We start from the raw sequence: 64,683 nt of genomic DNA, 5'->3' as shown, positions 1-64,683 counted from the left end.
ATACTAAACTGGGAGGAGTGGTAGATACGCTGGAGGGGAGGGATAGGATACAGAAGGACCTAGACAAATTGGAGGATTGGGCCAAAAGAAATCTGATGAGGTTCAATAAGGATAAGTGCAGGGTCCTGCACTTAGGACGGAAGAACCCAATGCACAGCTACAGACTAGGGACCGAATGGCTAGGCAGCAGTTCTGCGGAAAAGGACATAGGGGTGACAGTGGATGAGAAGCTGGATATGAGTCAGCAGTGTGCCCTTGTTGCCAAGAAGGCCAATGGCATTTTGGGATGTATAAGTAGGGGCATAGCGAGCAGATCGAGGGACGTGATCGTTCCCCTCTATTCAACATTGGTGAGGCCTCATCTGGAGTACTGTGTCCAGTTTTGGGCCCCACACTTCAAGAAGGATGTGGATAAATTGGAGAGAGTCCAGCGAAGGGCAACAAAAATGATTAGGGGTCTGGAACACATGAGTTATGAGGAGAGGCTGAGGGAGCTGGGATTGTTTAGCCTGCAGAAGAGAAGAATGAGGGGGGATTTGATAGCTGTTTTCAACTACCTGAAAGGGGGTTCCAAAGAGGATGGCTCTAGACTGTTCTCAATGGTATCAGATGACAGAACGAGGAGTAATGATCTCAAGCTGCAGTGGGGGAGGTTTAGATTGGATATTAGGAAAAACTTTTTCACTAAGAGGGTGGTGAAACACTGGAATGCGTTACCTAGGGAGGTGGTAGAATCTCCTTCCTTAGAGGTTTTTAAGGTCAGGCTTGACAAAGCCCTGGCTGGGATGATTTAACTGGGAATTGGTCCTGCTTTGAGCAGGGGGTTGGACTAGATGACCTTCTGGGGTCCCTTCCAACCCTTATATTCTATGATTCTATGATTCTATGATTCTGGGTAAATCACTTATGCAGAGGAATCAGCTCTGTGGCCATTCCTTACCTGTTCACCAACAGATGGGAGCAGAGAGCTCCTTACCCTCTAGAGCAGAGATGGGCAAAAATTTTGGCCCAATTTCTATCTGGGAATAGAAATTATATGACGGCCGTGAATGCTCACAAAATTTGGATTGGGGTGTGGGAGAGGGTGAGGGCTCTGGTTGGAGGTGCGGGCTCCGGGATGGGGCCAGAAATGAGGAGTTCAGGATGCGGGAGGAGGCTCTGGGCTGGGGCAGGGGAGGAGGAGTTTGGGGTGTAGGAGGGTGCTCTAGGCTGGGATGGAGGGGTTCAAAGGGCGGGAAGGGGATCAGGGCTGGGGCAGAGAGTTGGGGTGTGGGAAGGGGTGCAGACTCTGGCTGGGGGTGTGTGCTATGGGGTAGGGCTGGGGATGTGGGGCTTGAGGTACAGGAGAGTGCTCTGGGCTGGGATCGAGGGGTTTGGAGCATGGGAGGTGGCTTAGGGCTGGGGTAGGGGCTTGGGGCAGGCTCAGAGGTGCTTACCTCAAGAAACTCCCAAAAGCAGCGGCATGTCCCTTCTTTGACTCCTATGTGGAGGTGCATCCAGGCAGCTCTGCACACTGCCCCATCCACAGCCACCACCCTGTCCGCAGGCGCCACCCCTGCAGCTCCCATTGGCTGCGGTTCCCAGCCAATAGGAGCTGCGGGGGCGGTGCTTGGGGTGGGGGACAGCGTGCAGAGCCCCCTGGCTGTCCCTACATGTAGGAGCCAGAGGGGGGACAAGCTGCTGCTCCTGGAAGCCGTGCGCAGTGGCCCTCGACCCTGCTCCCCCACTGGAGTGCTGGAGCTGCTGCTTCTGGGAGCTGTGTGGAGGAGCCCCCAAACCTGCTCCCCGGCTGGAGCAGGGCAAATCCCAGACCCTGCTCCCCAGTGGGAGCTCGAGGGCCGAATTACAACAGCTGGTGGGCCGGATCTGGCTTGCGGGTCGTAGTTTACCCACCCCTGCTCTAAAGCTTCAGACCACGGGGCTTACACATTTGTGTGGCTTTTCCTGTCCTAGCATGAGAGTTTGTTTGTCATATAATAAAGATGGAGTTGATTAAAGCATGTCTGGTCCTGGCTTAGTACGTCATTGCAACCACTTGGAACTGGCAGCATTAGACAAAGCTCCACACCCCATGTGCATCCTCTCATTGGCATAATTATTAACTGTCTTGATAGTCACCGCACTAACATGAATCATAAACTCCTGTTTGGGTGTTAATGTATGTGCACTGTATAATTTTGTAGGAATTCCATTGTAAGGGCCAGGCTTTCGTTGTAGCACATGAAGGATTATGGGCATACAACTCCTGCTGTTAGGGCCTTCAGTGCATAGCAGTCCTTGTGCGCCACAGGGAAATTCCTTTCAGAAGTGTCTCATGAGCAATGGTACCATAACTCCATGTACAAGCGCTGAGGATAATCAAATTCACTACTTATTAATTTAGATGCATCATGTTCTCGTCTTCAGGATAAGTGTTTCCTGAAAGCTGCTGTTCTCTAAGGCTGGAATTTTGAAAGAGGTTTAAGGAAGTTTGATCCTCAGCTCCCCTTGAAAGTCCGTGGGAGTTGGGCCATCTAACTCCCCTGCATACCTTTGGAAACTACAGCCCAAGCTAATTAAGAACCATTTATTATAGTGTCTTGATGAATGACACAATTAGGGTGACCAGATGAAACGGACAAAATATCGGGGCACATGAGGAGTGGGGGGGGGGAAGTGGCCAGAGCAGAGTTGCCAAATCAAAAAAAAAAAATGTGGCCAGAGCAGCCAAAGCCGCAATATTTGGACAAATGGCGACCCGGTCGGGATGTGGGACAGAGAACTAAAAATCGGGACAGTCCCGATTTTATCGGGACATCTATCACCCTAGACACAACGGATATGCTATCAGCGCTGGTTATTCATATATCATGTGATTGGGCACTGTATAAAAATCTGGAGAAAACATAAGTGCTTTCCTAAAGCATTTACAATTCAAGTAAAAGCATAGGAAGAATAGGAATAAGCACTGGACCTAGCTGGTAGGAGGGAATGCAACACATAACCATGACTGAGTCTGAATCTCTGCTTAACTCCTCTTATTTGGAGTACTGCAAAGAAGATACTAGTAGTGCCAGAAGGAGACCATTCTGCTACACCTTTTATCTTTACTATTAGCATTGGGGCACAGATGATGAGTGACAAACAGAACTCTGCTTCTAATGTCACTGAATTTGAAGGGGAGGTTAATTGCAAAGGATCGCACACAAGATACGGGGCAATGAGAACATTTGCTCTGCAGGGCCAAAACAGGCCCCTGTCGGGGGATGAGTTCTTCAGCGTGAGACTCGGAGAGCGTAAGTCTAACCAACGTTCACACCGTGTGATTCTTCATCCCCCTCTAGTGGCTAGACTATTTACGTGTAGAAATTTATGACTCTGTTCCTTTGTTTGAGCTAATACAGCTGGTCCTTTAGCTCAACCAAAAAACATTTACACTTTTAGATGTAGAAGTCTTGGATTCAGTTCCTGGCCTAGGGCGTCACTGCATATAGAAAATTTAATGTAGAAACTGTAAGTACTTCACGAAGATTCAGGGCTAAAAAGTCCCAACCTTTCTCTAAAAGAAAAGGAGGACTTGTGGCACCTTAGAGACTAACCAATTTATTTGAGCATAAGCTTTCGTGAGCTACAGCTCACTTCATCGGATGCATTCAGTGGAAAATACAGTGAGGAGATTTATATACACACAGAACATGAAAAAATGGGTGTTTATCATGCACACTGTAAGGAGAGTGATCACTTAAGATGAGCTATCACTGTATTTTCCACTGAATGCATCCGATGAAGTGAGCTGTAGCTCACAAAAGCTTATGCTCAAAGAAATTGGTTAGTCTCTAAGGTGCCACAAGTCCTCCTTTTCTTTTTGAGAATACAGACTAACATGGCTGCTACTCCGAAACCTTTCTCTGTCACCCAAGATTGCTTGATGGATTCTCACCAATGACTTTGAGGTAAAAAGCTCTTCAACCTATTACTTACAATCTGAACCATCCAGTGCCTCATTGTACTCACAGCTATGTAGTACTGTTACTGTGCAGTAACACCATACACTAGTAAGGCTTGGGAGGAGATACAAATACTGCTTAGTCCACTTGCCTATTTTGATTTGGAAGGAGCCTTGAAACACATGATATCAAGGTACTTTTGCAAATTCCATCCTGAAGTTCCAAAAATAGACAAAATGAATGTGTCTACAAAAAATGAAGATGCAAGTGTTGCATTCAAGTACTAAAACAGTTACACCTGCTCTGTCCTCTACTCTTTCCCTTTGTCTATCTGTGGTATGGAGATATAAAGCAATGTGACACTCCTGATAAGATAAGATACAATTTAAGCAAAATTTTAAAAACTAATCTCTCTTCCCACCTCTCTCCCTGTCATAGATCATATATAAATTCATGTTGTCTGTGATAAATCCCTCACTTAATTTGTATAATGAAGCCCTTAGCACAGGCTGCTGGCTGTGAAGTTGTGCCAAAACACATTTAAACCTGGTGCTATGGGCTTTTCGCACCATCAGTTCTTATGGATTGCTCCAAATTTAAATGAGTTTAAAAGCATTAAGTCTCTGGTGATTTTTCATAGCATTGCTCCCTAAAGCATAGCTACTAACAGAAAGCAACAACAACAAAAATGGATTTTAGCACAGCCTAAACGAATGCAATTTGCCAATCTCTGTGAGTGACATTTCCCATAAAATCTTGCTCTGTTTAACCAACCTTTTTATCACCTCAACACTGTGAATAAAACAAAGCTCCTACAGATAGACACCTGTGATGGAAATACCTTCTAACAAGCTGCTCCTACTAGTAAGTGGGCCTGAGCCAAAATCCCAGTTCTGCAGTGTTGAGGTGTTTGGAATCTGATCCCAGATGCACACAAGAATTTTGCAAAAGATTCCTGACTTTACAATTAAAATACCCAGATCCAAACACCGCTGAAATCTAGATCAGGATCCAGATTTTGTGACTTCCTCAGAGGTCAAATTACATGATAGATCGCCTAGTTTATTTTGATTAACTTTTAACTTCCCCTGTCTTTTCCACATCTTTTTTGAAGTATACCAACCAAAACTACACTCAGGATTCTTACTGTTAAAGTAAAAAAAGGGATAATATAACCTTTCTTGTTCTTTATGAAATCCCTCTGCAGTATATACATATCCCAGAAGTGAATTGACCTTTTTCAGCAGAATTACACTAAGAATGTATAGTCAGTTTGTTATTGACAGTTACCCATATGTCTGTTTCCTTAGACATGATTGTTTTCTAGGTAACATTCTCCCCATGTGTATTATCTTATGCTTCTGCACACTATATCTCATCTCACATTAGTCCAACAAGATCTCCCAGTTGCCTAGTTAAATGTGTATTTGTGTTCTGCTTTCTTCTTTACTTGCTAGATCTCCCAGATTTATATCATCAGCAAACATTGCTGAATTTACACTAGGTCTCTAGTGAATATGTTGAATAATATTCATTGCAGAATGGATTCCTTTCATATCCCTGCCCAACCAACCCTACTCCCTCACCTACCAGCTTATCCTGATGTACAGAACAGTCACACCATTGATAACAGCTAGTTGTTTCCTAGCTGTCAACTGTTTTTTGTCTACTTTTATTGTATTATAATTCAGAAAATAAATCTCAGAATGGTGGTGTCTGAGAGGTCTTGCTGAAATAAAGACAAAGTATGTCCATCACATTCTCGCTACCCACCCACTCCACTGCACTGAAAAAGAGTAGCAAGTTATATTGGCATGATCTGTGTTTCATAAACTCTTGTTGGCTGTAACTCAGGTTAGTCCACAACCCTTATGTCTGGGAAGACAACAGCTCTATAGTAATATCTTACCCTTGATGTGACTCTTATCAGCTTAAACAAAGTTATGCCAGAAATGAATGGACCCCACTATAATTTGAGTCTGGTGTGAAAATGAACTAGTCTGAAGTGGGGTTGGTGCAACCTGTCTCTTAGGCCGTGTTTACACTGGGAAAATGTGTCATGCATCATGTTACAAATATGTTAACTGACACATTTTAACTAACATGGTGTTGAATGTGACTCAAAACAAAACCTAATGTAGACAGGGGCAAGTCGTGTTTAAAAATGTGTTAGATGGTCATGGATAATCCTGGGGAACTTTGTTCACAGTGGCTATGTCTAGACAATGAAGAAGAGTGCTTTCAAAAAAGGGCTATGTGTTCTTAACTCAGGTTAGCTAACTTGGGTTACAATAGCAGTGAAGACATGGGAGCTTGGCCTTTTTAACTCAGGTTAGCTGTTTGAGTTCAACCCCAGATGCCCCTATCGGCTTTATCTTTAGCTGCTAACCTACGTTAAAAGCTGACTTGCCATGTTTTCACTGCTATTATAACCCTAGTTCGTTCACATAAGTTAGCTAACCTGAGTTAAAAACACACTTTTTTTCAGGGAAGACATACCTGAAGTTAGCTTGACATAGTCAGAAAACCCGCTTCTTGCTCTGTAGACACATTTTAACACCTAAGAATCATGTTACAACATGGCCAGCTAAAATGATTGCAAAGGAGTGAGACTGGGTCTACCTGACTGTTAAGAGGACTCCACAGTCATGTGGAGCTATTTTTAAAAGCACATTTTTGTCATGTGCACTGGGCCACTAGTGGCTAGATTGTGTAAATCATGTTAGTTCATATATTCTGTAACCTGGTATATTTTCCAAGTGTAGACATGACCTTGATTTCACTTCAGGTCTGCTCCTGCTCCTGCTCCTGTTGAAGTCAGTGGCAAAACTCTCTTTGATTTCAATGGGAGCAGAATTGTCGTCTTCAGCTACAAGGCAAACTGAGAAAAAACTGCCAGTGTTGCCAACTCTTGCAAGTTTCTCACAATATTCAGTGTAGAAAGCCCCAGCTTTTGGAGTCATGTGACTTCCAGAAGATCTCAGGTTTCATCTTTTAAAAAATAGTTCCAGCCCTCCTGGCTGCAGTGAAAAGCTTGAAAACATGAAGACTCAAAATTAGAAACTCAAGAACCAGAAGGCAAATAAAAAGAACCCCAATTTTATTATTTTTAAAATCTCTTGATTTTTAAGCCAATCTCCCGATTCTCGGGAGCCTCATTCCTGTTTGTTGAATGCTTGAGATTGGTAATACTGCAGATCACAGACAAAATGCCATAGCAAGACACAGATCTCAAGGGGAGTTTGATCCAGGCTTGGAGTTTAGCAGCTGTTATGTAGACATGAAACATCTGGATGATATTAATTTGGATTGATCAGGTAGTAATGATCATAAGCCACTTATAAAATATTGAGCATTTAAGATAAGGTAAGCTATTACTTTTAGCATTTTTTGTTCAGTTCTATTCTTATTTGGCCTGATTCTCATTCACATTCCCTTTATATGCCTCTGGCAGCAGATATCCCACTTTAAAGCCTCTTGATGCAAAGGGACCTTAGTGTAAATGAGAATTGCATGCATTGAGTCCAGATAGAACTGTGATTGAATCACCTCTAGTATAAATCTCCCCATATGGGAGCACAGCATAATAACAGCATGCACCCAGATATCCAACACTGAGTTGTTTCTCTATTTGTTCCTTTTAATTAGCCCCTTCAGTCCCCTGATGCATTCAGTTTATTACTTCAGTTGTAAACAAAACATTATTCAAGACCGTTTGGGGTTAATTAAGCTGTAAATATTCAGTCTGGCTGCTAAATGGTCATAAAGTACTATTTGTAATTATAGGACATTCAGTAAAAAGAACAGAATTTAATTGTTTGATGTAAATATAACGACTGGGTTTTTTTTTTTTACACTATCATTTAATCGATAATTAGGTGCAGTGCATGTGAATGTGCTTTTGATTTCTATTGAGACATGCCAAAATTTTAGCTGCCCATCTTGGAAATCTCTCCCACTTTTTCCTGCTCTTCAACCCCCTTTTCTCCAAGGGCAGTCTGGATGAAATTAAACCAAAAGTCCAAAAACAGAGGCACCTAAAATCACTAGTCAATTTTGAAAATCTTGGTCTTAGCTCTGTGTTAGGCACCTAAAAGGAAGTCTATGGATCTGCAGTTGCTTAGCAGCTCTGAATATGAGACCACCTATTTAGGTAGCAAAACATGTATTTAGGTGTGTATGTAACAACAGAAAAATGTGCTTCAAAAGAAACGCCACTCACCAAATTCAGTCAGAACTAGAGAGGTAGGGACAGATCCTCAGCTAGTGTAAATCAGCCAAGCCTATTTCCTCCAGATGAGGACCTGGCCCATAGTTCATTACACAGATCAACAGTTTCACATATTATTATTCTATTAAATGGTGCTGGAAATAGAATAGTTCACTGTTGATTAAACCCAGGCATGTTAAGCTGGACACTGGATAGTTTTAAGAGCTGCGTAAATCCCCAGACACTTAGACACTTCCATAGGCATCTTAATCTGTCAAGTGATTTGTAATACTGACTAATTGGTTCAGAAGCCATGGTAAGGGTTCTGTTTCTGATCTCACACCCATTTTGTTGGGGAAATGCAAACAAACATTAATCTGCTAATGTCATCAACTGAGTACTAGGTGCTAGAGGAAGCTCTGACCCTTTAAACCCCATAATCCTCAAGGGAGCAACAGGCCCATCATCTGCATTAGCTCCTAAAACTACTCATTTTAACTAGTATAAATTAGATTGACTGGGCGACATTCTGCTCTCTGCTACACAAGACCATCCCATAGATTTCAGTGTGGGGGATTACACAGGTGTATCAGAGCAGAATTTGACCCATTGTCTCTAAATGAAACAAACTGGAAAACGGATTGGAGGGTGAATCTATCTGAGTGATACCTGTTCCTGGTCCTAGTCTGAGATTGAACTAGGTGCAGTTTGGGCCCCAGTCCTGCAATGAGCTCTGTGGCTATAACTTGCTATTCATGCAAGGGGCTATTGATCTAGGTACTTATAGGGCCCCTGTCACTGTAGTATCTGAGCACCACACAATTTGTAATGTATTTATCCTCAGAATGCCTCTGTGCCTTAGAGTAATATGATTATCCCAATTGTGCACATGATGAGCTGAGCCACAGAGAGACTACATGACTAACCCAAGGTCCCACGGACATGGGGCAGCAGCAGCAGGGAACTGAGCCCTGGTCTCCCAAGTCTCAGGCTAGTGCTGTGCCCACTGAACCTTCCATCCTCACCGCATAAGCCCAGTGTACATGTTGCTCACTGAAGGCGCAGGGCTTCGGTTTTACTATTGCATGTGTAACTAATCACCTTAAAAATAAATAAATAAATAACAAGCTCTCCTGCAAAGGTCTAGTCACTAATTAAGTGGTGACACAGGGAAGCATGCAACAAAATGAAAAATAATTGAGACAAAGAAGCCATCTGTATTGGGTCTGGGATTTGTTTAGGGTTTTTTTTAATCAAGCCAATTAGCATCTTGGCATCTTTCCAAATACTTTATACTAAAATTGGGAATCATAAATCATTCACTTCAGTCAATTGTGATCTGTATTCTAATTGCTCAGAGCCCAACTCTACAGCCCTTCTTCAAACACAGTCACACTGAAGTCAGTCATATTGTTCATGAGCCAGGCTCTCTGACATGAGTAAGGGTTGCTGGGTCAAGCCCTTATTTTTGCAGTGCTGACACTCTCCTCCTAATATTAGCAAACAGAACTCTGATGGTTTAAAGGGTGGCTCTACACTGAAAGGTGATGTCTTCTTATTCAGCAGGATCTGTTCCCTGTGTGTATTGAGAGTCCTATCTGCTGACTTTACTAAAAGAAGTACTCAATACTTTTACTCATATCAGGACTTTTGTCTCTTACAACATTGGTCCCTGGGCCCCCGCTGTTCTACCAGTGCTAACAACCTCAACTACATGTTTCTCTGATCCCCAGTGTACATCTTCTTGCTTGTCTCTGGGCCACCCTTTCTTCCTGGAACACTCTCCCAGGATTGTTCCATGGCACATGATGAGGTGAAGTTAAGGAGATGGGTGACAAAAGGATTGGATGAGATGTCAGCATGGGATGAGGATAGTGGATTGTGAAGAAATGAAGTGGGAGAGCCAAGAGTCAAAGCTGATGGGGAAGGAGGTTTAGAAGTAGCTGGAGCAGCCTGTAGATGACAGCTACATGAAGAGAGAGAGAAGAGTCAGATGTAGTGTTGTTCAAAGGAAGCTAAGGAGTGGGAGATGAGAGAGGGGATGGAGATGATAAGAGAAGAGACATGTGAGATGACAAAGGGTACCACTCTGTCACCCTTCTTGTTCAGTTTATATATGTGGTTATTAGCAGGATTAGTAAGAAGGCATGGAGTGCAGTGTCTTCAGTATGCTGATGACACCCGACTGTACATCTCTGTCTCATCCAACTTGGATCATGCAGTTCAGCGCCTTAGCCAATCTCTAATTAATACAGGGGCATGGATGAGGGCAAGTGGTTGAAGCTAAGGAAGTGATGATGCTGGGTTAGGAGAAGCAGCCAACAGAGTTGGTGGAGCTAATATTGGTCCCTTTGATTGAGAGTGTGTCTATTATTAGTTACTAGGGTTCATAACTTAGGGGCAACTTTAGACCCCTAGTTGTTGGTGGATGATCCTGTTACAACAGTAACTGTGTCTGCTTTTTACCAACTACAACTGAAAATATTAAAACATGGAGAATGCGTTTGCTTGGTATTTGTTTGCGGTATATTGAAAAAATGCAGAAGCAGCCCCTTGCCCACAGGAACTTTCTTCTGCAATTCCCTGGTCCTTACTAACTCTCCCTAGTACAAGGTTGTCTTTTGATAGAAATATTTTTCCTATATGCCTTTCTGTAATAGACCCTTTAAATTAGGTACAGATAAGCAGTTGTATCCAAAGTTATCCTTGTTATAACTCCACTGCATACCACAGATAAATTTGGCCCAATTTATTTGTGTGGCTATGACTGCATGAAGACTTTAGTCCTTTGGGAGGAAGGTGTAAATTAATCCCATCTGTGTAAGTAAATTGTGATCAAAGATTAAATGTGAGTCAGACTTTGTGGTGCAGAGTGTACAAAATGAGACAGGTGTGGTCTGGATTGTGGATCCAGGAGGCAGCTCAGGAATTTGATTTATTGGCCAGGTTGGTGACACTGTCTGGCTTGCAGATTCCATTGGGAAAGCTGTTCTCAGATGCGTCACATTTCAGAGAGGCTGGTGGTTAGCCAAGAACTAATGTGGCTTTCTATTATTCATTTTTGGATTGTTTACACCATTGCAGTTTAGGCTTAGTGGAACTTCCCTCTTGATCCAGGTTTATTTTTCCAATCGCATCTCCTTTTTTTCTGATACTTACCCCACTTACACGCCATTGACATGAATGTGGCATCTCACGGAATGCCAAATCCATGCAAGTTACCATAACTTTGCCAACTTTACATCCATTTTCTAATAACTCACGCTCAATGACTACTCTACACCACCACATGACTCACTGACGAGCTTTGCCATTTGTTCATGTGTTGAAAGAGCTTAAGAAAAGGCATGATACAAGGACTGGGAAGAAAGGACTTCCTGCTCCCAAGATGGTTCTTGCAATAATTTGCAGGCTGCCCCACTGACACCCTCCTTTCTTAATTCAGATCTGTAGGGGAACCATGTCATTTTCACAAATAGACAAAAGATAACAGGCAGTCAAGAGACCATAAGTCTGCATCATGCCTGATAGCTGAGGCTAGGACTTTAGCCAGGAACATCCAAATGTCTGTCCTCACATTGTAATGAAGAAGTTATGCCATCACCAATGCAGTTCTGAAGAAAAATGGCACCTTCAGAATTGAAAAGGACCCACAAGAATGATTGAAAACCTCACAACACTCAGAACTGGACTCAACACCCATCTCTGGGCCCAAGCTTTCCTGTAACACTACCTCTACTTGCCCCAACCACCACCCCCATTCAATACTAATTTAAAAACAAGCAGAGAAACAGAAAACTAAGCCTGCCTCTTGTCAACAGGGAAGGAGGAGAGAGATATCATTCATGTTCTCACATCCGGGAGATGTTCCGATACTATGAGGATGGGCATCTGTATAGGAACCTAGACAGTTCCTGAGATTGTTTGTATACAGAAAACACATCAATAAAATCAGGGAGCAGGTCCAACAACCATAGAAATCAGCTGCAGAATTCCCATTGATTTCAATGGTGCACAGTCAAGTTCCAGGAGAATAAACTAGCTTTTGATTAGTTTGGCCAGGAGTTTTGCTTCAGAGAATATTTAAATAAACAAAGAGGGTTAGCTGTTGTCCTGTCCACAATCTCTGCGATTTTAGACCTCTGCCATCAAAAGAGATAAGGAGGGACGCTACTTGCCAATAAAAAGGTGAGGTTGTTGTGAAGGAAGTTACTTTAGGATCTATTTTCTACTCAAAAAGGGTCAGAGGTGTCTCTCCCAAGTTCTCTCTGTTTGCCTTTAATTTGTGATTTCTGAAAAATAATAAATAATTTTTAACTCAACTGTTGAGTTGCATTCATTTCCTAAAATGTTAAAATTCAAAAATAACTTCTCATAAAGAAAGCCAGTCACAGTGAGCCAGTTACAGTGTGTTTGCATTGAATGCAGAGGGAAGTATTCCAATGATCACCTGAAAGTCAAGGAGTCTGAGACATTATTTTCCTGATTTTTTTTTAAAGGATTCATTGGCTGAATTTTCATCTGATTGGGTCACAAGGTCATGATCACTCAAAACTCCAAAAGTTAGAGGGAAGGCGCTGGATAGCTCACAAGGTTGCTAATTGGTCACTGAGGATATGTCTACACTGCAATGTAAACCCAGAGTTAGTGGGACTCAAGTGACCCAAGTTAGGGAAACCTGGGCTTGAGCGCCGACACTGTATTTAATCCTCCCTTAAGAATTTTCTGACCCATGCTCAAATCTAAGGCTCTGGTATCCATACTGCAGTGTGCAAGACCCAAGTCAAAGTAACCATATCCCAGAGTCCCTTGAGGGCCTCCCTCCCCCGCCACCTGAAATGTTGCCACTCTATCTCTACGATCCTGGTGCACTGTGGGAAAACTTTACTGCCTGCCCTGCACATTACCTGGAAGCAGCTCGCTTTGCAAAAGGCTTGATCAGTTCTCTCTCCATTGCAAACTGAGAAAGCTCTCTGATAGTGTGCTTGCAGATCGATGATCAGAAAATAATGGGTTAACACTGACCTGAGCTACTGCTGCCTACTAGGGCAGTGGTTTGGGAGAGGGGCTTCCATTTTCAGTACAGTGGATTGCCGATTGTTGGGATAGAGAGGCTTCAGGAAGTTGTCCCATGGAACTGAGGGATACTTCCAGATGAGTCCTGGGACTTGAGTCAACTGGGGCTGTGGCTATACTGCAAAGAAATAGGGGTCAGACCCTGGGTCTCAGCTTGACTTGAGCTTGGATCCTCCAGCCCTGCAGGGTCTTGGAACCCTGGGTCCAAGCCCTGGGTTAATGCAATCGCAGTGTAGACATAAAAGGGAATAGCCTTGAACACAGGCTCAAGCACAAGTTTACATACCCTCATGGTATGTCTACACTGCAGTGTAAGCCCAGGGATCAAACTCAGACTCAAGCCTAATCCCCCTTCTGTTACACATAAATTGCTCTAACCCAGAGCTTGGATCCAGGGTTCTGGGACCCCATGGAGTGCAAGGTCTGAGCCTGAGTCAAGCTGGGATCCAGGGTTCAAGCCCTATTGCTTTGCAGTGTAGATGCAACCCCACTGGACTCATGCTCTGGGAGTTCACCAAAAGTATTCCACAGTCCCATAGGCTGACTTCCTTTGTCCTCTTGATAGTCCAGTTAGATGGAGAGTCAAGTTTTCACACACTACATCACGAACAAAGGACGAGGGTGGCCACATTCTGGGAGGGCACTAGGAAGTCTGGGATGCGGATGGTTGGACTCAGGCCCACATAATGCAGTGTAAAGCCAGGCTTCAACAGTTCCTAAGCTGGGGTTACAAATGAGTGTAGACACTCAAGCCCTAGGTTAACAAACCCAGGGTCTGCTAACTCAAGTTCTACTCACCCTGAGCTTACATTGCAGGGTAGACATATGCTGCCTGAAGCCTTTCACTTCTAGTTCTGATGGGGTGTGACTGCAGGTCATTATAATCCAAAGGCTCTTTGGTGGCCTTTATCAAATGCATTGGTGATTTGACAATTCCTAGTGGACAAACATCCACACAAAATCCACAGTCACAACTGGCACTAACCTGTATTGCTTGTTAGCAGTCTTAATAGAGAAGCCAGTGTGTGAAGGGATTTAGAGATTGAATTATGCCCTCTCACACTCTAGAGGTGCTCCTTCCAGATCAGGGTTGAGGCATATTTGTAGAACAGGGTGAGGATGGATGAGCTACTGATGTCTGTTCTATACCTGTTCTGTGGATAATAGATGCCTTCAGGCCCTAGGGCAATCAATCTGACAATCTCATCAGCACTAAAAATTCACTCAGCTAAAAAGATGGGGAGGGGGGAAGAATATTTCAAAACCACAACAGTCAAGTCATAATCTAGGAATATGAAAGCCCAATACCTCTGAGTGCTGTTGGAGATTAAATCTCCCAGAGTTAAAGTTAACACAAAAGATCTTTCATTTGCTGCAACTTGTTTCCATGCAATTTCAGTTGGAAGCAAGGAGAATACTGTTTGCCAGCTAAAATGAACATCCTGCTGTGGGATATTTCTCTCTTGCTTTCATAGAGTTGTTGAAACAATAAGTGCCCTGTCGTCTGCAAAGTAAATTACCTTATCATAAAGTACCTGCAATGGTGTTTCTTTTTGGCCTTTTATTGAGCCCCAAAGAAAGCTATAAATACATGGAACTGGAGGATACCAACTTGCTAACCCAATGTGTAACCTTGATTTTTAATTGTTCAAGTTAATATTAAATAGCTATATCTAAGGAGGCAATAAATCATACTTAGTTGCTCAGGGTCAAGCCTCTAGGTTGGTTACAGACAATTTAATTTAGTAGAGGACCTTGGATGACACTTTGAATGATAAAACCAAACTTTATTTAAAAGAATGATTAGTTATGCAAACAGACAAGCAATTAACACTTACACAGGTACTACAATTATACTCACATTAAAAGATGGAGTGATGTAACAGGGTGATCAGTCCACTGATAACCGAATTAAGTTATCCTCAAGCTGTTAATTGGACTCCCCCAATTTAGCAAGGGTACTCCTTTTATACCCCGTTAAAATACTAATTAAAATTAAACCTAGCTATTACCATAGTCACATTTCTGCCACCTGTTTATTGGCTCTTTACAGTACAATATTTAAATTAATATCTGCACCAGTATCCTTCCCATACTGTCAATATTGATAGCATTTTAATAAAACATTCCAAATTCTCAAAAACACTAATTAGAAACCCTGCTAAAATCAGTTATAACCAAAACCTCCCCACAACGTAACCCTGGGTCTTGTCCTTGCTAACTTCAGTTTTCCCATTGTACTTTCTCCAACTTATCTCTAACTTTTGCTCACACTAACAAACTGAATTTCCCAGGCTCCTCTATACTGAGCCTAACTTCAGCCAAAGCCTAATTTCTACATATTTCTTAATCTAACACATTGTATGGGTTACACCTGTCTTGCTAGTGTAACCGGTGTAGACATTGGTGGCTCTTTAAGCGATTTGATGGTGATAAAGATGATGATGCTTAGAGAGACAGTGGAAAATGTGACACAAGTAATTCTCACTTAAAATCATGGGTGTTGGCAGGCAGCTTCCATACGCACCATGAGTCTGCTTTAAATTTCCTATGCAATTTGTTTCTTAAGTGATTTGTTGTATGTTTTTTATTCTTCATCCAGCCTTTTATTAACATGCTGCCACACACTTGTTGTAGTTTCCTGTAACAGTTGTGTTACTAATGCCACTCTTTGTCATTAGATATTTTCCATATACAAAGAACAACAGATACTTTCATTAGAATTACCTTTGGTATCATTCTTTATGTTAACATAAAATCTTCAGAAGAGAACACACAGTGTGTGTGTGTGTGTGTCTGAGACAGTCTTCCCTGAAATGAACACAAAATGGTCATCTTTGCCAAGTTCTTGGTGGTTTAAAGGACACAGCACACACAAGCCAAAGATATAATAATTACATATACCAAAGGAGACTATGGGGGTGAAGAGGTTAGCAATGTATCTGCCAGTGTGAGTATAAATTTCATATCATTAGCTATGCTCTTGGTTGAAAGAAACTTATCATGGTGGGTGGACTATTTTGCAGAGTAACAGACATTTTTTACTCTACGTCCATGTACATGCTCATTAAGGTGGAATATTTCTTAAACACAGAATTTAAAAAAGATGCATAAGTTGTTCTGACGTTTTAAAAATTAATTATCCTTTACCTTATCATTCTCACATGTCAAGATTGATAGGACTTAATTGTGTATACTTTTAGACCAACCCTTGTTGCGTCAAAAAAACCCTATGTTTTTTGCCTATGCAAAGGGGTAGAACTTATCACTAAAATAAATGCATGTCTGAGACATATTTAGTGTGTTGCCTACTACAGGAAGAGCAGACTGCTCCTCCATTTGTGTAATATAGCATTAATGAATAATCAAGGCAAAGGCAGATCGATAGCTGTCATGAATATAGGGGGAAGGGTAGCAATCTTTATGTAGGTTTCAGAGTAGCAGCCGTGTTAGTCTGTATTCGCAAAAAGAAAAGGAGGACTTGTGGCACCTTAGAGACTAACCAATTTATTTGAGCATAAGCCTTCGTGAGCTATAGCTCACTTCATCGGATGCATACTGTGGAAAGTATAGAAGATCTTTTTATACACACAAAGCATGAAAAAATGGGTGTTTACCTTTATGTATGCAGTAGCATATAATCCCTCCTTGGCAGCTGTACTGGATTACCTTACCTGTAAAGGGTTAAACAGGTCAAATAATCTAGTTGGCACCTGACCAGAAGGACCAATGAGGAAAGAAGATACTTTCAAATCTGGGGGGGAAGGATTTGCTTTTTTGTTCTGTGTGTTGTTCCCTCTCTGGGCAAAGGGAGAAGCCAAGCAGGTACAACATCTCCTGAAAATATACCTGGAATAATCCATCTAAAACCATAGAAACTGTGAGTAGGGCAAGGAAATGTGTTAGGTTATCTTTTCTTTTGGCTTGTGAATTTTCCTATGCTACAGAGGTAGTTTCATTCCTGTTTTTGTAACTGTGAAGCTGTCCCTGGAGGGGAATCCTCTGTGTTTTAAATCTTTTTATTACCCTGTAAAGTTACCTTCCATCCTGATTTTGCAGGTGTGATTCTTTTACTTTTTGCTTTTAAATAAAGTTCTTCTTTTAAGAACCTGACTGATTTCAGTGTCCTGAAGACAAAGGGTCTGGTCTGTGCTCACATTGCTAAGGTTGGTTGTTTATTCTCAAGCCTCCCCAGGAAAGGGGGTAAAGGGGCTTAGGGGATATATTGGGGGGGATAGGGATTCCAAGTGACCCTTCTCTGAATTTTTGGGAAAATCACTAGGTGGTGTCAGCAATACCATTGAAGGACAAGGAAAGGAATTTGTGCCTTGGGGAAGTTTTAACCTAAGCTGGTAGAATATAAGCTTGGGAGGGGGGGGTCTTTCATGCGGGTCCCCACATCTGTTCCCCAGAGTTCACAGTGGGGGAGGAACCCTGACAATAGTACTGTCCAATTCTACACTTGAAGAGTATAGTGCTTCAGGAATAGGAATGCAGCACCTCAGATGACAATCCCTCATGAAAAACCCTAAGCCAAAACAGAACTCCAGAAGATCACAAGAAATAATTCATTCCATGACGATGCTCCTAAGGGAGAGTACCATTTGTTCTGAATGGAAAAGGAAAATTACACAGGTTCTGCCAACAAATTGTCCAACTGAAATGGTGTTGGGGACCTAGGAATCTCTGGTCTCTCCATAAAATAACTTTGCCACCTCAGCAGAGATCACTTCAGGGCAGCTTTCTAGAGGATAAACAAGACTGCATTATATTTGATTACTGTTAACAGGGATGTGTAGTAAGCAATTCATGCTGGTAAGGACTAGTGATCCTTCGGGCCTTAAAATCTATGATAACTGTGCAGCCTTTGGGCCAAACTCTAATCTGTGTTATACTCATGCAACCATGGGGTTGCCTGGTGTGATGGAGTATATAAACCCTGCACTGGATAACCCTGGGTTAACAGGATCCTGAGCCCAATTCAGCCACGGGGTTGCACTTGGTCTGGTGTCAGGCCTAACTGGTGATCAAATACAGCTGAGAAGGACCTGGGTCTTTGTGACGTTATTGACATAAACTGTAACCGTATAGATCATTGTTGCAACTGCTGTTATATATTTGCAGAAAATATTGTACAAAGGCTGTCATGTGAGGTGTCTATAAAAAGGTTATGATTTGCTGGTTATGATTATGCTATCTGTATGTGTGTATCATTTTTGTAGTTGAAGTTATGAATATTGGCTATGTACTTGTATCTCAATGTGTTTTGATTCTAAGTAGCCTCAGTGAAGCATTTGGTCAGCTTCTTGAGAAAGGACTATTCTCAGTAAGTGCTCAATCAAGAAACACTTACCTGACAATGAACTTTGGAAGATGCCAATCCACATCTGAGCTTTCCTGGGAACATTGTAAACATGTAAACAATGGCATCGGCGTGCAAACTGAGTCATGCATGGACATGTGATTTGCCCATGTGACTCCAAACTCCATCTTGCTACTGTGATTTTCCACAGTAAGAACAAAGGGGTGTCCTTTCATAGGGCAGAAAATGTAAAAGGCCCTGGAAACCCCTCCATTTTGTCTTCAATCCTGCTTCTTACTTCTGAAGGAAACTTGCTACAAAGTGAAGCTTTGAACAAAGGACTGAATGACCCATCCCAGCTGTGGATGTATTCCAGAGACTTGATTTAAACCTACAGTTTATTCTGTCACTGCTACAAGCCTGAACCAAGAACTTTGCCATTACTGTATGTAATTGATTCCAATTTACCAATTTCAGCTCCCATCTATATTTCTTTCTTTTTATGAATAAACCTTTAGATTTTAGATTCTAAAGGATTGGCAACAGCATGATTTGTAGGTAAGATCTGACTTGTATATTGACCTGGGTCTGGGGCTTGGTCCTTTGGGATAGGGAGAACCATTTTTCTTTTACTGCGGTATTGGTCCATAACCATTCATCCCCATAATGAGTGGCACTGGTGGTGATACTGGGAAACTGGAGTGTCTAAGGGAATTGCTTGTGTGACTTATGGTTAGCCAGTGGGGTGAGACCAAAGTCCTTTCTGTTTGGCTGGTTCTGTGTGCCTTAATGGTAAAGAAAACCCAGCCTTGGGCTGTAATTGCCCTTCTCTAAGCAATTTGTCCTGAATTGATACTCTCAGTTATGTCCCACCAGAGCCAGCATCATTGCAGTCTTCATAAAGGAAGGCACACAAGGCAGTGGGGAAAAGGCCAGAGACAAGACCAAGTTGAGAGAGAGAGAGAGAGAGAGAGAGAGAGAGATGGGAGTTTCTTCCATTGGGCTAAAGGCAGAGAGAAGCCTGGAGCAGAGGGTCTTGAGCTTCAAGGAAGCCTGGGCAGCCGTGGGCAGTGAAGCCTAGGGCTAGAGGTGGACTGTCTTGAGCCAGGAGGAAGTCGGAAGCAGTGAAACCCAAGAGGCAGTGACAGTAAAACTTAAGGGGTGTTTGGACTGAAGTTTGAGAGACTGCAGGGAGAAAGGGAAGAACTCTGCCATCACTCTTGGTAGTAGAGAAACCAGTGGGGAACAACTCGTCTTCTGAGTGAGGAGGAAGCCCAGGGGAGAAGATGCGTGGAAGTCACAGAACTGGAGCAAGCTCCTGTGTCTGACCCTGTGAAGGCTAATTCCCCACTGTGGCACTTCAAGTGCAGAAAGTGTGGGCCCGCAAGGATTCTAAATTCTAAAATTTAATACTGGTCACTCCAGGCTTGTATTAAACTTCCAAGGTTACAGCTTCTCTCTGACCTTGGATGGGTAGATGCTGCCACCACCCAAATGCAAAACCCCTTGGAATCCATGAAGGCACACTTGGGAATTCCTTTCTGTTGGGTACCCTTAAGCCCTTTTGCCCTCCCTCCAGGGAAGAGCTGAGAAAGAAAACAAAGGAAATTAGCTGTTGCTCCCAGATAATTAAACAACATACGCCCAAACCTCTTAGGACACCAAAAATCCAATCCTGTTCTTAAAAAAGGTAAATTTTATTAAAAACAAAAAAGAAAGAAAATACATCTGAAACTTAGGCTTTTGCTAGATTTAAAAAACCCACTTACAAAAATTAAACATCAAGAATTACCTTCTTGAGGCCCAGTTTAAAAGTTACAGGCAAAACAAAAAGCATTTGGGATTAGCACAGAGGAGTCCGCAAGCCAATAAGAAATAAACAGAAATAAACCTAATCTTGCCTTTCTAGACATTTTCTGATTTATGAGAACCACAACACCCAGACAAAGGGAAGTTTTTTCCCCAATTTTAAGAAGTCAGGTGCCCACTCCCTTTCTTTTACCTATGCAGGGACTTTTTTAACCCTTTACAGGTAAACCCAGAAGAGAACAGCCACCAAGATAGACTTTATAGCTAACTGGCTGGCTGGGTGTCCATAAAAAGGAGCTACCCCACCTCTCATTTATCATACACCCTGACACAAGGGCAGGAACTGGACCTCTGGGGAGAAGCCCTGGGAGGTGCTGTTTATTACAAAAAGCCCAGGAAGGGGATGGGAGGAAAGGCTAGTGGTAGGAAGGAGTCCAGGGAGGCAGCTGCAAGGTGTCTGATGGAGTAGGCCTTGGCTGCCCATCATGGGGTCCCTGGCCTGGAGCCCAGCTGGTGTAGAGGGTGGGCCTGGCTTTCCCAACCAGCCAGCAGGAAGATGGCATGAAGCCCCTGCCCTCAAGGCATAAGGATGATTTGAAAGGATTTGGAAGGACCTGGGGGCTGAGAGTTGGGTCTGAGGACCAAATGTGAGGATGCTGGATTTTCTGCTGGACTTTCTGTTACCCCAGAAGGGGAGGAACTAAAGCATGACCTGGCGAGTCACAAGAAGAGGCCAACCACCATGAGATCAGAGTGACTGTCAGCAGGGGCTGCTAGAGAAGAAAGAGCTGGTGTGGAAAGCCCAGCCGTTAGGGGTTGCATCAGCAGTGAATTCCTTCTTCTACACATGGGTGCAACTAAGAATAGAATTTGGCCATTTAAATGCACCAGATCATTGCATCTCAGGGCTAAATTGGTTCTGATTTATGCCCATAGGGAGAGCAGAATTTGACCCCCTAGTAAAGTATATTACATCTAAAATTCCTTGCATCTGAGCATATGTTAGAAAGATTGAGACGGTTTCCCACTTTCTCTACAACAGCAATTTTTTCACCATACCCAGCTGTTAAATCCTGGAAACCCCACTGAGATCTGCTAATACAAAAAGATTTTGAACATGAAGTCACCCCTTTTCCACTGGTGGAAGTTAGTCTCTGGGGTATATGTCAGCACATAGATGAACTGGCAATGCCATGGTAGGATTAAAAACTGCACCATTCAGCTGAAACAATAAAGAAGGACAGATTATTTTCCTCTTGATAGGCTATATTTTTTGCCATGTGCATGTGCCAATAAAAAAAATACCCCACAATTTCTGGGGATGGGGCGGGAGTTAACTTTTAGGGTAAAATAAACCAACCAAGGAAGCACAATGAGTAATCCTGCAGGTTTCATTATGAGATATTAATTCCGTGATAGGAGCTATATTGTTATCCACATACCAAGATGTTTTATCTAAATCACCATCAATGTGGTTCAGGAGTTTATCTGACCCCAGGGGATGCTGCTACAAAGGGGAACACAGGTTAGCCCCTTTGGTGACAGTTTAGTCTCACTTATCATTTGAGCGACACTCATTTGTCTGGTTGACTAGATCAGGATCAGCTGTTCTGAAATAGAAATGATTTTCAGTCTAAGGCTGTTCCAGTGCTTTTTCTCCAGTGTAAAATTATTGCATCTTGGTTCCTAGTGATTTTAAATGCAATCATTATTCTCTTTATTATTCATAGAAGCACTGATTTACATTGCTCCAGTTTAAGGTAACCAGATGTCCCGATTTTATAGGGACAGTCCTGATATTTGGGGCTTTGTCTTGATATAGGTGCCTATTATTCCCCACTCCCACTCCCAATTTTTCACACTTGCTATCTGGTCACCGTACTCCAGTTGCTAGTAATTGGAATCTAAATTTTGAATGCTATGGGTCATGTATGATGGTACTCAGAGAGCTGGCTGACTGCATGGTATTAGTTCGCCTCTTTGTTTCTAGTTACTGCATTGCACTGAAGACAACTGAAATATATAAAGTATTTTCTGTTTGTCTGAATTAGCCCTTGGAGAAATGCCTGGTTTACAATTTATGTTAGGAGGTGAGTATGTACCATCAGTAAAGCCCATTCTGACTGAATCTCTCTCTTGAATGAGCATCACTTCCTTATGAGTACTTATGATTATATCTGAGCAAGTTCACCAAAATTAATTATAAGCCTCGAAAAAGGTCTTTGCACACACACACATAACCTCTTCAGGTTGCACAAGTTGAACACTGCATTGCTGTCAATAAGCTAGATGTGCTTGATCTGTGGTGCAGTCCCTTCTCGGTTATGGTTTAAAATAAGGCATTTTTGTTTATATGGAAAGAAAAATGAACAGATTCCCCAGTTCTTCACTAGTGCTCTGTGAAAACACACAAACTCCCGCTGCATGTGGTTTGTCACAGGGAAAAAAAATGTTTTGGGGTTTTTTTTAAGTCCCTTGTTAAAATATTGGCAGTACATCGCCGGTGGAGGGCAAGGGTTTCTCAAGCTGGCGCAGGCATTTCCTTTTCTAGATTTGGAAACTTAAGACGACAGCTCAAGATCTAACCTCGCTTTTATAAAGGGTGCATTTTGCTACCATTTAAATACAATGAGCACTGTGGAAATAATCCTTGATACATGTTATTACCTGCTATAAAAAAAACCAAAAACACTCCAGCTTTTCAGAGGCCTTCTTAAAAGCTTTTATAGTCTTCCTAAGCACCATCTGAGGGAGTGTTGGCAGTTGCTGTAAACTTTTGCAGCTGACATGCCAAGACAGTCTGGAAAGCAGGGAACGAGAGACCACAAAAAGGAAAACCAGACCTCCAACTCATCTAAAATTGCAGGGACTGTTAGAAAAACCTGGTGCATGTCCAGATACAATGAAGAAAAATCTACTACAAAAGAACTCTGCCCCATTTTAACAATATAGATTCCTCCACATCAAATTCCTTAGGAAAGATGAAAGATCCCGAAGAGCTGAAAATATGAGCAAATACAATAACTTTATTCACAAAGGAATCTAGGGGAGATCCAGGAAATACAAAGCTGGCGAAGCTATACTCCAGGATTCAGGAAAATACGGGAAAGATTAATCACAGAAGAGTAGGGCAAAACTTAGACTGCTCTAAAAAACAAAATCAAAGTTCGCACTGAGTCATAAAGGGAAATTAGAATTTTAAAAAAGCACAGGCCTAAAAAGAAGGTTAAGTCAAAGGAATTTAGGTTGACATCCACCCGCTGCAGTAATTAAGTAGGGCAGGTGTGTCCACGTCACACTCATTATGTCAGTGAAGCACAACAGTACACTTGGGGTAACTATCACAAAAAGCATTGGTAGCTCCGTGGTAGAATTCTCATCCAACACCCGGGAGACCCGTGTTTGATTCACGGCCAATGCAGCGCCTCTCTTAACGGGGCCCCGTCTCTTTTGGTGTGCCTGGCTCTCCAGCAGTTCCCCGCCCTACGCCTCTGAGCGCCAAGGTGCACTTTATTTGCTGAGCTTCTCCAAGGGGCCTCTTGGCAGGGGTGCTTCTGTTCTTTGCCCTTTCCTTTCATTTTGAGGAGCCCTGCCGCGGGGCCAGGAGCAGCTTGCTGAGAAGCCTGCAGTTTCGGGGGCAGTATTCAGCCCCTTCCCGCTCTTCAGCTGGGGCCGCAGCACATGCACACGCGTGGGCTGGGAAACCATCAGCCACCAGGTCAACCCACGTGCAGCTCAGGAGCCTGCTTCACCCTGAGGGAAGGGCCCGACGGGTCACTTCTCAAGGCCCATGGACGTGGTTCTCATCCCAGCGGCTTGCTTGGATGGTGGGCACGGTAAGTCCTGGCTCACGCAACACGGAGGAAATCAGTCTGCCCTTCCACCCCCACTCTCCCAGCCACCACACGCTCTTCCCACTGCCAGCTGGCCTCGTGGCGCAAGGGTAGCGCATCTGACTCCAGATCAGAAGGTTGTGTGTTCAAATCACATCGGGGTCAAGCAGGTGACTGTTGCGCCTTTGTCCTGGTGCACCTTGTTTGGGGAGAGCATCCCTCCTGACAGAGCCGTGGCCTTTGCCTTTAGCAACCCTGTGCAGGGCCCAATGAGCTTGCTATTCCTTTGAAAGAGGTCAAGGGAGGCGCAAAAGGAGGGCCACCACACCGGACGGGACAGGACAGGCAGCAGGGGCACGTGCCACAAGCCAGGCAGGAGTCGAACCTGCAGTCTTCTGATCCGTAGTCAGACGCGTTATCCGTTGCGCCACTGGCCCCCGGGGCACGGCCTTTTGCCTGCCGTGGCCACGCTGCCTAAGAGAGGCAGAACGGTAGCGTGAGGGGAGACCTTCTCTCTCTCAGCCCCGCTTTCCTCTCCCACCAGCGCAGGAGAGAACGCAAGAGGAAAGGCAGCGGCGGGCACAGACCAGCAACGGCGGGGACGCAACTCGGCGTCTGAGCGCCCCCGAGCACCCGCCCGCGCCCCTTGTGGAAGCCTGTTTTCCCTCCGCTTCATCGGGAGCAGGGGCAGGAGCAGGAGCAAAAGCTGAAGCCGGGCTTTTTCTGCCTGGTTTTGAACCAGGGACCTTTCACGTGTGAGGCAAACATGATAACTGCTACACTACAGAAACCGAGGGCCAGCCACTGCTGGGTGTAGGTCCCGGAGCAGCCCCCTTTGGCTGGCCCACAGGCCGCCTCAGGCCCCAGCCAGAGGCAGAAGCAGCCTGGCCAGCGTTGGCCGAAGGGCTTGGCGGAAAGCACCGCCTCCGCTTGCAAGCACAAAGGAGCAGGGCATTGGTGGTTCAGTGGTAGAATTCTCGTCTGCCACGCGGGAGGCCTGTGTTCGATTCACGGCCAATGCAGCCATTTTCTTGCCAGGGCCCCGTCCCTTTTGGTGTGCCTGGCTCTCCAGCAGTTCCCCGCCCTACGCCTCTGAGCGCCAAGGTGCACTTTATTTGCTGAGCTTCTCCAAGGGGCCTCTTGGCAGGGGTGCTTCTCTTCTTTGCCCTTTCCTTTCATTTTGAGGAGCCCTGCCGCGGGGCCAGGAGCAGCTTGCTGAGAAGCCTGCAGTTTCGGGGGCAGTATTCAGCCCCTTCCCGCTCTTCAGCTGGGGCCGCAGCACATGCACACGCGTGGGCTGGGAAACCATCAGCCACCAGGTCAACCCGCATGCGGCTCAGGAGCCTGCTTCACCCTGAGGGAAGGGCCTGACGGGTCACTTCTCAAGGCCCATGGACGTGGTTCACATCCCAGCGGCTTGCTTGGATGGTGGGCACGGTAAGTCCTGGCTCACGCAACACGGAGGAAATCAGTCTGCCCTTCCACCCCCACTCTCCCAGCCACCACACGCTCTTCCCACTGCCAGCTGGCCTCGTGGCGCAAGGGTAGCGCATCTGACTCCAGATCAGAAGGTTGTGTGTTCAAATCACATCGGGGTCAAGCAGGTGACGGTTGCGCCTTTGTCCTGGTGCACCTTGCTTGGGGAGAGCATCCCTCCTGACAGAGCCGTGGCCTTTGCCTTTAGCAACCCTGTGCAGGGCCCAATGAGCTTGCTATTCCTTTGAAAGAGGTCAAGGGAGGCGCAAAAGGAGGGCCACCACACCGGACGGGACAGGACAGGCAGCAGGGGCACGTGCCACAAGCCAGGCAGGAGTCGAACCTGCAGTCTTCTGATCCGTAGTCAGACGCGTTATCCGTTGCGCCACTGGCCCCCGGGGCACGGCCTTTTGCCTGCCGTGGCCACGCTGCCTAAGAGAGGCAGAACGGTAGCGTGAGGGGAGACCTTCTCTCTCTCAGCCCCGCTTTCCTCTCCCACCAGCGCAGGAGAGAACGCAAGAGGAAAGGCAGCGGCGGGCACAGACCAGCAACGGCGGGGACGCAACTCAGCGTCTGAGCGCCCCCGAGCACCCGCTCGCGCCCCTTGTGGAAGCCTGTTTTCCCTCCGCTTCATCGGGAGCGGGGGCAGGAGCAGGAGCAAAAGCTGAAGCCGGGCTGTTTCAGCCTGGTTTTGAACCAGGGACCTTTCACGTGTGAGGCGAACGTGATAACCGCTACACTACAGAAACCGAGGGCCAGCCACTGCTGGGTGTAGGTCCCGGAGCAGCCCCCTTTGGCTGGCCCACAGGCCGCCTCAGGCCCCGGCCAGAGGCAGAAGCAGCCTGGCCAGCGTTGGCCGAAGGGCTTGGCGGAAAGCACCGCCTCCGCTTGCAAGCACAAAGGAGCAGGGCATTGGTGGTTCAGTGGTAGAATTCTCGCCTGCCACGCGGGAGGCCCGTGTTCGATTCACGGCCAATGCAGCCATTTTCTTGCCAGGGCCCCGTCCCTTTTGGTGTGCCTGGCTCTCCAGCAGTTCCCCGCCCTACGCCTCTGAGCGCCAAGGTGCACTTTATTTGCTGAGCTTCTCCAAGGGGCCTCTTGGCAGGGGTGCTTCTGTTCTTTGCCCTTTCCTTTCATTTTGAGGAGTCCTGCCGCGGGGCCAGGAGCAGCTTGCTGAGAAGCCTGCAGTTTCGGGGGCAGTATTCAGCCCCTTCCCGCTCTTCAGCTGGGGCCGCAGCACATGCACACGCGTGGGCTGGGAAACCATCAGCCACCAGGTCAACCCGCGTGCGGCTCAGGAGCCTGCTTCACCCTGAGGGAAGGGCCCGACGGGTCACTTCTCAAGGCCCCTGGACGTGGTTCACATCCCAGCGGCTTGCTTGGATGGTGGGCACGGTAAGTCCTGGCTCACGCAACACGGAGGAAATCAGTCTGCCCTTCCACCCCCACTCTCCCAGCCACCACACGCTCTTCCCACTGCCAGCTGGCCTCGTGGCGCAAGGGTAGCGCATCTGACTCCAGATCAGAAGGTTGTGTGTTCAAATCACATCGGGGTCAAGCAGGTGACTGTTGCGCCTTTGTCCTGGTGCACCTTGTTTGGGGAGAGCATCCCTCCTGACAGAGCCGTGGCCTTTGCCTTTAGCAACCCTGTGCAGGGCCCAATGAGCTTGCTATTCCTTTGAAAGAGGTCAAGGGAGGCGCAAAAGGAGGGCCACCACACCGGACGGGACAGGACAGGCAGCAGGGGCACGTGCCACAAGCCAGGCAGGAGTCGAACCTGCAGTCTTCTGATCCGTAGTCAGACGCGTTATCCGTTGCGCCACTGGCCCCCGGGGCACGGCCTTTTGCCTGCCGTGGCCACGCTGCCTAAGAGAGGCAGAACGGTAGCGTGAGGGGAGACCTTCTCTCTCTCAGCCCCGCTTTCCTCTCCCACCAGCGCAGGAGAGAACGCAAGAGGAAAGGCAGCGGCGGGCACAGACCAGCAACGGCGGGGACGCAACTCGGCGTCTGAGCGCCCCCGAGCACCCGCCCGCGCCCCTTGTGGAAGCCTGTTTTCCCTCCGCTTCATCGGGAGCAGGGGCAGGAGCAGGAGCAAAAGCTGAAGCCGGGCTTTTTCTGCCTGGTTTTGAACCAGGGACCTTTCACGTGTGAGGCAAACATGATAACTGCTACACTACAGAAACCGAGGGCCAGCCACTGCTGGGTGTAGGTCCCGGAGCAGCCCCCTTTGGCTGGCCCACAGGCCGCCTCAGGCCCCAGCCAGAGGCAGAAGCAGCCTGGCCAGCGTTGGCCGAAGGGCTTGGCGGAAAGCACCGCCTCCGCTTGCAAGCACAAAGGAGCAGGGCATTGGTGGTTCAGTGGTAGAATTCTCGTCTGCCACGCGGGAGGCCTGTGTTCGATTCACGGCCAATGCAGCCATTTTCTTGCCAGGGCCCCGTCCCTTTTGGTGTGCCTGGCTCTCCAGCAGTTCCCCGCCCTACGCCTCTGAGCGCCAAGGTGCACTTTATTTGCTGAGCTTCTCCAAGGGGCCTCTTGGCAGGGGTGCTTCTCTTCTTTGCCCTTTCCTTTCATTTTGAGGAGCCCTGCCGCGGGGCCAGGAGCAGCTTGCTGAGAAGCCTGCAGTTTCGGGGGCAGTATTCAGCCCCTTCCCGCTCTTCAGCTGGGGCCGCAGCACATGCACACGCGTGGGCTGGGAAACCATCAGCCACCAGGTCAACCCGCATGCGGCTCAGGAGCCTGCTTCACCCTGAGGGAAGGGCCTGACGGGTCACTTCTCAAGGCCCATGGACGTGGTTCACATCCCAGCGGCTTGCTTGGATGGTGGGCACGGTAAGTCCTGGCTCACGCAACACGGAGGAAATCAGTCTGCCCTTCCACCCCCACTCTCCCAGCCACCACACGCTCTTCCCACTGCCAGCTGGCCTCGTGGCGCAAGGGTAGCGCATCTGACTCCAGATCAGAAGGTTGTGTGTTCAAATCACATCGGGGTCAAGCAGGTGACGGTTGCGCCATTGTCCTGGTGCACCTTGCTTGGGGAGAGCATCCCTCCTGACAGAGCCGTGGCCTTTGCCTTTAGCAACCCTGTGCAGGGCCCAATGAGCTTGCTATTCCTTTGAAAGAGGTCAAGGGAGGCGCAAAAGGAGGGCCACCACACCGGACGGGACAGGACAGGCAGCAGGGGCACGTGCCACAAGCCAGGCAGGAGTCGAACCTGCAGTCTTCTGATCCGTAGTCAGACGCGTTATCCGTTGCGCCACTGGCCCCCGGGGCACGGCCTTTTGCCTGCCGTGGCCACGCTGCCTAAGAGAGGCAGAACGGTAGCGTGAGGGGAGACCTTCTCTCTCTCAGCCCCGCTTTCCTCTCCCACCAGCGCAGGAGAGAACGCAAGAGGAAAGGCAGCGGCGGGCACAGACCAGCAACGGCGGGGACGCAACTCAGCGTCTGAGCGCCCCCGAGCACCCGCTCGCGCCCCTTGTGGAAGCCTGTTTTCCCTCCGCTTCATCGGGAGCGGGGGCAGGAGCAGGAGCAAAAGCTGAAGCCGGGCTGTTTCAGCCTGGTTTTGAACCAGGGACCTTTCACGTGTGAGGCGAACGTGATAACCGCTACACTACAGAAACCGAGGGCCAGCCACTGCTGGGTGTAGGTCCCGGAGCAGCCCCCTTTGGCTGGCCCACAGGCCGCCTCAGGCCCCGGCCAGAGGCAGAAGCAGCCTGGCCAGCGTTGGCCGAAGGGCTTGGCGGAAAGCACCGCCTCCGCTTGCAAGCACAAAGGAGCAGGGCATTGGTGGTTCAGTGGTAGAATTCTCGCCTGCCACGCGGGAGGCCCGTGTTCGATTCACGGCCAATGCAGCCATTTTCTTGCCAGGGCCCCGTCCCTTTTGGTGTGCCTGGCTCTCCAGCAGTTCCCCGCCCTACGCCTCTGAGCGCCAAGGTGCACTTTATTTGCTGAGCTTCTCCAAGGGGCCTCTTGGCAGGGGTGCTTCTGTTCTTTGCCCTTTCCTTTCATTTTGAGGAGTCCTGCCGCGGGGCCAGGAGCAGCTTGCTGAGAAGCCTGCAGTTTCGGGGGCAGTATTCAGCCCCTTCCCGCTCTTCAGCTGGGGCCGCAGCACATGCACACGCGTGGGCTGGGAAACCATCAGCCACCAGGTCAACCCGCGTGCGGCTCAGGAGCCTGCTTCACCCTGAGGGAAGGGCCCGACGGGTCACTTCTCAAGGCCCCTGGACGTGGTTCACATCCCAGCGGCTTGCTTGGATGGTGGGCACGGTAAGTCCTGGCTCACGCAACACGGAGGAAATCAGTCTGCCCTTCCACCCCCACTCTCCCAGCCACCACACGCTCTTCCCACTGCCAGCTGGCCTCGTGGCGCAAGGGTAGCGCATCTGACTCCAGATCAGAAGGTTGTGTGTTCAAATCACATCGGGGTCAAGCAGGTGACTGTTGCGCCTTTGTCCTGGTGCACCTTGCTTGGGGAGAGCATCCCTCCTGACAGAGCCGTGGCCTTTGCCTTTAGCAACCCTGTGCAGGGCCCAATGAGCTTGCTATTCCTTTGAAAGAGGTCAAGGGAGGCGCAAAAGGAGGGCCACCACACCGGACGGGACAGGACAGGCAGCAGGGGCACGTGCCACAAGCCAGGCAGGAGTCGAACCTGCAGTCTTCTGATCCGTAGTCAGACGCGTTATCCGTTGCGCCACTGGCCCCCGGGGCACGGCCTTTTGCCTGCCGTGGCCACGCTGCCTAAGAGAGGCAGAACGGTAGCGTGAGGGGAGACCTTCTCTCTCTCAGCCCCGCTTTCCTCTCCCACCAGCGCAGGAGAGAACGCAAGAGGAAAGGCAGCGGCGGGCACAGACCAGCAACGGCGGGGACGCAACTCAGCATCTGAGCGCCCCCGAGCACCCGCTCGCGCCCCTTGTGGAAGCCTGTTTTCCCTCCGCTTCATCGGGAGCGGGGGCAGGAGCAGGAGCAAAAGCTGAAGCCGGGCTGTTTCAGCCTGGTTTTGAACCAGGGACCTTTCACGTGTGAGGCGAACGTGATAACCGCTACACTACAGAAACCGAGGGCCAGCCACTGCTGGGTGTAGGTCCCGGAGCAGCCCCCTTTGGCTGGCCCACAGGCCGCCTCAGGCCCCGGCCAGAGGGAGAAGCAGCCTGGCCAGCGTTGGCCGAAGGGCTTGGCGGAAAGCACCGCCTCCGCTTGCAAGCACAAAGGAGCAGGGCATTGGTGGTTCAGTGGTAGAATTCTCGCCTGCCACGCGGGAGGCCCGTGTTCGATTCACGGCCAATGCAGCCATTTTCTTGCCAGGGCCCCGTCCCTTTTGGTGTGCCTGGCTCTCCAGCAGTTCCCCGCCCTACGCCTCTGAGCACCAAGGTGCACTTTATTTGCTGAGCTTCTCCAAGGGGCCTCTTGGCAGGGGTGCTTCTGTTCTTTGCCCTTTCCTTTCATTTTGAGGAGTCCTGCCGCGGGGCCAGGAGCAGCTTGCTGAGAAGCCTGCAGTTTCGGGGGCAGTATTCAGCCCCTTCCCGCTCTTCAGCTGGGGCCGCAGCACATGCACACGCGTGGGCTGGGAAACCATCAGCCACCAGGTCAACCCGCGTGCGGCTCAGGAGCCTGCTTCACCCTGAGGGAAGGGCCCGACGGGTCACTTCTCAAGGCCCCTGGACGTGGTTCACATCCCAGCGGCTTGCTTGGATGGTGGGCACGGTAAGTCCTGGCTCACGCAACACGGAGGAAATCAGTCTGCCCTTCCACCCCCACTCTCCCAGCCACCACACGCTCTTCCCACTGCCAGCTGGCCTCGTGGCGCAAGGGTAGCGCATCTGACTCCAGATCAGAAGGTTGTGTGTTCAAATCACATCGGGGTCAAGCAGGTGACGGTTGCGCCTTTGTCCTGGTGCACCTTGCTTGGGGAGAGCATCCCTCCTGACAGAGCCGTGGCCTTTGCCTTTAGCAACCCTGTGCAGGGCCCAATGAGCTTGCTATTCCTTTGAAAGAGGTCAAGGGAGGCGCAAAAGGAGGGCCACCACACCGGACGGGACAGGACAGGCAGCAGGGGCACGTGCCACAAGCCAGGCAGGAGTCGAACCTGCAGTCTTCTGATCCGTAGTCAGACGCGTTATCCGTTGCGCCACTGGCCCCCGGGGCACGGCCTTTTGCCTGCCGTGGCCACGCTGCCTAAGAGAGGCAGAACGGTAGCGTGAGGGGAGACCTTCTCTCTCTCAGCCCCGCTTTCCTCTCCCACCAGCGCAGGAGAGAACGCAAGAGGAAAGGCAGCGGCGGGCACAGACCAGCAACGGCGGGGACGCAACTCAGCGTCTGAGCGCCCCCGAGCACCCGCTCGCGCCCCTTGTGGAAGCCTGTTTTCCCTCCGCTTCATCGGGAGCGGGGGCAGGAGCAGGAGCAAAAGCTGAAGCCGGGCTGTTTCAGCCTGGTTTTGAACCAGGGACCTTTCACGTGTGAGGCGAACGTGATAACCGCTACACTACAGAAACCGAGGGCCAGCCACTGCTGGGTGTAGGTCCCGGAGCAGCCCCCTTTGGCTGGCCCACAGGCCGCCTCAGGCCCCGGCCAGAGGCAGAAGCAGCCTGGCCAGCGTTGGCCGAAGGGCTTGGCGGAAAGCACCGCCTCCGCTTGCAAGCACAAAGGAGCAGGGCATTGGTGGTTCAGTGGTAGAATTCTCGCCTGCCACGCGGGAGGCCCGTGTTCGATTCACGGCCAATGCAGCCATTTTCTTGCCAGGGCCCCGTCCCTTTTGGTGTGCCTGGCTCTCCAGCAGTTCCCCGCCCTACGCCTCTGAGCGCCAAGGTGCACTTTATTTGCTGAGCTTCTCCAAGGGGCCTCTTGGCAGGGGTGCTTCTGTTCTTTGCCCTTTCCTTTCATTTTGAGGAGTCCTGCCGCGGGGCCAGGAGCAGCTTGCTGAGAAGCCTGCAGTTTCGGGGGCAGTATTCAGCCCCTTCCCGCTCTTCAGCTGGGGCCGCAGCACATGCACACGCGTGGGCTGGGAAACCATCAGCCACCAGGTCAACCCGCGTGCGGCTCAGGAGCCTGCTTCACCCTGAGGGAAGGGCCCGACGGGTCACTTCTCAAGGCCCCTGGACGTGGTTCACATCCCAGCGGCTTGCTTGGATGGTGGGCATGGTAAGTCCTGGCTCACGCAACACGGAGGAAATCAGTCTGCCCTTCCACCCCCACTCTCCCAGCCACCACACGCTCTTCCCACTGCCAGCTGGCCTCGTGGCGCAAGGGTAGCGCATCTGACTCCAGATCAGAAGGTTGTGTGTTCAAATCACATCGGGGTCAAGCAGGTGACTGTTGCGCCTTTGTCCTGGTGCACCTTGCTTGGGGAGAGCATCCCTCCTGACAGAGCCGTGGCCTTTGCCTTTAGCAACCCTGTGCAGGGCCCAATGAGCTTGCTATTCCTTTGAAAGAGGTCAAGGGAGGCGCAAAAGGAGGGCCACCACACCGGACGGGACAGGACAGGCAGCAGGGGCACGTGCCACAAGCCAGGCAGGAGTCGAACCTGCAGTCTTCTGATCCGTAGTCAGACGCGTTATCCGTTGCGCCACTGGCCCCCGGGGCACGGCCTTTTGCCTGCCGTGGCCACGCTGCCTAAGAGAGGCAGAACGGTAGCGTGAGGGGAGACCTTCTCTCTCTCAGCCCCGCTTTCCTCTCCCACCAGCGCAGGAGAGAACGCAAGAGGAAAGGCAGCGGCGGGCACAGACCAGCAACGGCGGGGACGCAACTCGGCGTCTGAGCGCCCCCGAGCACCCGCCCGCGCCCGTTGTGGAAGCCTGTTTTCCCTCCGCTTCATCGGGAGCGGGGGCAGGAGCAGGAGCAAAAGCTGAAGCCGGGCTGTTTCAGCCTGGTTTTGAACCAGGGACCTTTCACGTGTGAGGCAAACATGGTAACTGCTACACTACAGAAGCCGAGGGCCAGCCACTGCTGGGTGTAGGTCCCGGAGCAGCCCCCTTTGGCTGGCCCACAGGCCGCCTCAGGCCCCGGCCAGAGGCAGAAGCAGCCTGGCCAGCGTTGGCCGAAGGGCTTGGCGGAAAGCACCGCCTCCGCTTGCAAGCACAAAGGAGCAGGGCATTGGTGGTTCAGTGGTAGAATTCTCGCCTGCCACGCGGGAGGCCCGTGTTCGATTCACAGCCAATGCAGCCATTTTCTTGCCAGGGCCCCGTCTCTTTTGGTGTGCCTGGCTCTCCAGCAGTTCCCCGCCCTACGCCTCTGAGCGCCAAGGTGCACTTTATTTGCTGAGCTTCTCCAAGGGGCCTCTTGGCAGGGGTGCTTCTGTTCTTTGCCCTTTCCTTTCATTTTGAGGAGCCCTGCCGCGGGGCCAGGAGCAGCTTGCTGAGAAGCCTGCAGTTTCGGGGGCAGTATTCAGCCCCTTCCCGCTCTTCAGCTGGGGCCGCAGCACATGCACACGCGTGGGCTGGGAAACCATCAGCCACCAGGTCAACCCGCGTGCGGCTCCGGAGCCTGCTTCACCCTGAGGGAAGGGCCCGACGGGTCACTTCTCAAGGCCCCTGGACGTGGTTCACATCCCAGTGGCTTGCTTGGATGGTGGGCACGGTAAGTCCTGGCTCACGCAACACGGAGGAAATCAGTCTGCCCTTCCACCCCCACTCTCCCAGCCACCACACGCTCTTCCCGCTGCCAGCTGGCCTCGTGGCGCAAGGGTAGCGCATCTGACTCCAGATCAGAAGGTTGTGTGTTCAAATCACATCGGGGTCAAGCAGGTGACGGTTGCGCCTTTGTCCTGGTGCACCTTGCTTGGGGAGAGCATCCCTCCTGACAGAGCCGTGGCCTTTGCCTTTAGCAACCCTGTGCAGGGCCCAATGAGCTTGCTATTCCTTTGAAAGAGGTCAAGGGAGGCGCAAAAGGAGGGCCACCACACCGGACGGGACAGGACAGGCAGCAGGGGCACGTGCCACAAGCCAGGCAGGAGTCGAACCTGCAGTCTTCTGATCCGTAGTCAGACGCGTTATCCGTTGCGCCACTGGCCCCCGGGGCACGGCCTTTTGCCTGCCGTGGCCACGCTGCCTAAGAGAGGCAGAACGGTAGCGTGAGGGGAGACCTTCTCTCTCTCAGCCCCGCTTTCCTCTCCCACCAGCGCAGGAGAGAACGCAAGAGGAAAGGCAGCGGCGGGCACAGACCAGCAACGGCGGGGACGCAACTCAGCGTCTGAGCGCCCCCGAGCACCCGCTCGCGCCCCTTGTGGAAGCCTGTTTTCCCTCCGCTTCATCGGGAGCGGGGGCAGGAGCAGGAGCAAAAGCTGAAGCCGGGCTGTTTCAGCCTGGTTTTGAACCAGGGACCTTTCACGTGTGAGGCGAACGTGATAACCGCTACACTACAGAAACCGAGGGCCAGCCACTGCTGGGTGTAGGTCCCGGAGCAGCCCCCTTTGGCTGGCCCACAGGCCGCCTCAGGCCCCGGCCAGAGGCAGAAGCAGCCTGGCCAGCGTTGGCCGAAGGGCTTGGCGGAAAGCACCGCCTCCGCTTGCAAGCACAAAGGAGCAGGGCATTGGTGGTTCAGTGGTAGAATTCTCGTCTGCCACGCGGGAGGCCCGTGTTCGATTCACGGCCAATGCAGCCATTTTCTTGCCAGGGCCCCGTCTCTTTTGGTGTGCCTGGCTCTCCAGCAGTTCCCCACCCTACGCCTCTGAGCGCCAAGGTGCACTTTATTTGCTGAGCTTCTCCAAGGGGCCTCTTGGCAGGGGTGCTTCTCTTCTTTGCCCTTTCCTTTCATTTTGAGGAGCCCTGCCGCGGGGCCAGGAGCAGCTTGCTGAGAAGCCTGCAGTTTCGGGGGCAGTATTCAGCCCCTTCCCGCTCTTCAGCTGGGGCCGCAGCACATGCACACGCGTGGGCTGGGAAACCATCAGCCACCAGGTCAACCCCCGTGCGGCTCAGGAGCCTGCTTCACCCTGAGGGAAGGGCCCGACGGGTCACTTCTCAAGGCCCATGGACGTGGTTCACATCCCAGCGGCTTGCTTGGATGGTGAGCACAGTAAGTCCTGGCTCACGCAACACGGAGGAAATCAGTCTGCCCTTCCACCCCCACTCTCCCAGCCACCACACACTCTTCCCGCTGCCAGCTGGCCTCGTGGCGCAAGGGTAGCGCATCTGACTCCAGATCAGAAGGTTGTGTGTTCAAATCACATCGGGGTCAAGCAGGTGACTGTTGCGCCTTTGTCCTGGTGCACCTTGCTTGGGGAGAGCATCCCTCCTGACAGAGCCGTGGCCTTTGCCTTTAGCAACCCTGTGCAGGGCCCAATGAGCTTGCTATTCCTTTGAAAGAGGTCAAGGGAGGCGCAAAAGGAGGGCCACCACACCGGACGGGACAGGACAGGCAGCAGGGGCACGTGCCACAAGCCAGGCAGGAGTCGAACCTGCAGTCTTCTGATCCGTAGTCAGACGCGTTATCCGTTGCGCCACTGGCCCCCGGGGCACGGCCTTTTGCCTGCCGTGGCCACGCTGCCTAAGAGAGGCAGAACGGTAGCGTGAGGGGAGACCTTCTCTCTCTCAGCCCCGCTTTCCTCTCCCACCAGCGCAGGAGAGAACGCAAGAGGAAAGGCAGCGGCGGGCACAGACCAGCAACGGCGGGGACGCAACTCGGCGTCTGAGCGCCCCCGAGCACCCGCCCGCGCCCGTTGTGGAAGCCTGTTTTCCCTCCGCTTCATCGGGAGCGGGGGCAGGAGCAGGAGCAAAAGCTGAAGCCGGGCTGTTTCAGCCTGGTTTTGAACCAGGGACCTTTCACGTGTGAGGCAAACATGATAACTGCTACACTACAGAAACCGAGGGCCAGCCACTGCTGGGTGTAGGTCCCGGAGCAGCCCCCTTTGGCTGGCCCACAGGCCGCCTCAGGCCCCGGCCAGAGGGAGAAGCAGCCTGGCCAGCGTTGGCCGAAGGGCTTGGCGGAAAGCACCGCCTCCGCTTGCAAGCACAAAGGAGCAGGGCATTGGTGGTTCAGTGGTAGAATTCTCGCCTGCCACGCGGGAGGCCCGTGTTCGATTCACGGCCAATGCAGCCATTTTCTTGCCAGGGCCCCGTCCCTTTTGGTGTGCCTGGCTCTCCAGCAGTTCCCCGCCCTACGCCTCTGAGCACCAAGGTGCACTTTATTTGCTGAGCTTCTCCAAGGGGCCTCTTGGCAGGGGTGCTTCTGTTCTTTGCCCTTTCCTTTCATTTTGAGGAGTCCTGCCGCGGGGCCAGGAGCAGCTTGCTGAGAAGCCTGCAGTTTCGGGGGCAGTATTCAGCCCCTTCCCGCTCTTCAGCTGGGGCCGCAGCACATGCACACGCGTGGGCTGGGAAACCATCAGCCACCAGGTCAACCCGCGTGCGGCTCAGGAGCCTGCTTCACCCTGAGGGAAGGGCCCGACGGGTCACTTCTCAAGGCCCCTGGACGTGGTTCACATCCCAGCGGCTTGCTTGGATGGTGGGCACGGTAAGTCCTGGCTCACGCAACACGGAGGAAATCAGTCTGCCCTTCCACCCCCACTCTCCCAGCCACCACACGCTCTTCCCACTGCCAGCTGGCCTCGTGGCGCAAGGGTAGCGCATCTGACTCCAGATCAGAAGGTTGTGTGTTCAAATCACATCGGGGTCAAGCAGGTGACGGTTGCGCCTTTGTCCTGGTGCACCTTGCTTGGGGAGAGCATCCCTCCTGACAGAGCCGTGGCCTTTGCCTTTAGCAACCCTGTGCAGGGCCCAATGAGCTTGCTATTCCTTTGAAAGAGGTCAAGGGAGGCGCAAAAGGAGGGCCACCACACCGGACGGGACAGGACAGGCAGCAGGGGCACGTGCCACAAGCCAGGCAGGAGTCGAACCTGCAGTCTTCTGATCCGTAGTCAGACGCGTTATCCGTTGCGCCACTGGCCCCCGGGGCACGGCCTTTTGCCTGCCGTGGCCACGCTGCCTAAGAGAGGCAGAACGGTAGCGTGAGGGGAGACCTTCTCTCTCTCAGCCCCGCTTTCCTCTCCCACCAGCGCAGGAGAGAACGCAAGAGGAAAGGCAGCGGCGGGCACAGACCAGCAACGGCGGGGACGCAACTCAGCGTCTGAGCGCCCCCGAGCACCCGCTCGCGCCCCTTGTGGAAGCCTGTTTTCCCTCCGCTTCATCGGGAGCGGGGGCAGGAGCAGGAGCAAAAGCTGAAGCCGGGCTGTTTCAGCCTGGTTTTGAACCAGGGACCTTTCACGTGTGAGGCGAACGTGATAACCGCTACACTACAGAAACCGAGGGCCAGCCACTGCTGGGTGTAGGTCCCGGAGCAGCCCCCTTTGGCTGGCCCACAGGCCGCCTCAGGCCCCGGCCAGAGGCAGAAGCAGCCTGGCCAGCGTTGGCCGAAGGGCTTGGCGGAAAGCACCGCCTCCGCTTGCAAGCACAAAGGAGCAGGGCATTGGTGGTTCAGTGGTAGAATTCTCGCCTGCCACGCGGGAGGCCCGTGTTCGATTCACGGCCAATGCAGCCATTTTCTTGCCAGGGCCCCGTCCCTTTTGGTGTGCCTGGCTCTCCAGCAGTTCCCCGCCCTACGCCTCTGAGCGCCAAGGTGCACTTTATTTGCTGAGCTTCTCCAAGGGGCCTCTTGGCAGGGGTGCTTCTGTTCTTTGCCCTTTCCTTTCATTTTGAGGAGTCCTGCCGCGGGGCCAGGAGCAGCTTGCTGAGAAGCCTGCAGTTTCGGGGGCAGTATTCAGCCCCTTCCCGCTCTTCAGCTGGGGCCGCAGCACATGCACACGCGTGGGCTGGGAAACCATCAGCCACCAGGTCAACCCGCGTGCGGCTCAGGAGCCTGCTTCACCCTGAGGGAAGGGCCCGACGGGTCACTTCTCAAGGCCCCTGGACGTGGTTCACATCCCAGCGGCTTGCTTGGATGGTGGGCATGGTAAGTCCTGGCTCACGCAACACGGAGGAAATCAGTCTGCCCTTCCACCCCCACTCTCCCAGCCACCACACGCTCTTCCCACTGCCAGCTGGCCTCGTGGCGCAAGGGTAGCGCATCTGACTCCAGATCAGAAGGTTGTGTGTTCAAATCACATCGGGGTCAAGCAGGTGACTGTTGCGCCTTTGTCCTGGTGCACCTTGCTTGGGGAGAGCATCCCTCCTGACAGAGCCGTGGCCTTTGCCTTTAGCAACCCTGTGCAGGGCCCAATGAGCTTGCTATTCCTTTGAAAGAGGTCAAGGGAGGCGCAAAAGGAGGGCCACCACACCGGACGGGACAGGACAGGCAGCAGGGGCACGTGCCACAAGCCAGGCAGGAGTCGAACCTGCAGTCTTCTGATCCGTAGTCAGACGCGTTATCCGTTGCGCCACTGGCCCCCGGGGCACGGCCTTTTGCCTGCCGTGGCCACGCTGCCTAAGAGAGGCAGAACGGTAGCGTGAGGGGAGACCTTCTCTCTCTCAGCCCCGCTTTCCTCTCCCACCAGCGCAGGAGAGAACGCAAGAGGAAAGGCAGCGGCGGGCACAGACCAGCAACGGCGGGGACGCAACTCGGCGTCTGAGCGCCCCCGAGCACCCGCCCGCGCCCGTTGTGGAAGCCTGTTTTCCCTCCGCTTCATCGGGAGCGGGGGCAGGAGCAGGAGCAAAAGCTGAAGCCGGGCTGTTTCAGCCTGGTTTTGAACCAGGGACCTTTCACGTGTGAGGCAAACATGGTAACTGCTACACTACAGAAGCCGAGGGCCAGCCACTGCTGGGTGTAGGTCCCGGAGCAGCCCCCTTTGGCTGGCCCACAGGCCGCCTCAGGCCCCGGCCAGAGGCAGAAGCAGCCTGGCCAGCGTTGGCCGAAGGGCTTGGCGGAAAGCACCGCCTCCGCTTGCAAGCACAAAGGAGCAGGGCATTGGTGGTTCAGTGGTAGAATTCTCGCCTGCCACGCGGGAGGCCCGTGTTCGATTCACAGCCAATGCAGCCATTTTCTTGCCAGGGCCCCGTCTCTTTTGGTGTGCCTGGCTCTCCAGCAGTTCCCCGCCCTACGCCTCTGAGCGCCAAGGTGCACTTTATTTGCTGAGCTTCTCCAAGGGGCCTCTTGGCAGGGGTGCTTCTGTTCTTTGCCCTTTCCTTTCATTTTGAGGAGCCCTGCCGCGGGGCCAGGAGCAGCTTGCTGAGAAGCCTGCAGTTTCGGGGGCAGTATTCAGCCCCTTCCCGCTCTTCAGCTGGGGCCGCAGCACATGCACACGCGTGGGCTGGGAAACCATCAGCCACCAGGTCAACCCGCGTGCGGCTCCGGAGCCTGCTTCACCCTGAGGGAAGGGCCCGACGGGTCACTTCTCAAGGCCCCTGGACGTGGTTCACATCCCAGTGGCTTGCTTGGATGGTGGGCACGGTAAGTCCTGGCTCACGCAACACGGAGGAAATCAGTCTGCCCTTCCACCCCCACTCTCCCAGCCACCACACGCTCTTCCCGCTGCCAGCTGGCCTCGTGGCGCAAGGGTAGCGCATCTGACTCCAGATCAGAAGGTTGTGTGTTCAAATCACATCGGGGTCAAGCAGGTGACGGTTGCGCCTTTGTCCTGGTGCACCTTGCTTGGGGAGAGCATCCCTCCTGACAGAGCCGTGGCCTTTGCCTTTAGCAACCCTGTGCAGGGCCCAATGAGCTTGCTATTCCTTTGAAAGAGGTCAAGGGAGGCGCAAAAGGAGGGCCACCACACCGGACGGGACAGGACAGGCAGCAGGGGCACGTGCCACAAGCCAGGCAGGAGTCGAACCTGCAGTCTTCTGATCCGTAGTCAGACGCGTTATCCGTTGCGCCACTGGCCCCCGGGGCACGGCCTTTTGCCTGCCGTGGCCACGCTGCCTAAGAGAGGCAGAACGGTAGCGTGAGGGGAGACCTTCTCTCTCTCAGCCCCGCTTTCCTCTCCCACCAGCGCAGGAGAGAACGCAAGAGGAAAGGCAGCGGCGGGCACAGACCAGCAACGGCGGGGACGCAACTCAGCGTCTGAGCGCCCCCGAGCACCCGCTCGCGCCCCTTGTGGAAGCCTGTTTTCCCTCCGCTTCATCGGGAGCGGGGGCAGGAGCAGGAGCAAAAGCTGAAGCCGGGCTGTTTCAGCCTGGTTTTGAACCAGGGACCTTTCACGTGTGAGGCGAACGTGATAACCGCTACACTACAGAAACCGAGGGCCAGCCACTGCTGGGTGTAGGTCCCGGAGCAGCCCCCTTTGGCTGGCCCACAGGCCGCCTCAGGCCCCGGCCAGAGGCAGAAGCAGCCTGGCCAGCGTTGGCCGAAGGGCTTGGCGGAAAGCACCGCCTCCGCTTGCAAGCACAAAGGAGCAGGGCATTGGTGGTTCAGTGGTAGAATTCTCGTCTGCCACGCGGGAGGCCCGTGTTCGATTCACGGCCAATGCAGCCATTTTCTTGCCAGGGCCCCGTCTCTTTTGGTGTGCCTGGCTCTCCAGCAGTTCCCCACCCTACGCCTCTGAGCGCCAAGGTGCACTTTATTTGCTGAGCTTCTCCAAGGGGCCTCTTGGCAGGGGTGCTTCTCTTCTTTGCCCTTTCCTTTCATTTTGAGGAGCCCTGCCGCGGGGCCAGGAGCAGCTTGCTGAGAAGCCTGCAGTTTCGGGGGCAGTATTCAGCCCCTTCCCGCTCTTCAGCTGGGGCCGCAGCACATGCACACGCGTGGGCTGGGAAACCATCAGCCACCAGGTCAACCCCCGTGCGGCTCAGGAGCCTGCTTCACCCTGAGGGAAGGGCCCGACGGGTCACTTCTCAAGGCCCATGGACGTGGTTCACATCCCAGCGGCTTGCTTGGATGGTGAGCACAGTAAGTCCTGGCTCACGCAACACGGAGGAAATCAGTCTGCCCTTCCACCCCCACTCTCCCAGCCACCACACACTCTTCCCGCTGCCAGCTGGCCTCGTGGCGCAAGGGTAGCGCATCTGACTCCAGATCAGAAGGTTGTGTGTTCAAATCACATCGGGGTCAAGCAGGTGACTGTTGCGCCTTTGTCCTGGTGCACCTTGCTTGGGGAGAGCATCCCTCCTGACAGAGCCGTGGCCTTTGCCTTTAGCAACCCTGTGCAGGGCCCAATGAGCTTGCTATTCCTTTGAAAGAGGTCAAGGGAGGCGCAAAAGGAGGGCCACCACACCGGACGGGACAGGACAGGCAGCAGGGGCACGTGCCACAAGCCAGGCAGGAGTCGAACCTGCAGTCTTCTGATCCGTAGTCAGACGCGTTATCCGTTGCGCCACTGGCCCCCGGGGCACGGCCTTTTGCCTGCCGTGGCCACGCTGCCTAAGAGAGGCAGAACGGTAGCGTGAGGGGAGACCTTCTCTCTCTCAGCCCCGCTTTCCTCTCCCACCAGCGCAGGAGAGAACGCAAGAGGAAAGGCAGCGGCGGGCACAGACCAGCAACGGCGGGGACGCAACTCGGCGTCTGAGCGCCCCCGAGCACCCGCCCGCGCCCGTTGTGGAAGCCTGTTTTCCCTCCGCTTCATCGGGAGCGGGGGCAGGAGCAGGAGCAAAAGCTGAAGCCGGGCTGTTTCAGCCTGGTTTTGAACCAGGGACCTTTCACGTGTGAGGCAAACATGATAACTGCTACACTACAGAAACCGAGGGCCAGCCACTGCTGGGTGTAGGTCCCGGAGCAGCCCCCTTTGGCTGGCCCACAGGCCGCCTCAGGCCCCGGCCAGAGGCAGAAGCAGCCTGGCCAGTGTTGGCCGAAGGGCTTGGCGGAAAGCACCGCCTCCGCTTGCAAGCACAAAGGAGCAGGGCATTGGTGGTTCAGTGGTAGAATTCTCGTCTGCCACGCGGGAGGCCCGTGTTCGATTCACGGCCAATGCAGCCATTTTCTTGCCAGGGCCCCGTCTCTTTTGGTGTGCCTGGCTCTCCAGCAGTTCCCCGCCCTACGCCTCTGAGCGCCAAGGTGCACTTTATTTGCTGAGCTTCTCCAAGGGGCCTCTTGGCAGGGGTGCTTCTCTTCTTTGCCCTTTCCTTTCATTTTGAGGAGCCCTGCCGCGGGGCCAGGAGCAGCTTGCTGAGAAGCCTGCAGTTTCGGGGGCAGTATTCAGCCCCTTCCCGCTCTTCAGCTGGGGCCGCAGCACATGCACACGCGTGGGCTGGGAAACCATCAGCCACCAGATCAACCCACGTGCGGCTCAGGAGCCTGCTTCACCCTGAGGGAAGGGCCCGACGGGTCACTTCTCAAGGCCCATGGACGTGGTTCACATCCCAGCGGCTTGCTTGGATAGTGGGCACGGTAAGTCCTGGCTCACGCAACATGGAGGAAATCAGTCTGCCCTTCCACCCCCACTCTCCCAGCCACCACACGCTCTTCCCACCGCCAGCTGGCCTCGTGGCGCAAGGGTAGCGCATCTGACTCCAGATCAGAAGGTTGTGTGTTCAAATCACATCGGGGTCAAGCAGGTGACTGTTGCGCCTTTGTCCTGGTGCACCTTGCTTGGGGAGAGCATCCCTCCTGACAGAGCCGTGGCCTTTGCCTTTAGCAACCCTGTGCAGGGCCCAATGAGCTTGCTATTCCTTTGAAAGAGGTCAAGGGAGGCGCAAAAGGAGGGCCACCACACCGGACGGGACAGGACAGGCAGCAGGGGCACGTGCCACAAGCCAGGCAGGAGTCGAACCTGCAGTCTTCTGATCCGTAGTCAGACGCGTTATCCGTTGCGCCACTGGCCCCCGGGGCACGGCCTTTTGCCTGCCGTGGCCACGCTGCCTAAGAGAGGCAGAACGGTAGCGTGAGGGGAGACCTTCTCTCTCTCAGCCCCGCTTTCCTCTCCCACCAGCGCAGGAGAGAACGCAAGAGGAAAGGCAGCGGCGGGCACAGACCAGCAACGGCGGGGACGCAACTCGGCGTCTGAGCGCCCCCGAGCACCCGCCCGCGCCCGTTGTGGAAGCCTGTTTTCCCTCCGCTTCATCGGGAGCGGGGGCAGGAGCAGGAGCAAAAGCTGAAGCCGGGCTGTTTCAGCCTGGTTTTGAACCAGGGACCTTTCACGTGTGAGGCAAACATGGTAACTGCTACACTACAGAAGCCGAGGGCCAGCCACTGCTGGGTGTAGGTCCCGGAGCAGCCCCCTTTGGCTGGCCCACAGGCCGCCTCAGGCCCCGGCCAGAGGCAGAAGCAGCCTGGCCAGCGTTGGCCGAAGGGCTTGGCGGAAAGCACCGCCTCCGCTTGCAAGCACAAAGGAGCAGGGCATTGGTGGTTCAGTGGTAGAATTCTCGCCTGCCACGCGGGAGGCCCGTGTTCGATTCACGGCCAATGCAGCCATTTTCTTGCCAGGGCCCCGTCCCTTTTGGTGTGCCTGGCTCTCCAGCAGTTCCCCGCCCTACGCCTCTGAGCGCCAAGGTGCACTTTATTTGCTGAGCTTCTCCAAGGGGCCTCTTGGCAGGGGTGCTTCTGTTCTTTGCCCTTTCCTTTCATTTTGAGGAGCCCTGCCGCGGGGCCAGGAGCAGCTTGCTGAGAAGCCTGCAGTTTCGGGGGCAGTATTCAGCCCCTTCCCGCTCTTCAGCTGGGGCCGCAGCACGTGCACACGCGTGGGCTGGGAAACCATCAGCCACCAGGTCAACCCGCGTGCGGCTCCGGAGCCTGCTTCACCCCGAGGGAAGGGCCCGACGGGTCACCTCTCAAGGCCCCTGGACTTGGTTCACATCCCAGCGGCTTGCTTGGATGGTGGGCACGGTAAGTCCTGGCTCACGCAACACGGAGGAAATCAGTCTGCCCTTCCACCCCCACTCTCCCAGCCACCACACACTCTTCCCGCTGCCAGCTGGCCTCGTGGCGCAAGGGTAGCGCATCTGACTCCAGATCAGAAGGTTGTGTGTTCAAATCACATCGGGGTCAAGCAGGTGACGGTTGCGCCTTTGTCCTGGTGCACCTTGCTTGGGGAGAGCATCCCTCCTGACAGAGCCGTGGCCTTTGCCTTTAGCAACCCTGTGCAGGGCCCAATGAGCTTGCTATTCCTTTGAAAGAGGTCAAGGGAGGCGCAAAAGGAGGGCCACCACACCGGACGGGACAGGCAGCAGGGGCACGTTCCACAAGCCGAACTTGCCATCTTCTGATCCGTAGTCAGACGCGTTATCCGTTGCGCCACTGGCCCCCGGGGCACGGCCTTTTGCCTGCTGTGGCCACGCTGCCTAAGAGAGGCAGAACGGTAGCGTGAGGGGAGACCTTCTCTCTCTCAGCCCCGCATTCCTCTCCCACCAGCGCAGGAGAGAACGCAAGAGGAAAGGCAGCGGCGGGCACAGACCAGCAACGGCGAAGACGCAGTTCGGCATCTGAGCGCCCCCGAGCACCCGCCCGCGCCCCTTGTGGAAGCCTGTTTTCCCTCCGCTTCATCGGGAGCAGGAGCAAAAGCAAAAGCTGAAGCCGGGCTGTTTCTGCCTGGTTTTGAACCAGGGACCTTTCACGTGTGAGGCAAACGTGATAACCACTACACTACAGAAACCAAGGGCCAGCCACCGATGGGTATAGGGCCCGGAGCGGCCCCCTTTGGCTTGCCCACTGGCCGCCTCAGGCCCCGGCCAGAGGCAGAAGGAGCCTGGCCGGCGTTGGCCGAAGGGCTTGGTGGAAAGCACCGCCTCCGCTTGCAAGCACAAAGGAGCAGGGCATTGGTGGTTCAGTGGTAGAATTCTCACCTGCCACGCGGGAGGCCCGTGTTTGATTCACGGCCAATGCAGCCATTTTCTTGCCAGGGCCCCGTCTCTTTTGGTGTGCCTGGCTCGCCAGCAGCTCCCTGTCTATGATTTCAATGGAGCTGGATTGGTTTTTTTAATGTATGGAATGATCTTGCCCGCAACTAGAAAGACCGTTTGGGCCAGTATTGGCTTTTGCTCCTATAAGCATCTATTTGTGCATTGCAACATATGTTTTTCACTTTTTTAGACTTTTTATTAGCTTGTGGAGGCTTTTCGTCAATCGTGTGTGCTGAGGGAAGCAGAGACCTGATTGGGGACCGGGGCGTCCCTGATGAGGGGCCTGTATAATCAGGAAATTGATCAGCCAGCGGCACAGGTGCAGCGGCACAGGAGCCAGCCAACAGAGCTGTAAAGAGGAGAGTGTGAATGGGGGTTTGGAAGGAGGCTGCAAGGAGCCCGGCAAGGTTTGGTGCGTCGTTGTTGTCAGTGACTCCGTGACCGGAATGTGGTAGTGAAGGCAGCGACCAATACACAGACAGCATCCGTAGTGACCCAAGCAATGCCAGAGACGGTGTGCATGGCCAGATGTGGAAGCTGCACAAGTATATGACCCTAGAGCCGGTACCTGAACAGAGCTTTGTTCGTGGGCAGTACCGCCCGATTAAAATCATGGTTTTAGGCTTATAAGGAGCTCCGACATCGGTGCAGAACAAACCCACCATCCCGAGGCAATGCACCTGTCTTTTATAGTAATAAGTTCCCAAACAGGTCTGTAGACTCTGCTGTGTCACATGGGAGCTGTTAGTCGGGATTGCTCCCAATCAGCATTACTGTGGGCTGTTACTGGGAGTCCCTGCAGCTGTTTCTTATCTCGTTCCTCTGGCTCTATTCTATGTCTTGGCCTTGGTGTGTATGCCTTTTCATTAGGGTTGTCAATCTGCCATCCGGGTGATTCTGATAATAAGGTTAGTGCCTCTCAGTTTCTCCACTCCCCGCTCGACCATCCAGTCCATCAGTGCTGGTGTCTCCTAGCATGTCATACATTCTTCACTCACTCACAAACCAGTAAATAATTTCAAAGGCAAGAACTGGAGCCATAACACTTCTGTCCTTCTAAAAGCAATAATTAATACATGGAGCAAAGAATAAAGCCAAAACATTTTCTTCTTACTAACTCAAGGCTACCAAAATAAGCAAAATGGAGTACTATTTACTCGAGACAATTTCTCCCCATTAGGCTTTTGGCCTACAATAGAAGAGAAGATCTGAGGTTCAGAGATGCAGGTAGAAACTATGGTTTAGTTTCGAATTAGGTTTGAGCAGATAATGGAGGAAAGGCAAGAGGAGGAGGAAGGGACAAGTCGAGACTCACAGATGCAAGCTGGACTGGGGAGGAAGGAGTCTGCTTGGGCAGGAAAGTGGTCCGTGGAAGCATGTGTCTACGAGAACCAGGCTGAGGAAAAGACAGTCTAGTGAAGGAGAAATAGAGCTCAGGAACAAGTTTGCTGAGCTGGAAACCAAAGAGGGGGCACAGCAGGCACTAACTGAAGGTGGGAGAGCACAGAAGAAGAGAGGAGCATCTAGTTCTATAAGAAGAAGGGAAGACCTAATGGAGATACCCAGTGTGACACTGCACCCCATATTCTTCCCAGTGACATTATTTTGATGTGATTATGACATAATTATAATGTATTTTATGCAAGATAAGTCATGTGAGGTGGCATGCATCATTTTTATATCTGGAGTTATGAATATTGACTATGTATCTGTATTTTAAATGTAGTTATGCCTCAGTAACACCCACTAGACAAAATGCTTTCAATCCAGATAGTGGGTGGGGAAGGGCCTGTTCAGGGCAATGAGCCATTAGGAAAAAATAATAGGCCTTAGGAGAAGCTTTTCTCGCACCTGCTACCAGAGCTAACCACTGTTAGTATATTCAAAGGGCCTCAACTGAAAGTATTTAAAACTGTTTATGACCAGAGCTGGCTAGGAATTTTCCAACAAATGGTTTTTCATCTAAATTATTTTGTGTGTGTGGAAATGTATCCGTTTCTCAACAACTTTCATTGGGAAGGTTTTTCATGTGCAGGAGGAAATTTCTGGTCAAAGCCAAAGAGAGAGACAATACCCACCTGGTGGTAAGAGCACTCACCTGAGATGTGGGAGACCCAGCTTCCAGCTGCTGCTCTGAATCAGGCAGAGCAGGGAGTGGAATCTGGTTCTCCCACACTCCAAGTGAGTGGTCTAACCACTGGACTGTTCTGCATGGGGGGACAGGCTCCTACTCTAGGTTTTAGTGAAGAACTGCAAAAGGTCTTGGTTTTATCCAGATGTGAAACAATAAAAAAAAACCCTACATTTTTGCAGGATGGGAAAACTGTTTCCCATCCAGCTCCATTTATAAGATTTGTGTTTTTGCAACTAATTGTTTTCAAGTTCTCATTAATAAATAACTGCTCCAGGTAATAAACCCTCCTTCCAACCACCTGCTGTTAACCTCCCAGAAAAGTATGTTGAGAACCCTGGTATATAAACCGGACTTTTCTTTGTTTAAGAAGGATGTGCTCTAGGCTAGGTTAACTTCTTAAAATCAACACAAAAACCAAGAAGCAACAAAAGGATCCAGCTTTATGATCCTAGTGGTGAAGAGATTGGCCACCCATCCCTTCTGGTCTCAGTAGAATTAAATGGGCCAGAACAAGCATTTGATGCTGCTAGCTTTCAGCCAAATGGATTATCAGGGTGTAGAACCACACAATTAAATGTGTAATTTCAAATACAAACATAGCCCTAGGCATCAGTTACGGATGAGGAGTACCTTTCAGGACGTAAAACATGTGATGTTTACTTTAATGTTCCACATTTGTTTGTTTTGCTTTCTGTAATATATTAAATACACTCTTTCATTTGCAGAAATTATCTTCGCCAACAATGGGTTTGAATATTTATCCCAATTTTCTCAGTCACCGCCAGTTATTCGATCTGAATCTTCTCCCAGAAAAGGAAGGGACAGTTTCAAAATGCAAATTATAAAAGATATGAACAGTTGTTCTAATGTACAATAACTAAGTAATTCAAACACTGTGTAATGCTTGCAAAGTAAAATTGATCTTTTCAACTCAGTAATAGACACATGATAGTAATATTCAGTAAGATAGCACAGTACTAATTCAGGGAAGCACTTAATTCTTATTTACTTCAAAGGGACTTCAGCATATGCTTAATTTTAAGCGTGTGTGTGATTTTCAAAAGCACGTAAGTGATTTAGAAGCACAAGGATACATGTTCCTAAATCACTTAGATGCTTTTGATAATCTTGTGCCTGTGCTTAAGTGCTTTCATGAATGGGGGTGTTTGTCTGAATTAAGGCCCATATAGTAGTAATGAGAAACAATGATCCTTTCATTAAGAGAATCAAACCATTGATACAATAGGCCTGATCATAGTCCTTATGCATCTAAAACTCCTACACTGGTCAGTGGGAGTTTGGGGTGAGGGTGCGATCAAAGACTGCAGGATTGCATAGAATGAACAAGAACTTGTATCAGACTCCAACAATGAATTAAGCATAAAGAACGACAATGAAAATACAAGGAGTACTTGTGGCACCTTAGAGACTAACCAATTTATTTGAGCATAAGCTTTCGTGAGCTACAGCTCACTTCATCGGATGCATACTGTGGAAAGTGTAGAAGATCTTTTTATATACACACAAAGCATGAAAAAATACCTCCTCCCACCCCACTCTCCTGCTGCTAATAGCTTATCTAAAGTGATCACTCTCCTTACAATGTGATCACTTTAGATAAGCTATTAGAAGCAGGAGAGTGGGGTGGGAGGAGGTATTTTTTCATGCTTTGTGTGTATATAAAAAGATCTTCTACACTTTCCACAGTATGCATCCGATGAAGTGAACGGTAGCTCACGAAAGCTTATGCTCAAATAAATTGGTTAGTCTCTAAGGTGCCACAAGTACTCCTTTTCTTTTTGCAAATACAGACTAACACGGCTGTTACTCTGAAACCAATGAAAATACATTGGTCTGTTGCTCAATGTTCAGTGTGATTTGCCCCCTTCCTCCCCACTCTTTTCTGTGCATTTGTATCTTTCAGTAAATTTTTTGTTGGGATTTTCAAAGACACTTTAGGGGATTAGGCATCAAACTCACTGGACTTCAATGGCAGCAGGGCAACTAAAACCCTGAGAGCCATTGGAAGTCCCAGCCTTAAAAAATAAGTTAGAGTTCATTAGATAAGTCTCTTCTTTCATGTTCCCTGTAGGGGGATGGAATATACTTGTACACACCCTTAGTATTCTTAGGCCCTTCAAACATTTACACACGTGCTTAATTTTGCATGTGACTAAATAGCCCCACTGGCTTCAATGGGGCTACTTGTGTTTTAACGTTAAGTACTGTTCACAGGGTGACTAGCCCCTTTAAAGGGAAACGGGCTCATTTCACCTTGTGAGTTATCAGCTGCATGGGCGGCCCATGAACCCCCCATTCAGGGAGGCTAGCCACCAGCCCCACCCCTTTCACCCGAGGCCCTGCCCTCACTCCACCCCTTCTGCCCTCCACTCTCGCCCACCAGAGCCAGAGGAGCCCTGAGCCCCCCACCGTGGACAGAGGAGCCCCAGCTGGCCTGGCTAAGCCGCCCCAAGCCCCAGCCCACCCATGTGCACTGCCCCGAGCCCCAGCCACCCAGAGGAGGCCTGAGCCCTGCTACAGCCTGGCCCCAGGACCGTGGCAGAGAACAGTAACTGAGGTTGGTGGAGGCTTAGCCTCCCCAAGCCTCCATTACCACCGCCCATGATCAGCAGCCTCCCAGTTGAGGCTGCTGGCTTAGGGGTCAGGTAAAAGCATGAAGAGGACCTGTCCTTATAAAAGCCTGGAAGAGAGGGGTGGATGTGTGTATGTGTTCTGTTGTCCGACACCGGGGAGTGAGAATTAGTAGGAGTCCCTGGGTCAGGACACTGGCTGAGAGTAGTCAGGGGAAAGCCTCTGGGAACTGTTGCCCTTGTTGGTATTTTGCCCAAGTTTTTTTAATAAATTGTTCCCTGAGGCAAGGGCCTGAAATAGACTCTGGGTTGGCATTGATCCTGGTCAGACAGCTCAGAGGTGTACAAATGTATGTCAATATTTGCAAGTTTGGGGCCTTATAGCCTTGACTAATCATGGAAACCCCAAAATTTTGAAACATCCTCTAAAAAGACTAAATGTCAAGGACCTTATGAAATTGTACCTGTCAGCGAGGTGGCATGATAGCTAATAATATCTAACAACGTAGTGTTGCCAATTCATGACACTAGATGTTTTTCTTAAACCCCTGCTCCTGGAGATGGGTGATCATGTGAAGATATTAACTTTCATTTTCTTTTAAACTATATTTTGTACCCACCTGCTTGTGGAAAAAAGCTTGAAAATGTAACCTGAATATCTATGTATATAGTTTTTTATACTATACTCATCACCTAATAACTCAAAAACCAGAAGGCAAATAAAAAGAACCCAAATTTTATTATCTTTTAAAGTCTTATGGTTTTTGAGGCCTGACTCATGATTTCTGACTGTTTGCAGTTGGCAACACAACAAACCAAAATATCATTTCTAACTTACATTCTTAAGGAAATCGGATTAAATGAAAACAATAGGAAATGCTTTTTATTGAAAAAATAAGGAGGTGGACATCTGTGAAAATAAGTACTTTGGACGAAAAAATTAAGTCTGGTGCAACTTTACCTATGGTGCTGTTCCCACTCTACTGTAATACATGTGGAGCAATCAATTTGCCAGGTGCGTAAGCAGTGAAACAACTTTGTATGTAACTGTAACGATGCTGCCTTTGGTGGGACACTACTGAGAGTATCAATTCAAGACAAATTGCTTAGAGCAGGGCAGTCACAGCCCAAAGCTGGGTGTCCTATATTACTAAAGCACACCAAACCAGCCAAACAGAGAAGACTTTGGTTTTACCCCATTGACTGATGAGAAATCATACAAGCAATTCCCGCAAATACTCAGTTCCCTTGTATCCCCACCAGCACCGCTCCTTATGGGGATGACAGATTGTCAAGGTTCCTTCCCCACTCTGAACTCTAGGGTACAGATGTGGGGACCTGCATGAAAACCCCCTAAGCTTATTTTTACCAGCTTAGGTTGAAACTTCCCCAAGGTACAAACTATTTTACCTTTTGCCCTTGGACTTTATTGCTGCCACCAAGCGTCTAACAAATATATAACAGGGAAAGAGCCCGCTTGGAAACATCTTTCTCCCCAAAATCCTCCCCAAACCCTACACCCCCTTTCCCGGGGAAGGCTTGATAAAATCCTCACCAATTTGCAGAGGTGAACACAGACCCAAACCCTTGGATCTTAAGAACAATGAAAAAGCAATTAGGTTCTTAAAAGAAGAATTTTAATTGAAGAAAAAGTAAAAGAATCACCTCTGTAAAATCAGGATGGTAAATACCTTACAGGGTAATCAGATTCAAAACATAGAGAATCCCTCTTGGCAAAACCTTAAGTTACAAAAAGACACAAAAACAGGAATATACATTCCATTCAGCGCAACTTATTTTATCAGCCATTTAAACAAAACAGAATCCAACGCATATCTAACTAGATTGCTTACTAAGTTCTAAGACTCCATTCCTTTTCTGTTCCTGGCAAAAAAACAACACACGGACCGAGAGAACCTTTGTTTCTCCCCCCCTCCAGCTTTGAAAGTATCTTGTCTCCTCATTGGTCATTTTGGTCAGGTGCCAGCGAGGTTATCCTAGCTTCTTAACCCTTTACAGGTGAAAAAGTTTTTCCTCTGGCCCGGAGGGATTTTAAAGGTGTTTACCCTTCCCTTTATATTTATGACACAGGTTATGAAAACCAATACCCCAGTAAAAGAAAAAAGGTTCTCTCGGTCCCAAAGGACCAAGCCCCAGACCCAGGTCAATATACAAGTCAGATCTTACCCACAAATCACACTGTTGCCAATCCTTTAGAATCTAAAATCTAAAGGTTTATTCATGAAAAGAAAGAAATATAGATGAGAGTTAGAATTGGTTAAATAGAATCAATTACATACAGTAATGGCAAAGTTCTTGATTCAGGCTTGTAGCAATAATGGAATAAACTGCAGGTTCAAATTTAGTTTCTGGAGTACATCCACAGCTTGGATGGGTCATTCAGTCCTTTGTTCAGAGCTTCAGTTTGTAGCTCCAGAGGAAAAAGCAGGATGGAAGACAAAATGGAGGAGATGCAGCTGCCTTTTAAAAGTCTCTGCCATGTGGAAGGACACCCCTTTGTTCTTACTGTGGAAAATCACAGCAGCAAGATGGAGTTTGGAGTCACATGGGCAAGTGACATGTCTGTGCATGACTCAGTTCTTTTACAGGGAGAGCAGCCACTGCTCACCTGCTACCTTGAACATTCCCAGGAAGACTTCTTATGTGGATTGGAGTCTCCCAGGGTCTATTGTCAATTAAGTGTTTCTTGATTGGGCACTTAATCTGCAAATTCCTTTCTCAAGAAGCTGACCAAATGCTTCACTAATGCTACTGTAGTGGGGTGGCCACCCCGCTCCGGCCCTGAAAGGGTTAAAGGCCAGCCTTTGGAGAGGGCTGGGGGTGGGAGCCAATACGAAAAGGCTGGGAGGCAGCCAATCAGTGCGAAGCTGGACCCTATAAAAGAGCTGCAGGGCTAGAAACTAGAGAGTGTCTCTCTCTTGTGTGCTGTGGAGAGAGAGGGAGCTGTTTGTCTGTCTGGGAGCTTAAGGTACTGGGAGCAGAGCAGTGCTGGGGAAAGTCAAGAGGCGCTAGAGAGCTCCAGCCTGGTAATTCTGCAGGCTGAGGCCTTGCTAAAGGCCAAAGCAGGTACTGGGGTTGCAGAGGTGCAGCCTGGGGATAGGTAGAGGCAGCTGGTCCAACCCCTTTGCCAATGATGAGTGGCCATTATGGACTGCAGTTTGCCCCAGTGAGAGGGGGCTAGATAACAACTGGCAGTAGCCACTGAGGCAAGGTGGGTGTAGAGGGTTGGGGGTTCCCCTGGAAGGGGAGACCCAGAATGTGGGGGTACTGTAGTGGGCAGAACCCCAGGGTAGGGGGCACTAGGGTCTGGGAGGGACATAGGGGCCCTAAGGCATGTAAGATACTGGCCTGCAGAGGGTGCTCTGAGCTGGACAAGAGCTAATTCCCAAGATGACCAGCAGGAGGTGCCGCACCAGTGAGTCTTAATCTGCTACACTACTTAGAATCAAACACATTGAGATACAAGTACATAGCCAATATTAATAACTTCAACTACAAAAATGATAAACACATACAGATAGCACAATCATAACCAACAAATCATAACCTTTACATAGACACGTCACATGACAACCTTTGTCCAATATTTGTTGCAAATATATAACAGTGGTTGCAACAATGATCTATGCGGTCACAGTTTATGTCAATAATGTCACAGTAACTTTAAAATGTGTAATCAAAATTAAATATATGCAACCATATTTTCTTGGTATTTCTATCCTCATCTACAAAATGAGTTGATGTTCTTGTTTTGAGTTCCCTAGTAATAAAAGATGCAGTTTCATCAGATTTGTCTTCAGTCACTTGGAAAAGGCAATTGCAATCCACAGTTTGGAACTCCGCAGGATACATTCTGCCCAGGGGCTGCACTGTTGGCACCTCTGTGTTTATATTTATTTCTGAGCTTCTTGGGATAGAAGGCAATTTTGTACTGTTGAACTGACTCCCTTCAGATCGAGGGGGAAAGGATTTAGAGGGAGCAGCTTTTAAAGTCAGGTAGGTGGCACTGATGAGTTTAACACAACACAAACATTTTGTTAAACGATTCTAAGGAAGATGAGATTTGTTTGTAAACAGGGATGAAAAAAATAGTGTGTGAAGGGGGGGAAACCTCTGGAAAGGCTACAGTGAATGTGGCTTATAACAGTCCTTCCCAGCTGCTAAGCTTGCCTTTTGTACCAAGCAGAATGTTACATACTTTGAGAGCGGCTGGGTGGCCAGTAAAAGTTACACAGAAAGCAGCAGCCCTGATATGGGAGTAGAATGGAGGTCTTGATGAAAAGCATTTTCAGCAATAACCGATCAACAGCCTAGGAAAACACTTACCGCTTGGACATGCATTACAGTTTCAGTGAACAAAACAATTAAAATTATTACAGAATGTGCTAAGGTCAGTAAGAAGATCACATCCAGCACAGGTCAGTAGAAAGCAAAAATCACCTAATCTTACATTGTTTGATATCCTGGGTGAAATTAGATGATTCCATTGGAAATCTGGACTACAAGGCACACTGCAAAAAACTACCCTCACAAATGGAACTAACTAAACTGCTTGTTGGCAATATCAGAAGTAATTACCTCTAAAGGTAACTCAAAAATGCAGTGTGAGGAAAAGCCCAATGCCTATGCAATAGCTGTTCTGTGCCTTTAAAAAAAAACAAAAAAACCCACACACACCCCTCCCCACAAGGCTTCCAACCCAGTCAAATTTTGGAAGGGATCTAAAACCTCCTCCTTCAAGCTTTAAACCAATCTCTAGCTATTAGTCTCTTCCTAATTTCTATCTGCCTACTGTCGGGTTGTGTGTGTGAGAGATTACAAGTTTGGTTGATAAACATAAGAGTGTTGATGTAATACACTTAGACTTCTGTAAGGTATTTGACTTGCAACCATGTGATGTTTTGTTTTAAAAAAAATCTAAAACAGTATAAAAATAAGCTAGCACACATTAAATGGAGTAAAAGCTGGCTAACTGATTGGTCTCAACATGTAATTGAAATGGAGAATCATCACTGGGCAGGTGTTTCTAGTGAATGGGGGGAGTCCATCCTCAGAAGCAGTGACTCTGAAAAAGATTTGGAGGTTGTAGTAGATAATCAGCTGGATATAAGTTCCCGGTGTGGTGCTGTGGCCAAGAGAGCTAATGAGATCCTTGGATTCATAAACCAGGGAATCTTGCGTCGGTGTATTGAGGTTATTTTATATGGCACTGGTGCGACTGCTTCTGGAATACTGTGTTTAGTTCTGGTGTCACTGATTCAAAAAGAAAGTTAATATAGTGGCTTGATTACAGTCTGTAAGTGCCTACATGGGGGGACAAATATTTGATAATGGGCTCTTCAATCTGGCAGAGGAAAGTATAACAAGAGCCAATGGCTGGCAGCTGAAGCTAGACAAATTCAGTCTGGAAATAAAGGATTAAATTTTTAATGGTGAGGGTAACTAACCATTGGAACAACTTACCATGGTCATAATGTATTCTCCATCACAGGCAATTTTGCTCTAGAAATTATTGTGGGGAAATTTTATGGCCTGTGTTATAAGGAGGTCAGACTAGATTACCATAATGGTCCTTTCTAGCCTTGGAATCTATGAAAACCTTCCTCTAATATACCTCGTGCTGCCCACTGTCAGAAACAGGCTACTGGACAGATGGACCTTGGGTTTGATCCAGTCTGGCAATTGCTATGTTCTTATGTTACAGTCCAGCCCCTTTTACAAGCATAAGACTTGTTTTAAGAAATGTTATATTCATGGACTGAGACCATGGGAAGTCTGGCCATGACTATAATCTCTCCATTAAGGTTTGCATGGCTTCTATCCGAAGGAGGCCCAATGGGAAAGATTTATCAGGAATCTCTTAAATATTCCATTGCATGGTTCCACATTGTTAACTGAAAGCAGCTTCAAACAAAAACAGCTTTTCACTAACAGTTGTTACGTTTTATCATAACAAGAATGAAACAGCAACATATTGTTAATGCAGGAAGGAATTTGTGGTTCTCATAACATTTTAAAACATGCTAAAAACTATACCTTTCTATAGCTATAAAATTAGTATTTGAGAGACCAAGATTGATGCTTATAAGCATCACGCTAGGCTTCTGCAGGCTGGAGTTAAAGGTGCAGAAGGGAATAGTGCAAAAATTCACTGAGGCTTCAGAACTAGCCTAGAAATACTGAGCCTCTTCATTCTGATTCTTTCCTTTTTCCAGTCTTACAGGACCATTCCTTATTACAGCTGAGCCACAATCTAATACCAAGGATTGAAACTAGTTTAGTTCAATATCACACTAGATCCATGTCATAGAATGGAGTCCTGCAGCCCTGAGATGAGTCACTATCTTGTGATGACAAGACAAAGATACTAAAGTGAATCATTGAGAAATCCAGAGTAGATCCAGGTTCCAACATCCAGAGGGAAGGGACAGCAGAGAACACAGGATCTGAGGTCTAGCCTATGGAAGGGAGCTGAAACCAGAGTTGCAGCTAGTGAGAAGCTACAGGTACACTTTGAGGGAGAGTCAGGATTTCAGAAACTGAGAAGACTCTTCCAGTGAAAGGAATCCAGATACAGACATGTTATTTGGGTAAAATATGAATTGCAACTTTTAATTACCAAATCAAAAAGCTCTAAGCTCATTGACTTTCACATGCAAAACCTTTTACAAACCAAAGCCCATGAAAGCAAGGAAATGAATAGTTAACAAACCTTACATTGCCCACATCATAAAGAACACATTCTTACCAGTATAAAGAAATCCATGTCAACACAAAACAACACCCTTAACTCTGACCCACAAATTGTTGCATTTTATTAATGTATTTTTTAATCTGGGGGGTATGTTAAATAGAAAATATAAGTTAATATATTTATAAATGAACAGTAATTTTTGGTAGATAACAGTGCTATTTCTTGAAAACAGATGGAGTTCAACAGAAAGAACACAGAATATCATTACTTAATGGTAAACTTATTTATGTATGTGGATTTACATACAAGTCTGGACAATGCATTAACAGATACATACAGAGAGCCCAATTCTTTGTCTTGTGCATTCGGTAGCCATTACCTCCATGCACAGAGGAGGTAAAACCTCTATTAAATCAGAAGAGTAGAATTTTACACCCACTCTGCACTCGCATTGCGCAGGCAAAAATGGCCCCGCAAAGCATTGAAGAACCAGGTCTAGATTTTTTTTTCCACACAAAGGATTTTTGTGATATTTTAAATATGGTTATATTTTGAGATTACTGATGAATAAATAGTGTGTATTTGGGGTCAGATTTAAGTGTGTTGTATCGAAATATGCATTTCTTTATAAGACTAACGTGTTTATTACATGAGAAGTAGCAAATTTCTTGCTTTTAAGTGCTTGGACTACACAGTGAGACTATTAATCCTAAAGCTGGGTGAACAATAATTTTTGGGGGTGTTGTAGAATAATGTATTTGAAAACCATAGTAATATCAGTACATTGGATGACAAATATTATTCAATCAACTTTAGTCAAAGCTAGCATTATGAGCTCAGGTATCCTGACGCAGTCTAATACCCTAGACCAGCGGTGGCCAACCTGATTCTGAGAAGGAGCCAGAATTTACCAATGTACATTGCCAAAGAGCCACAGTAATACGTCAGCAGCCCCCCATCAGCTCTACCCCCGGCTCCCAGCGCCTCCCACCTACCAGCAGCCCTGCCAATCAGTGCCTCCTCCTCCGTCCTTCCGATCAACTGTTTCATGGCGTGCAGGAGGCTCTGGGGAGGAGCAGGGGCATGGCAGGCTCAGGGGAGGGGGCAGGAAGGGGTGGAGTGGGGGCAGGGCCTGTGGCAGAGCCAGGAGTTGAGCAGTGAGCACCCCCTGGCACGTTGGAAAGTTGGTGCCTGTAGCTCCAGCCCCGGAGTCGGTGCCTATACAAGGAGCCACGTATTAACTTCTGAAGAGCCGCATATGGCTCCGGAGCCACAGGTTGGCCACCCCTACCCTAGATCTCAGTGTCACCCTAGACAAGTCCAATAGCCTTCTTGAGCATCAGTTTTCAAATATGTAAACTCATGAAAATATTTATGGATTCTTTTTATTGTGATGGCTCCTAGAGGCATCAGCCAGGTCTGAACCTCTGTGCTAGGAATTCTATAAATATATAGAAGATGACACTCCAAGCCCTATATATTTTACAATCTAAAAGACTAAACATAAGTGGATGAGATGAAGAAGGGGTTGGGGCATGAGGGACAGACAGAGTAACAAATAATAAACTGGGCACAATTCTTAGCCAATCAAGAGCAATAATCATAATTTGCCATCTACCTAGCTGTTATCAAGTTGTAGTTTATTCATGCATTTTTGAAGAGGGACTTGGAGGATAAGTTTGGTGGCTCGATGAACTTGAACTGGGATTTTTTTCCCCCAGTTTTAATGGGTGGCCCAGGAGAAAGTGTGAAAGTGCTTGTCAGAGAAGTGAGTGATTGAGGCTGGCATTGAAGATGATGGATTCTCCCATTGCTTCGATGGATGGGTGTTTAGATAGTATTGACTTAAGTTGTTGGTTTATTTGTTTTTATGGCTTCTCACCTGGGAAGCAAGTCCAACCCTGGATTTTCAATTGCGGTTGCATGTCTTGCAAGTGTAGTCATTGTTGAAGGGCGGGTTTGAGGTATTGGTCTTACGATGTGCTCTCTTCTCCTGCAAAGACCTCACATGCCACTCCTCAAAAGCGGACACAGCCTCATGGCACATACCTCTCCATCTGGGTCTGTCAAGTAAAATGAGTTCCCAGGTTTTAACTACTATCTTGCATGCTTTGAGCTTGACGTTCAGGGTATCTTTGTATCGGAGTATTTGTCAACCTTTAGAGCAGCTTCCCATGCCCGGTTGGCTGTAAAGCACCACTTTGGGTATATGGGAAGCCTCCATACAGACCATGTGTCTGACCCAGTGAAGGGTCAGTGAAGTTGAGTCCTGATCATGCTGTCAATACCAGGGATTTGGCACCTCTCAAGGACTTCAGTGTTGGGAATCCTGTCCTACCACTTGATGTTGTAGATGGATCTTAGGCAGCAAAGGTGGAAGTTCTCCAGCTGTTTGATGTGGTGTCGGCAGAGAATCAGTGTCTCTCACTCACAGAGGAGTGAGGTGAGAACAACGGTGCGGTAGATTTTTATCTTGGTTCTGAGGCAAATTCTTTGCTCCCTCCAGAGCCTGTAGGGGAGCCTGCCAAATGCTAAGCTGGCCTTTGCCAGGCTCAGATGATCTCCTCATCCAGTGTAGCATTGCTGGAAAGTATGCTACCCAGGTAGCAAAACTTCATGACTGAGTTGAGGGATGTATGGTCAATTATTGCAATGGGATCATGATGCTAGTTATGCTGGTGTTCTGTTAGTGGCTTGTACATTACCTCTATATTTTTCAGGCTGATTGAAAATAAAGCATTCTGAGGCATAGGCAAAGCAGTCCATAATAAGCTGAATGTCCTTGTGTGTGTGTGCGCGCAATGAGGGCACAGTTATCAGCAAACAGAAGTTTTCTTAATAGCTGTTCAGTTACCTTGATATGGGCCCTGAGTTGCTGTAATTGAATAGGCCCCAATCTAATCTAAATGGGATGTGAAGACCTTGATCAAAGTCTTGGAATGAGAATAAAAGCATGGCTGAAAAGACAATGGCAAAGAGGACTGGAGCCATTACCCACTCTTGTTTGGCGCCATTGGTGACAGGGAAGGTTTCGGATGAGTCACCACACTCCATCACCCTGGCCGTCATGCTATTGTGAAACGAGGGGATGACAGCAATTGTATTCTCTAGGCAACCAAATTTATGGAGTTTCCATAGGCCCTCGTGATTCACCATGTCCAAAGGCCTTGGACAGGTCAACAACATGTACAGCTCTTTGTTCTGTTTACGAGCCTTCTGTTGTATTTGTTGGGCTGCAATAATCATGTCCGTAGTGCCATGGCCAGCATGAAAGCCATTCTGTGACTCTGGATACACTGAGTTCACTAGGTGAGAGACAAGCCTCTGGAGGACAACCCATGCATGAACCTTCCCCAGTATAGGCAGCAGTGAAATTCCGCGATGGTTGTCACAGCTAGATATGCCTCCCTTCCTTTTGTATAGCAGGATTAGGAAGGCATCCTTATACTCCTAGGGCATGATATCCAGTTCCCATATAGTCTTGAAAAGGCTGGTGAGTTTCCTGACCAGGTGGGTACCTCCACACTTGTACACTTCAGATGGAATGCCATCAGGGCCTGGAGACATGTCCATGGACAGCTGCTTGATGGCCTTAATAACCTTGTCTAAAGAAGGGTCCATGGACAGCTCCTCTAGGATAGGACGATGCAGTCATGGCTTCATCCTATATAGTGGACTAACAGTTCAAGAGACTTTCAAAGTGCTTTGCCCAGCAAGAGAGAATATCACTTGTCTGTGAGCAGCTGGTTACCATCTGCTGTGAAGACAGGGGCTGCACCACTTGACTTGGGGTCATACACAGCACTGAGACATTCATAGAAGTCTTTCATGTCATGCTTGTCAATGGCTTCCTGCAGCCTTCTACTCCCAGTGGTTATTCATCATTAGCCTTAATCAGATTTGTAGTGTATGTTTGGCCAATGGTACCTGGCCTCCTTCATTGCTGATTTCTTGTCCAGGCAGTAGGACTTGTGTGGGGCATGCATGGTCTCCTGTAGCTGGTCTGTCTCAGGATCATTCTCATCAAAACAGTCTTGGTGTTTCAACCTTACAAAGTCACAAACCTTGGATGCCGTGTTATGTCACGGCTCTGAACTTCCACCAGGTTGACTCAATAATTGTGGAGTTTTCTGGGACATCAGATAACTCAGTCTCCAATGTCTATAACAACTTTGCTTGTTTGCTGGGGTCTTTCATGGCAGCCACATTGATCTTCTGCCATTATTTGATAGCTAAATACTGCGTGCATTCAAGAATTTACCAGTGGTAAATATTGTCCCTGTTTACAGCTGGGAAAATAGGCTGAAAGAGAAAATTACCTGCCTTGGGTGGGACTGCTTTCATCTAGTAGATTAGGCATAGGCCCTAGTAATGAGTTCCCCTGTATTCTAATACAGTTTTTCCATCGTTTTGTGATATAGTGTACTTAAAGCTCACAATCCAGGATTCATGTGATTAAATGAGAGAGCAGATTTCTAGCCCTCACTGTTGCAGAGAAAAGCTTGAAAATATAACTTCTAAGGGCTATGACACCAAATAAAAAGACCTAAAATTATTTTTAATTGGCTTAAAAATAAGATTGAAAAGAATCTCAGGATTTTGGATGTTAGACTCATGATTTCTGAATGCTTGCGGTTGGCAGTACTGAGTCTAGCCATAAGATATGGGTGAATGTTAATGAGAGGTGCAATTCTTGAGTTAGTTACTTTGATCTATTCAAAACCCCACATTTAAGTGCTTCCTTCCCCCACCCACTGACTGACTTGACTTTCTGGTACTTTAAAAATGACCAGTAAGTCAACTTTTATGACTTTTGTGAGCTGGCTCCCCAGCTAGCAGACTTCCTGAAATTCGCCAAGTTTATCCTTTATAAAACAAATTCTAGTATTTGATCCAATCATTGCCCAAAACAGAGCAATATCATTTGTATGCTAGCATGCTTTGGGGAATTACTCTCAAATCATGTAGCATGCTTTTTAGACGCACACACAGCTATTCCTCTGAACAAAGTAAGAACAAGCTTACCAAAAGAGAACTGCAGTGGAACAAAAGAAACTGCTGCTGAGACAAAACTCAAGAGATCCTGCTAACGAACTGATTTCCAGGGCCAGTGTGGAATACAGCCCCTTTCCTTGCGTACTGGCAGAAGGAGCTCTCCTAATTGACTCTTGCAGCCTCTCCCTTTTCCTGAATCTGTCTGCATGCAAGAGCAAAATAGGAATACAATTAAGTTTGGATCCCTAGTATAGTGTAAACCCCACTGGGCCCTAGCAATTAAGGGACAAAACAAGTCTTTCCAATACCTACTGGCAATTTATCTTGGGTAGCAGAAGCACCATTTTATGTGAGCGTCTTTTCAGGAATCTTTTTTATTTGGGGACAGGAAATACTATTTCTTCCCAATGTCCCAATCTATGTATTCCTCACCTTTGTTACTGTCAGACTACGGCTGTTAGTAAATTGGGCTATTTGAAGCAAGTTGACATGCTGGCGACTCTATTTCCTTTTCATGTTACTACAGGCTTTCCCTTTGCCAAGGGCCCTGTTGTCTGTCCTACAGCAGAGCAGTTTAGCTGTGCTCACCACTCAGTCAGATGTGATTGTCAATGTCTTAACGCTGAGCTTAGGAGCAGTTTTGTGTGCTGACCTCTCTGGCAGGAGGGTAATATAAAGGTGATAGCTATAAACATGTGCAGTGCTTGGGAACTAAATGTACAGCTTGTCTTATCATAACTCTTGCAAGTGTCAGAGCATGTACTGTAATATCAGCAAGTGCCTTAGACAACAAATCCTTTGTCGTAGTCATTGTTATTGTCCTGGCAACATAAGGTCATCCAAATAGCTGCTTTACAGCCAGATAACAGGAAAACTCCATCAGCCTCCCTGCATTGGATTTCCTGTAAAATCTCCTTGCAAAAAAGGAGAATTTTCTAGTGGGAAGTCCCCCAACTCCACAGATGCTGGGCCAGGGAAGGAGCTCCCTGATCTGCTATAAAAGCCCCTGTCAACATGTCCCTCCATGTGGCTCCACTGGTCCTCTTCCCTCCCCCCCACCCCCCCCAATCATCCTGTCACTGGCTGGGTCCCCCTACAGCTGCCCCATTAGCAGTCACAGAGAGGACCCACAGAAAAATGATTCAATGAAGCTGCGCTAGTTCCTATATGGATTTCTGCATGGAAATCAAGGGGCTTTTCAAGAAACAATGCCATGGAGTTCAGTCTCCACCTCCTTATCCACTAAACCCAATGGAGTCCCAGGGAGCATCTTCCATAGTGTGAAGGGGGAACAGTGCCCCTGAGTCAGCACTTCCTCCCCTTACATGGAGAGGGGAGATCTGCCCATGTAGGGTCCCCTCCAAGTACATAATACTGAAGGCCTCCCTTCTTTTTAGTAAGGCATTTGGCCCTTTTTGCTTCAAGGTGGTGAATTCCCTACAGTCTCAGACATGAAGGATCAGATCCTTTGAGCCAAGAACCCTCAATTTTCATTGGCTTCAAAGAGTGCTTACACCCGCCTGTGATTTTCAGGAAACAGACCTTTTGTGTCTTGTCTTATTTATTATTACGGTTATTGTAACTAATAATTTGCTATATAATCATAATATATTTTCATTTCTAAGGCTCTCACACCCAAATACCTGGGAGTGCCTAACAAATATAATTGAATCAAGATTTCCAAATAGTCTGCACGGCCCATTCTATCAAGTGTCCAATCTGGCAAAAATATTAATCTATCCGGAACCTTACATTTATTCTGCTGTTGAAAATTCACCTTATTGTGTAATTCATTTCTTGACTGGGGCTGAAAAAGCTTACATTTTCTTCTTCCTTGATCCAGACAAAGTAACCCATCCCATAACAATATCAGACAGCGGAAGTTTTTACCTTCTTGACTGCTGAATCACCCAGGGTGCTGTCCCATGTATAAGGTGAAGTATTTGATGTTGTCCCCCTTCCATGGAAGTCTCACAATCTATGGTGATTCTTGCTACAGGTGAGCACACCAGTGAAGGGGTTAAAAACAACAATCAGCATACATTAAAAAAAACAAGGCTTTGTCCATTTTCATTGGTGAGAGTTGGAAACCTGCAGCTATCTGTTTTGCCTTGCAACAGCTGACATCAGGTCTTCAATCTAAAGTACTTATATGTGGCTCCCCTTACTATAGGAACTGAACATTTTATAATCTCTAATGTAATTAGCCCCACAACACTGCTGTGAAGTAGGAAAATGCAGTCATTTTTACAGTTTGGGAATTGGGACACTAAGCACTTTGCCCAAGGTCTTACAAGAAGCCTGTCACCAATGAAAGATTTGAACCCATGTCTTTGATGGCCCAGGCTAACATCCTAACCCATGGACCATCCTTTCTTCTGCTGTTTTGTACATAACCCAGCAATTGGCCAGCCTGTGGGTACATCCTACTCTACGTTACATTCTGCAGTCTTCTCGTACTTCCAAAGATAATTTCTAAAGCCACTCAGCAGACTGATGGGAAGATGTTTGTGCTATCCCTGCCCTGTCAGCCTTTCAGGGACTCTAGAGCTATTTAAAAAACAAAGAAGAGTAAGAGGTTATTCTGAACATGTGGAGCATGAGGGAGAAAGCAAGACACGCCACTGCATCTGCAATTAGAAAAAGCATACCCTGCAAAAGTCAGTTTAAAAAGTAGGTGAATTAGCCCTTCTTCCCCCAGGTGGGACACTGGACAGCCTATTCACTGAATCCTCCTGAGAGATGCGGGTTTCCGCAGATTCAGTCTGGGTGTGCAACACTCCCTATTTTATCTCAGATGAGCACAAAAATCCATAACACTCAGATGAAACATTTTCAGCTTGCAACTCTATGCTAACTGAACAGGAAATTTTGCAACAAATAAAAAGCAGTATGGGGGAGTAGTGGGTTACTGCATTTCCCTTTGACTTCTGGAGACCCGAGGTTACCATAGCCTTACTTGGACCATAAGTAGAAGTGAATTTGATAGGTGTCATTGGG

At 49.2% G+C, this 64,683-nt stretch overlaps 52 non-coding genes across 52 annotated transcripts; 30 read left to right on the top strand and 22 right to left on the bottom strand.

Annotated features, from left to right (window-relative positions):
• Positions 1–24,249: 24,249 nt before the first annotated feature.
• On the top strand, positions 24,250–24,321 carry TRNAW-CCA (transfer RNA tryptophan (anticodon CCA)). Its single transcript has one exon. It is a non-coding gene; the product is annotated as a tRNA-Trp (tRNA).
• A 199-nt stretch (positions 24,322–24,520) lies between these two features.
• On the bottom strand, positions 24,521–24,593 carry TRNAR-ACG (transfer RNA arginine (anticodon ACG)). The gene has a single exon. It is a non-coding gene; the product is annotated as a tRNA-Arg (tRNA).
• A 514-nt stretch (positions 24,594–25,107) lies between these two features.
• TRNAG-GCC (transfer RNA glycine (anticodon GCC)) lies at positions 25,108–25,178 on the top strand. Its single transcript has one exon. It is a non-coding gene; the product is annotated as a tRNA-Gly (tRNA).
• Positions 25,179–25,683: 505 nt separating this feature from the next.
• Positions 25,684–25,755, top strand: TRNAW-CCA (transfer RNA tryptophan (anticodon CCA)). Its single transcript has one exon. It is a non-coding gene; the product is annotated as a tRNA-Trp (tRNA).
• Positions 25,756–25,954: 199 nt separating this feature from the next.
• Positions 25,955–26,027, bottom strand: TRNAR-ACG (transfer RNA arginine (anticodon ACG)). Its single transcript has one exon. It is a non-coding gene; the product is annotated as a tRNA-Arg (tRNA).
• Positions 26,028–26,308: 281 nt separating this feature from the next.
• On the bottom strand, positions 26,309–26,381 carry TRNAV-CAC (transfer RNA valine (anticodon CAC)). The gene has a single exon. It is a non-coding gene; the product is annotated as a tRNA-Val (tRNA).
• Positions 26,382–26,541: 160 nt separating this feature from the next.
• TRNAG-GCC (transfer RNA glycine (anticodon GCC)) lies at positions 26,542–26,612 on the top strand. The gene has a single exon. It is a non-coding gene; the product is annotated as a tRNA-Gly (tRNA).
• Positions 26,613–27,117: 505 nt separating this feature from the next.
• Positions 27,118–27,189, top strand: TRNAW-CCA (transfer RNA tryptophan (anticodon CCA)). The gene has a single exon. It is a non-coding gene; the product is annotated as a tRNA-Trp (tRNA).
• A 199-nt stretch (positions 27,190–27,388) lies between these two features.
• Positions 27,389–27,461, bottom strand: TRNAR-ACG (transfer RNA arginine (anticodon ACG)). Its single transcript has one exon. It is a non-coding gene; the product is annotated as a tRNA-Arg (tRNA).
• Positions 27,462–27,975: 514 nt separating this feature from the next.
• Positions 27,976–28,046, top strand: TRNAG-GCC (transfer RNA glycine (anticodon GCC)). The gene has a single exon. It is a non-coding gene; the product is annotated as a tRNA-Gly (tRNA).
• Positions 28,047–28,551: 505 nt separating this feature from the next.
• On the top strand, positions 28,552–28,623 carry TRNAW-CCA (transfer RNA tryptophan (anticodon CCA)). Its single transcript has one exon. It is a non-coding gene; the product is annotated as a tRNA-Trp (tRNA).
• Positions 28,624–28,822: 199 nt separating this feature from the next.
• Positions 28,823–28,895, bottom strand: TRNAR-ACG (transfer RNA arginine (anticodon ACG)). The gene has a single exon. It is a non-coding gene; the product is annotated as a tRNA-Arg (tRNA).
• Positions 28,896–29,176: 281 nt separating this feature from the next.
• Positions 29,177–29,249, bottom strand: TRNAV-CAC (transfer RNA valine (anticodon CAC)). The gene has a single exon. It is a non-coding gene; the product is annotated as a tRNA-Val (tRNA).
• Positions 29,250–29,409: 160 nt separating this feature from the next.
• On the top strand, positions 29,410–29,480 carry TRNAG-GCC (transfer RNA glycine (anticodon GCC)). Its single transcript has one exon. It is a non-coding gene; the product is annotated as a tRNA-Gly (tRNA).
• Positions 29,481–29,985: 505 nt separating this feature from the next.
• On the top strand, positions 29,986–30,057 carry TRNAW-CCA (transfer RNA tryptophan (anticodon CCA)). The gene has a single exon. It is a non-coding gene; the product is annotated as a tRNA-Trp (tRNA).
• Positions 30,058–30,256: 199 nt separating this feature from the next.
• TRNAR-ACG (transfer RNA arginine (anticodon ACG)) lies at positions 30,257–30,329 on the bottom strand. The gene has a single exon. It is a non-coding gene; the product is annotated as a tRNA-Arg (tRNA).
• A 281-nt stretch (positions 30,330–30,610) lies between these two features.
• TRNAV-CAC (transfer RNA valine (anticodon CAC)) lies at positions 30,611–30,683 on the bottom strand. The gene has a single exon. It is a non-coding gene; the product is annotated as a tRNA-Val (tRNA).
• A 160-nt stretch (positions 30,684–30,843) lies between these two features.
• TRNAG-GCC (transfer RNA glycine (anticodon GCC)) lies at positions 30,844–30,914 on the top strand. Its single transcript has one exon. It is a non-coding gene; the product is annotated as a tRNA-Gly (tRNA).
• A 505-nt stretch (positions 30,915–31,419) lies between these two features.
• TRNAW-CCA (transfer RNA tryptophan (anticodon CCA)) lies at positions 31,420–31,491 on the top strand. Its single transcript has one exon. It is a non-coding gene; the product is annotated as a tRNA-Trp (tRNA).
• Positions 31,492–31,690: 199 nt separating this feature from the next.
• Positions 31,691–31,763, bottom strand: TRNAR-ACG (transfer RNA arginine (anticodon ACG)). The gene has a single exon. It is a non-coding gene; the product is annotated as a tRNA-Arg (tRNA).
• Positions 31,764–32,044: 281 nt separating this feature from the next.
• TRNAV-CAC (transfer RNA valine (anticodon CAC)) lies at positions 32,045–32,117 on the bottom strand. The gene has a single exon. It is a non-coding gene; the product is annotated as a tRNA-Val (tRNA).
• A 160-nt stretch (positions 32,118–32,277) lies between these two features.
• Positions 32,278–32,348, top strand: TRNAG-GCC (transfer RNA glycine (anticodon GCC)). The gene has a single exon. It is a non-coding gene; the product is annotated as a tRNA-Gly (tRNA).
• Positions 32,349–32,853: 505 nt separating this feature from the next.
• TRNAW-CCA (transfer RNA tryptophan (anticodon CCA)) lies at positions 32,854–32,925 on the top strand. Its single transcript has one exon. It is a non-coding gene; the product is annotated as a tRNA-Trp (tRNA).
• A 199-nt stretch (positions 32,926–33,124) lies between these two features.
• TRNAR-ACG (transfer RNA arginine (anticodon ACG)) lies at positions 33,125–33,197 on the bottom strand. The gene has a single exon. It is a non-coding gene; the product is annotated as a tRNA-Arg (tRNA).
• A 514-nt stretch (positions 33,198–33,711) lies between these two features.
• Positions 33,712–33,782, top strand: TRNAG-GCC (transfer RNA glycine (anticodon GCC)). Its single transcript has one exon. It is a non-coding gene; the product is annotated as a tRNA-Gly (tRNA).
• A 505-nt stretch (positions 33,783–34,287) lies between these two features.
• TRNAW-CCA (transfer RNA tryptophan (anticodon CCA)) lies at positions 34,288–34,359 on the top strand. Its single transcript has one exon. It is a non-coding gene; the product is annotated as a tRNA-Trp (tRNA).
• A 199-nt stretch (positions 34,360–34,558) lies between these two features.
• On the bottom strand, positions 34,559–34,631 carry TRNAR-ACG (transfer RNA arginine (anticodon ACG)). Its single transcript has one exon. It is a non-coding gene; the product is annotated as a tRNA-Arg (tRNA).
• Positions 34,632–34,912: 281 nt separating this feature from the next.
• TRNAV-CAC (transfer RNA valine (anticodon CAC)) lies at positions 34,913–34,985 on the bottom strand. Its single transcript has one exon. It is a non-coding gene; the product is annotated as a tRNA-Val (tRNA).
• Positions 34,986–35,145: 160 nt separating this feature from the next.
• On the top strand, positions 35,146–35,216 carry TRNAG-GCC (transfer RNA glycine (anticodon GCC)). Its single transcript has one exon. It is a non-coding gene; the product is annotated as a tRNA-Gly (tRNA).
• Positions 35,217–35,721: 505 nt separating this feature from the next.
• On the top strand, positions 35,722–35,793 carry TRNAW-CCA (transfer RNA tryptophan (anticodon CCA)). Its single transcript has one exon. It is a non-coding gene; the product is annotated as a tRNA-Trp (tRNA).
• Positions 35,794–35,992: 199 nt separating this feature from the next.
• TRNAR-ACG (transfer RNA arginine (anticodon ACG)) lies at positions 35,993–36,065 on the bottom strand. The gene has a single exon. It is a non-coding gene; the product is annotated as a tRNA-Arg (tRNA).
• Positions 36,066–36,579: 514 nt separating this feature from the next.
• TRNAG-GCC (transfer RNA glycine (anticodon GCC)) lies at positions 36,580–36,650 on the top strand. The gene has a single exon. It is a non-coding gene; the product is annotated as a tRNA-Gly (tRNA).
• A 505-nt stretch (positions 36,651–37,155) lies between these two features.
• Positions 37,156–37,227, top strand: TRNAW-CCA (transfer RNA tryptophan (anticodon CCA)). Its single transcript has one exon. It is a non-coding gene; the product is annotated as a tRNA-Trp (tRNA).
• A 199-nt stretch (positions 37,228–37,426) lies between these two features.
• Positions 37,427–37,499, bottom strand: TRNAR-ACG (transfer RNA arginine (anticodon ACG)). The gene has a single exon. It is a non-coding gene; the product is annotated as a tRNA-Arg (tRNA).
• Positions 37,500–37,780: 281 nt separating this feature from the next.
• TRNAV-CAC (transfer RNA valine (anticodon CAC)) lies at positions 37,781–37,853 on the bottom strand. The gene has a single exon. It is a non-coding gene; the product is annotated as a tRNA-Val (tRNA).
• A 160-nt stretch (positions 37,854–38,013) lies between these two features.
• TRNAG-GCC (transfer RNA glycine (anticodon GCC)) lies at positions 38,014–38,084 on the top strand. The gene has a single exon. It is a non-coding gene; the product is annotated as a tRNA-Gly (tRNA).
• Positions 38,085–38,589: 505 nt separating this feature from the next.
• On the top strand, positions 38,590–38,661 carry TRNAW-CCA (transfer RNA tryptophan (anticodon CCA)). Its single transcript has one exon. It is a non-coding gene; the product is annotated as a tRNA-Trp (tRNA).
• A 199-nt stretch (positions 38,662–38,860) lies between these two features.
• Positions 38,861–38,933, bottom strand: TRNAR-ACG (transfer RNA arginine (anticodon ACG)). The gene has a single exon. It is a non-coding gene; the product is annotated as a tRNA-Arg (tRNA).
• Positions 38,934–39,447: 514 nt separating this feature from the next.
• On the top strand, positions 39,448–39,518 carry TRNAG-GCC (transfer RNA glycine (anticodon GCC)). Its single transcript has one exon. It is a non-coding gene; the product is annotated as a tRNA-Gly (tRNA).
• A 505-nt stretch (positions 39,519–40,023) lies between these two features.
• TRNAW-CCA (transfer RNA tryptophan (anticodon CCA)) lies at positions 40,024–40,095 on the top strand. The gene has a single exon. It is a non-coding gene; the product is annotated as a tRNA-Trp (tRNA).
• A 199-nt stretch (positions 40,096–40,294) lies between these two features.
• On the bottom strand, positions 40,295–40,367 carry TRNAR-ACG (transfer RNA arginine (anticodon ACG)). Its single transcript has one exon. It is a non-coding gene; the product is annotated as a tRNA-Arg (tRNA).
• Positions 40,368–40,648: 281 nt separating this feature from the next.
• TRNAV-CAC (transfer RNA valine (anticodon CAC)) lies at positions 40,649–40,721 on the bottom strand. The gene has a single exon. It is a non-coding gene; the product is annotated as a tRNA-Val (tRNA).
• Positions 40,722–40,881: 160 nt separating this feature from the next.
• Positions 40,882–40,952, top strand: TRNAG-GCC (transfer RNA glycine (anticodon GCC)). The gene has a single exon. It is a non-coding gene; the product is annotated as a tRNA-Gly (tRNA).
• Positions 40,953–41,457: 505 nt separating this feature from the next.
• TRNAW-CCA (transfer RNA tryptophan (anticodon CCA)) lies at positions 41,458–41,529 on the top strand. The gene has a single exon. It is a non-coding gene; the product is annotated as a tRNA-Trp (tRNA).
• Positions 41,530–41,728: 199 nt separating this feature from the next.
• Positions 41,729–41,801, bottom strand: TRNAR-ACG (transfer RNA arginine (anticodon ACG)). The gene has a single exon. It is a non-coding gene; the product is annotated as a tRNA-Arg (tRNA).
• Positions 41,802–42,315: 514 nt separating this feature from the next.
• On the top strand, positions 42,316–42,386 carry TRNAG-GCC (transfer RNA glycine (anticodon GCC)). The gene has a single exon. It is a non-coding gene; the product is annotated as a tRNA-Gly (tRNA).
• A 505-nt stretch (positions 42,387–42,891) lies between these two features.
• Positions 42,892–42,963, top strand: TRNAW-CCA (transfer RNA tryptophan (anticodon CCA)). The gene has a single exon. It is a non-coding gene; the product is annotated as a tRNA-Trp (tRNA).
• A 199-nt stretch (positions 42,964–43,162) lies between these two features.
• On the bottom strand, positions 43,163–43,235 carry TRNAR-ACG (transfer RNA arginine (anticodon ACG)). Its single transcript has one exon. It is a non-coding gene; the product is annotated as a tRNA-Arg (tRNA).
• A 514-nt stretch (positions 43,236–43,749) lies between these two features.
• On the top strand, positions 43,750–43,820 carry TRNAG-GCC (transfer RNA glycine (anticodon GCC)). Its single transcript has one exon. It is a non-coding gene; the product is annotated as a tRNA-Gly (tRNA).
• A 505-nt stretch (positions 43,821–44,325) lies between these two features.
• TRNAW-CCA (transfer RNA tryptophan (anticodon CCA)) lies at positions 44,326–44,397 on the top strand. The gene has a single exon. It is a non-coding gene; the product is annotated as a tRNA-Trp (tRNA).
• A 531-nt stretch (positions 44,398–44,928) lies between these two features.
• TRNAV-CAC (transfer RNA valine (anticodon CAC)) lies at positions 44,929–45,001 on the bottom strand. Its single transcript has one exon. It is a non-coding gene; the product is annotated as a tRNA-Val (tRNA).
• Positions 45,002–45,161: 160 nt separating this feature from the next.
• On the top strand, positions 45,162–45,232 carry TRNAG-GCC (transfer RNA glycine (anticodon GCC)). Its single transcript has one exon. It is a non-coding gene; the product is annotated as a tRNA-Gly (tRNA).
• The last annotated feature ends 19,451 nt before the right edge of the window (positions 45,233–64,683 follow it).

Source organism: Caretta caretta, chromosome 3 (assembly GCF_965140235.1).
Source record: "Caretta caretta isolate rCarCar2 chromosome 3, rCarCar1.hap1, whole genome shotgun sequence".
In the NCBI taxonomy this organism is placed as follows: Eukaryota; Metazoa; Chordata; order Testudines; family Cheloniidae; genus Caretta; species Caretta caretta.
The sequence above is the reverse complement of the archived record's forward strand: the minus strand, read 5'-3'. Positions and strand labels throughout refer to the sequence as shown.